Source organism: Protopterus annectens, chromosome 2.part0 (genome assembly GCF_019279795.1).
Source record: "Protopterus annectens isolate FY-2018-M chromosome 2.part0, PAN1.0, whole genome shotgun sequence".
In the NCBI taxonomy this organism is placed as follows: Eukaryota; Metazoa; Chordata; order Ceratodontiformes; family Protopteridae; genus Protopterus; species Protopterus annectens.
Genome location: NC_056728.1, coordinates 1,215,875,668 through 1,215,947,756, shown reverse-complemented (window position 1 = coordinate 1,215,947,756; position 72,089 = coordinate 1,215,875,668).

The following is a 72,089-nucleotide window of genomic DNA, read 5'->3' as shown; positions in this document are numbered from 1 at the left end:
ACATGACTGCGGACATGGCAGTCCAATCCCCTTCCACAAAACTGCGGTTACAAACCACCTAGACTTCTGGGCATCACACTGATGCCTTCTCTCCTTAATCTGAACTGCTCTTACAGCAATTTGGCTTTATAGAATCTACTTTTTGTTAAACCCGGAACTCGCCAAGCAGGTGCAGTTTGAGTTCCGGGACTTCAGAGAATCAGTCAGACTCGCAGCTAAGCAGTCAGCCAGCAGTATACTGTAGTATACAGATAAATATTTTAGTTTTTAGAAATGTTCTTTCTTTTATCTTTCTTTTCACAGCTGGGGGGGGGGGCTGCAGTCCTGCAGTCCAATGGCGTGAGCCAAAACTGATGCTGCCAAAGTGATAGAGAACTATTTGGTATTCATTAAGCAGTTCTACATGATGTGTCGAGACACCAAACACAGATCAACAGGAGGATATGTTAATGAAGGCAGAAACAGATGAAATATATGCAAATTAATCAATCCAACGTGGTGGAGCTACTTAGGAAGCTATAAAGCAATCATGTACACTCAGTGTAGACTTTTGCCATGCACCTTAAAACTTTATGGAATTTGAGCATGATTACACTTTGATAAAACACATTAGGGGTTGCTGCTGCTATTATTATGCTGTATGTTCAACAGGCTCTAAATCAGGCTGCTGCTGTTGCTGCTACCAGTCCTCTGTAAGAAGAAGAAGGGTGTTTAAACCCCATTTAACTTATCATGGACTGTATGAAACAGCAATGGTTGAGTGATACAGGGTGGAAAGGGAAACGCTGGAGGAAATATGCAACCTCTGCCACAATCACCTCAGGGCAGAGAGAATCATGTAGAACCCATCCTAGTCAGTGGTGCTGGAAGTTGTGTTGTTAAAGGATGTGGGGGTGGAGGGTGAGATGGACACTTAGTGATATAAAAAGGGCATTTTTTTAAACTATTTACTACCTCAACATACGTTCACTTAGAGGACATTTTAAGCTTAGCCAATTTCCCTTTTGGTGCTTGAATTACTATTTCCTGATTGGTCTTGCTCATTCTATGGCTGTTAATTGTATATTGGCCCTAGTGAGAATAGTTGTGATCCTCTGTGATAATTTGAAGGGACCCATGTAAATGGTGCAGGATATAGGAACTATCTCTATCCATTAGTGTCACAAGGAGCAATCTTGGTGTCCATTTTCTATTACACATCCATAGATCCAAGTTGCATTTGAATATGGACAGGGTGAGCTTTGTCTTATTTGAAAGGAGAGTCTGTTCTGGAACAGTGGCATCCTCTATGATATATCGCCATCTCTCTACACCATTCCGTTTAGATACCTGGACTGAGCATTTCCTCTTTTTTTTTTAATAAACAAATCAGTTATAAAAAAAACAAAGAGCAATGTACATAGGTCCACAGTTATAAATACATCAAAGTTATACATCAGCCACAGTTAATACTTTTCAATATTTTTTAATATTTTTCAAGTAAGTTTTTAACTTTAAGCTAAGATTTATATGAATGTATATTATTTGAAGTTTTCATCTTTATAGTATGCAATGCAGTGCTGCAAACAAATATTGCCATACTAACAGATTCAACACTTAATGGGGTAACTTTACTTTATCCACTTTTTATAATTACTTTTCTGGATATAACAAGAATAGACCAAAGAAGAGGCGCTTGGGTGTTTGGAATTATCTCAGGAACCACACCATTAAATAAAACTAAAGATTTAGAAATATTACATCTATCTGCCCATAGATGTTCAATACAGTTACTAATTTCTTTCCAAAAAGGGGAGATAACTGCACATTCATACACATTATGTGTCTAATCAGCTATTATTTCAGAATCAGATCTCTAGCATTTAATTATTTTGATTTATACATAATTGTAATTTTGTTAGGAATGATAAAAAATTCTCCGCCGGATTTACTAAACTTCATGCAGGACTAATCTAGTCCTGCACAGAAGCAGCAGTTTAAGAGGAGAATGGCAGCGCACCATGCATATTAATGAAGGTATGCTGCCTGAGCTCCAAATCCTACACTGAGTGTGGACGAGTGCAGGCGGCATGTCTGAGAGCAGAGCTCTCAGAATAAACACATCCCTGAAAAGTAGAACAGAAGAAAGTGTAAATAAATGAGTGAGACTACTCATAGGTGTCCGCATATCTCCACCAACAGTCCCCATGTGTTCAACAGCAACAGTACATTTGAATAAAATGAAGAGACCCTTTTATTTATTTTTTTTTGAAACCCAGAGTACAGCTAACCGTAGGTGCGTGGGTGTGCCCATCGCTTAGCTATGGTCAAAGCAGCTGAAAAGGCTGAAGAGGATAACAAGGAATATATATGCAAATGATGCAGCACAGCAATAGTGTAGTAGTTAGAGCATCCCCCTACTAAACAGGCATTCCCGGTTCAAGTCTCACTGTAGCACATATCATCTTCCATGTGAAATCTGTATACGAGCATAATTTTACATCTTTTTGCCGTATAACCTACATAATAACATTTAAATCTGAACTGGAGTACTGCGTGAAATGCACGTGAAATGTCAGTGTCATAATGAATAAGGCACTAGTAAGCAGGTTTAAGCACAAATAAGCAGTAGTAAGGATATACAAGCACTAGTAAGCATATTTAAGTGCATTTGTACGGGGGTAAGCATTGCAGATTAAGCAAAGTAGAAGCTAACTGAGTGTAAGAAACTGTAGCCGGAGGTTATCAGTGCTTACCGTCATGCAAACCCACACAAACCCACTTACAACATCTTTAAAGTGCCTTAATCACTCTGGATTCAATGGCCCATGTTCTGTCCAGCAACAAAATAAACTGCTTGCCCAAGGCTCAAACTCAAGACCCTATACATTACAGTCACAGCAGTTAACCACTAAGCCATCATCAAAACAGGCATGCATGAGGTATCAGCAAACTAATCCTCACCAGAGGAAATAACCAGATGTGAAATCAATCTATGTACAGTGTGATGTTGGATAACCTGCCACAGAACATAAATATGTGAATTGGAGTACTACAGTAAGCATAGATTTGTGGTGTTATTGTAATAAAGTATTGAAGTTCCCAGGACCCCATAAAGTGTATGTACACATGAATCATAGATACCAGACACATATATAACCTGTAATGAAGAATAAATCTTTTCCAAATGGCAAATATAGTGATAATCAACTATGAAGCAATGCTAACCAAAGCACAGCACATGTTAGTAAGTGTAAGCAATGTGTAGGGGAGCCAATTCAATCTGCCTAGTGGTATACCTCTTTAAGCAATGCCAACCTTATGTAAGCAGGTGTGCCCATAGCTTAGCCTTTGCAAAACTGGCCAAACACGACAAAGTGGGGGAAATGGACGTATTTAAACCCCACAGGCGGGAATAAGTCTCATAACTGGTTGCAGTTTCCTACTGCAGGCAGAATGGCTGGTGTGGGTGAAGGCACTCAATTCAGAGAGCAGTGCTGGGGCATCCAGGAGTCAAAATTCATGGTATGGCTCCTGGTAAAACACCATGATCAGAGACTACTGCAGGGCCAGTACCAGGGCTCGCAGTACAAAACAGAGAACTGGGACAGTCTCGCCCGTGACCTCACTAGTGCCACAGGTATCCCCTGGACTGGTGAGCAGGTCAGGCACCACCATGCTTACCTGAAGTGGTGGAGGGGGATGTCCTGGAACAGTGGATCCAGGAGTGTGGGCAGATGTCCAACACCCCACTACTGAGTAAGTACACATTCTACTAAGTAGTAAATAATTACCTATCTTATGTATACTATGGATAGGTATGGCTAAATATCAATGCATTTTTCTGACAGCTGCAGATGAGCGGGCTGCAAACCAGCAAGCCCATGATGCTAGGCTGCAAATGCTGCATCGCGAGGCAGGTTAGTAATCAGTCTGCATGTACTGTCATAATAAAGAATATAAGAGCCTTAGAAAGTGTTGTACCAGTAGAGATACATGTGTTAATAGTCTGTGAATAAAGGTATAACCCCTGGAGTGCTTCTGTTTAATTTTCTCTAATATGTTTGCGATCTGTTCCATACTATAAATAGTACTTTTGTATCTTAAGCTGTGTCACCCACACCGTGGTATGCAGACAAAATGGGTATGAAGTTCTGCATAACAATGTTGGAAGTGCCAAGAGGTCAGTCATATCATACAATTTACGGAGACTTAGATAGAAAAAAGTCAAAAGCTGCACATCAATTCCCTGATAGCACAGTGTAATGTAATGCTAGCAATAATTTATTTGCCACACACAGCAGGGGTCTGACTCCTGGGACTGCTACTAAGTTGAGTAGGCACAAAATGGCTTTGAGGATAAGGTTGAGTACAATAAAACAAAATAAAGAAAAATATATATAAAAATACTCAACTTACACAACCAAAGGCTCGTTAATAAAGCAAAAAAAAAAATAAAGTAAGCGCTTCCACGACCCCAAACTATCGCTTCATCAGACAAATAACAATAAATAAAGACCATGATATATACAGACTCGCAATTAACTAATTAGCTGATGTCATCAAGTTAAACATGGTAAAGAGATTAATTTAAAGAAACAGAAAATGTTAAAAACTTTTAAAACCTGATGTAAATTAGGATAAAAATCTGTATGCTTGATAATAAAAATACATATAAAAATTGTCATGTTAAATGAAGAAAGTATGCATAATTAAATCAATGCTTGATTCGTCTCAATTTTAAAAAGGTTTAACAGAGAAGGTACCATTGAGACCTGGTGCTACTAAGTTGTATGCATAACCATACCATACAACCGCACAGACTGTGATACAATGTTCGGATAGAAGGCAGTATGCATAATTACACCCAACTGTACAGAATTTGCTTGAATGTTCAAATTGTAAGCTGTATGCATATTTATACCCCACAACTGTTCTAATCTGTCCAGCATGTCCAGATAAATGGCCCATATCACCAGCTTGGTACCCTGTTCCCCTGAAAATTCAGTGTGATGATCCAAGAAATGTAGGCAGCTGTCAATGACAGTTAAACGTGTACATAGTCAGAGAATGTTTATGAAAACAAACCTGCCATTCTAGCATCTCACCCAGAGTGTATGACAGCAATTCTCAACATATGTTGCATTAACACCTGCAGCCTGTCATGCCTGTATTTAAGACACAGGTCACGAATATAATAATCTATAAACATTCCAGTGTACAATATAAGGCCATTGTGTAGTGTAATAATACATGTAAGGGAAAGATCACTGCAGTGACTAAGAATGTTGTCAAAACTGCAAGGATATATTAGTTGTTAATTGAATCCTTTCTCTCACCCCTACTGTATGTGCGTAATAACCCAATGACACTCCTCAAATGGTATGTGTACACTCCAAACGTTTTTGGGACATATGTCCTGATGGTTAATAAATATTCACATTTGTTTCTATGCATGTGCCATGTTAAAATAAACCCATATTGGTGGCCTGTTGCCATCAAAGAAACCCGCATGTTCCTCTAATTGCCACTGTTGCTCCATATATGCATGTGTTCTGCTTGATCTGCAACTGTGTTAAATCTGGTGTGTTGGGTTAATTGGAATACATATGCATGCTGTTATAACTAATCCTGAATGTTGTTGACTGTTACTAAGCCATATCTGCAATAAACCTGTGACAACACTGCTTGTATGGGAAGGCTGGTCCCAGTGGACCCACCTGTCCCACCTCAGTTAGCCATGGCACCGGGGACCAGCACATCTGGGGCCCAGACTGGGACCTCCTCCTCTGTGGGACCTGCACCAACTTCTGGAGGAATCGTCTCAGGGGATGGGGCTCACCCCCCTACAGAGCGGGCATGGAGGGGAACCTGTCACCCGTCAAAAGGTCCAGGCCATGGTGCATAGGGAGCTCGATCTGGAGTATCGAGAGTGGCTACACCAGCTTGAGGGCCGAGTGGCACTATTAGAGGGTGAGCCTGCCCCTCCTACACAGCCCCCAGCACAGCCACCTTCGGGGCCGTGAAGGTGCAGTGGTGACTGCCCATGGGTGGGGACCTCAGTCCCACTGTTTCCAGTTGGGGGCTCATGCGCTTATGACTTCTAAACACCCCTCTCTGTCCAAGGTATTTACCCCCCACATGTGTCACATACAGGCCCTGCATGCATCTTGTGTGTCTTGTCTGTTATCTACCCAACCTCCCTCCCCAAATATACCTACTACCCCTCCCCAACATCCCACAATCACCTGAAAAAAAAAGGGCAATCTGTCCCCACAAAAAAATCTTGACCCATACATAGCTGCATACATAGCTGTCCATTTTGCAGACGTGTCCACTGGACACATGTTAACTGGTCTAATTGGCATCACAATGAATATAAATTGTCCTCACCCCTCTCCCAGGGGGTTGAGGGCCCAAAAGTACCTGCAAATATAATGTATATGCACAGCTACTGCTGTAGAAGAAATGGGCAGTTATGGACATTTCTTATACCCTTCCTGCACATGCCTAGCTATTTTCCCTACTGTCTTTCCTTCTTTGTGCCCCATTTTTCACCACTTTCCTATCAACCCATTTTTCTTTTCTTTTAAAGGAATTATCATGGGGGTTAGCGGCAGTAAGCACTGTTAAGCAGCGGTAAGTGGGTTTGCGTGTGTTTGCGTGACTGTAAGCTATGCCTACACAGGTTGAGAAATCTGAAGTCAACTGACTGTACGAAAACATAAATGGTGTTTGGCAGTGCTTACCATCATGCAAACCAGCACAAACTCACTTACAACTGCTCAAAATTGCCTTAATCACACAATATCCAATGGCCCTTGTTCTGCCTAACAACAAAATAAGCAGCCTCTGCTAGGATCAAACCCAGAAAACTGCACACTACAGCCAAAGTGATCTACCACTATGCCATCTTGCATATACATATCTTTTATGTATTCATAAACATATCATCCAGCCCAGTCATTCAACAGTACAGAGAATGTATTCCAACATGTAGATGTATGAGTGTGAGTAAATATATTAATGTCTAAATGGTTACAACATATTGATATATGTATATATATATATATATATATATATATATATATATATATATATAGACACAAATAAATATTTATGAACATATAAACATGTAAATGCCTACACCTCTAGATATATATGTCCACGTCTATATGTCTAAATATATACGGCAGGTTGTATAACTATAAGTAAGTCAGACCTCTGCATGTACGGCTACTGCACGGCTCAGAAACATCAGAGGATTACAAAAACATGGTAGAGCCAGCAACCAGTGGACCATATTCCGTTTATTGAAGGAAGAAGGAAAGAAACATACCGATTTCAGCCATTAGGCCTTCCTCAGTGTTTGTAACAGTTACAAACACTGAGGAAGGCCTAAAGGCCGAAACCAGTATGTTTCTTTCCTTCTTCCTTCAATAAACGGAATATGGTCCACTAGTTGCTGGATCTACCATGTTTAGGTTATATAATTATGTCAGTATATATATATATATATATATATATATATATATATATGTATGTATCTATCTATATCTATCTATCTATATATATATATATATATATATATATATATATATATATATATATATGTATAGATATACATACATAGGTAAATACAGACATACATCTGTAGATAATGGGGAAATAGCAAAAATATATGTCCTCATGCAGCGTTAATGGGGTTGAGAGGCCCCACACAATATATGAATGGTACATATAGGTATACCCCCCAGCCAAGCATGACCCCCCCCCCCGTAATACAGTACCAAGTGTTGCAGATCCCATAACCAAAACCAGACACAACATGGTCATCCCTAGGATACATATACACAGACACATATATATGCAGATACAGGTATTTATATATATATATATATATATATATATATATATATATATATATATATATATATATATATATATATATACCTGTATATAGATATATATGTAACTACACATACACACACACAGAGATTTATACAGCAATATACATATGTAGTTAGTGCACACAATATGGAGCCGCCAGTATTCCTACAGTCACCACCTTACCAACTGGAAACTGTATGAGCCACCCATACGAATGACATTCATAGCGTGCAACATATACCCAAAGAGATATCAAAGGGTATAACACCACACACAGGTGTGCATAAATGAATGTGAAAGCTTTATTTGTGTACTGTGACAGCTGTATATGCTATGTCATATAGCTGTTTAGACACTGGCATCCATATGAGCAGTGTAATGCAACTGTGAAATAGTTATACTAAGACAGAAGTGTGGAAAGGTTGACATATGTTGCTGTCCAGGCCAAGGCCTCCAAGTAGTGCATTAGTAATGACAGACTACACAGACTGGGCCACAGCATACCAGACAATCATCAGTACTTAATGCAGATGTTTAGGTCAACAGCCTCTATCTATACTCTGTACACAATCCCTAGATGGGACACACCCCTGTTGACAGAATGGGATGTATCTGTTACATAACAAGGCATACCTGACACCATCACAATCACACTGACAAACTGAACATCCCATATGGCAGGAGGCAGTAGGCCTACATTTAACCAAGGTGGATTGTATGGTAAAGTACATCCAGATACCTTAAGGCAGCCTATCCCAGATACCCACACATGTTGTAACAGCCTAGGTTAGTCATGGTGCACCCCCCTACACTCACTAATACTGGGCTATATACCACTGTAACATACACTGGCCTCTGGAGTGCATTAGGGTACACATGTATTGTGTTGATGAAACCCACACATATATGGCCCCAACCCCCCAGTACGTGTGGGAGACACAACAGCAGTGGAGTGATGGCAGGAATGACAGCATGACATACACACAGCCCACTACATAACAACCCCTGACAGCATGTCATATGTGCAAAGCCTGGTATGTAGGTGGAGGAGAGAGGTTGGAAAACAGGTACATATGTGTAAAACAGTTGTCATACAGTAAGAAAGATATGTTTATGTGTACATATCTATATGGATATATGAATACTTATTTATACATATATGTTCACCATATGCCCTGCACATGGAGTGGAGCCCTACCTCATCCCCAGTAGTCCCAACCCCTCAGTGCAAGGGGATGTCATGTATGCAGTGCAGGTATATTTGTGGACTATTGCTACTGTAATAGGGATTGTCTTCACAGAAATGTTGTGTGTGGGAGGCCACATCTGCTGTTAACATGTGCGCCATTGGCTACTTACAGACATCCTCAGGTCATCATAATACAGTACTACTGCTAGCACAGTAATGCCCCTTTGGACTACAGCTGCGATATGGTCAATATATGTGGACAGTCTGATGTACTCGCGTCAGTCCAGGGGTATACACAGAACCCCTTCATGCAAGACATGTGGACCAGGCCTGTCAATGTGGATGTTACCAGCCATGTAGATGGGTATAACACATACATACTGGTATATATTTGCCCCCATAGGTTATGCATTCATACATCCCTGTCTGTCCTGACACATAATAACTGCTGGTACAGAATAGCCATGGCCACATACTATCCACTAATTATTGACATAAATCTGAACAGCATCCCACTGCTTTGTCTGACATACATGACTGCTATGGTGGCCAGGCAGCAGTACATCTGGCAAGTATCTGGACATGACATCTCTCTGGATAAGTACAGTAAGCTCCTAGGCATGTAACAAAGCACAGTGCAGGCTACAGGCAGACTGACTCAACACTGGGCTACACCTCCTATGTGGGAATACACATGTACCTGCATAGATAACAGGCTCTACAGGCATGTTGCATCATAGAGTAACAGACACCTGTGTGAAAGTGCATAACCACAACCGATGTGAACACAGCCACAGTTACATATGGTAAGCTAGCGTACTATTACAGTATATGGACAATCTGATGTACAACATCCTCATATGTGCCACTCACACAACAACCCTACATATACTGGGCCACTACACAGTGTGGTCCAATGGCTGTCTGTGGTTTGGGACATGTGTGTGTCCGCCACTACAAACATGTAAGCTGATAGGGTGACATACAGTGGAGCAGCATGTAACATCAGATAGAACAGGACGAAGAACAATGACATCTACCATAGTCTCTACACAGGCCAAGGTACATATGCACTATACACACACTGTCGACAATTACCAGACTTACACATACCTCAGTGCTGTACACACAACCACAGAATGCCCAGGCTATGTCCTCAAATATAACCCCTACTATATATAACATGTGTAGCAGTCTGATATCTCACTGGCTTATCAGATATGCTGTCATTGAATATGGTGTACAGAACATATGCACCCCCTACTGCATGACATAGGTACAAAGGTTGACAGGGTTGTGGCTGGAGGCACAAACACAGGCCCAATATTGACATGTCGCTGTGATGACCTCATACATTTCCTGTCATAACAGGGTTTGATGCAACATATGTCCTATGAGGGATATGATGTCAGTAACTCTCCCAGCTGCCACCATCTACTGACTGCAATCCTCACTACCTTCTGCAGTTGAGAGATAGGTGCTCTGTGGATAACACAAGGAACACAAGGCACCACACACTGCCCAGTCTTCAGATGACCCTACAGATGGGGATTCCTCATAAACATAGCACTGACATGACAAGTATTAAAACATGTAGGACAGCCATATCCAGACACACCCTGTTAAACCAATAGCACCCCAACTGCAGTATAGCAGCACTTACAGTCTGTAGTTAGGACAGGCACACCCCCTCCTGTGTGTTGTCCTGTTTCCACAGTGTATGTTGTCAGAGGTAAGTCCCCAATCCATCTGTGATGCTGTTTGCCAAACAACAGATCTAGTTCCTGCTCACAATGAATGAAAAAGCCCAACACCAACAAGATGTTCCTAGATATTGGAGTGTGTTTCCATGCAATTGGCTATGGGAATGTTACCACAGCTGTTCCACATGCAGTCAGCTGGTGGAGAGCTGTAATCTGTGCAGAGGCCATTAGCTGATCATGAGCATCACTGACAATACACATGCTGCTAGCTAAGCAAAGCAGGTGTTAAGTCTCCACATCCACCAGAGAGGGATTGAGAAAGGCAGACAGAGGCAAAGATAAGTCAGGGTGGGTTGGGATAGTAAAAGGTCTGCATGTTTGTGTCACACACCTACCAGTCCCGAGTTTTGAACCCATGACTGACTATGTGCTGATATCACATCTGTTATCCCTGCATGGTGGATATTGTGATTTATGCTAGTGGCAACATAAAATAAATTTTGCAAACACGCTCAATATGTGGTCCAGTTGTTACACACTCACAATCACCTCCACACAGGACATGAATGGCAAACAGCACATTAAGACACACACATGTTACATCTCTGATTAGAACACCTACCTAGCTATTTATTACACTACAGCTCTATGCCATTATAGAATGAGCCACAGAGATTATTGGAGCACTCTTTCCCCAAAAGTTTATTTCACAGTCAGTGACATCAGTAGGACTGCCAAAGTTGAGCGAATGAATTGTAGTGAGTGTGACTAGCCAAACATGCATTGCTCTCTACACAGGCATAGAAACAGACACAAAAGCATCCACAACTCCCATGTGTGAGAATAGAACCTCTGCCAGAGTTCCATATCATACTGCACCATTATGCTGTTAGAGCACACAACACAGAGATCGCTGGAATACTGTTTCCCCAAAGGTGTATTTCACAGTGATTGACATCAACAGGCTTGCCAAAGTAGGGCATTTGAATTGTATTGAGTGTGACTAACCTAAATTGCCCTAATTAGTCTGTATGCATTAACCACTGTTCTGGCCAGAATAAATATAACATGCTTTTGCAGGTCATGAAACCAGGACACTGTACACTATAGTCACAGTAATTAACCACTCAGCCATCACAGCAATACATGGAACTGGGGTTCCACCAAAGTAATCCCACCACAGGCTTATCAAATTGAACATGTGAAAGGAAAGTATATACACTTGTCTGTAAAACGTAAAAGACCTCTCCAAGGCCAACTCCATGCTACTCAAGGCAGACGTGACAATGTTTGTGACACTCATGGAGACAGGAGCTGACAGTTCAACTGATGAATCCTGCACTAAGGCACTGTATGAGCACAGCCACTTGTGCTTGATTCCTGGCATCCCACATAACGATGCTCACCTCCCAAATAATCAAGCCTGTCTGGTGGTCTCCTGCCATTAACAGAGTATACAACAGACAGTAAACACTGTTGAAGGAAAAAGGGTAATCCAAGGATGCAAACAACTCTCTTATCGGCCCCAATAAGACATTGAGATCCCTCATGGAATCCTCCAAAGCTGATTATGTAAGTAAAATTGTCACAGATTCCACAGACAACCACACAGCATTCTATAGTTATGTCCAAATTCTAACTGGCAATGCTCAGAAGTGCTCTGAGCTGCAACAGAATGGCATTACATAGACTGCTGCCACGGAATGTGCCAATATTCTGGCAGATTGATTTAGTGCCACATTCACCCCCTCACACCACCAAAAGGGTCCATGTTAATACCTAAAGGGTTCCATTGTCCAGTAAACACAGCCACACAGGCAGAAAATGCACTACCCACAGCTAAAAATACAGCATCCATGGGACCAGATGACATCCTGGGTTGTGTACTACATGGACTACAAAATGGAATGGCAACTCACCGAACTGTCATGTATAATCATAGCCTTGCATCAGGCCTGGTGCCCACAGAGTGGCGCACAGCTGCAGTTATCCACCTTCACAAGGGGGGATCCAACTGTGATCCCTGGAACTACCATCACATCCATCTGATGAGCCTGATCTGCATGGCCATGGAATGCATTATCAGGGATGTTTTGAACGCAGAGATTGGCAACCCTCAAACACTGGACCCCACACAGATTGGGGTCATGGAGGGCCAGTCTTGTCTCCTGAAATGACTGACTGCTTTGACTCAGTCTGCATAGCTGTTGAAGAGGGTAAGGCAGTCCACAAAGCCTATGTGGACCTCACCAAGTCCTTCAACATCATCCCCCAGTCTGGAAACATAGATTAACATACTAATCCGGCCATACATCCCTATGCCACTCACTGGTTTGCCACATGGCTTACTGACAGAACCCAAACTGTAGGTGCAACTGACTCCAAATCTATCCTAAGACAAGTGCCAAGTGGAGTACCTCAGGGTTCAGTCCTGGGACTACTGTTGTTTGGCATCTACATCTCTAAAGTGCAGGCTAACAGTACGGGACTCTGGCTAACAAAGGTAACAGATGTCTGCAAAATGGGAGTCATTATCAGCCTGACTGTACTACATGAAATGTTACTGATACCAACCTGACATCATACAGGTGGGATGGAGTACTGTTAACATCTTGTGCCCTTGCTGTGTAAGGTCTTGGTTATGGGATCTGCAACAGTTGGTAGTGTATTGCAGGGGAGAAGTGTTTGGCTGTGGGGGGGAATACCTGTTCATGCATGGTGTATGTTGTTTGTGCCTGTCAACCCCATTAATGGAGCATGTGGACATACATGTTTCTGCTATGATCCCACTTTATCTACAGATGTATGTCCGTATATATATATATATATATATATATATATATATATATATATATATATATATCTGCTTACATATATGTGTGTATATATATATATATATATATATATATATATATATATATATATATATATATATATATATATATATATTATATATATTTACACATATCAATATGTTGTATCTGTTTAGACATTAATATATTTTCACACACACATAGATCTACATGTTGGAATACATTCTCTGTACTGTTGTTTGACTGGCTGGATGATATGTTTGTGAATACATCAGGGATATCTATATTTGAGATGGCTTAGAGGTAAATCACTGGGGCTATGGTGTGCATTGTCTTGTGTTTGAGCCTAGCAGAGGTTGCTGATTTTGTTGCTAAGCAGAACAAGGGCCGATGGATACAGACTGATTAAGGCACTTTAAAGCAGTTGCAAGCAGGTTTGCATGGAGGAAAGCACTGCTAAAGTCTGGTTACAGTTTCTTATACTCATTTAGCTGCTGAATTGCTTAACCTGTGTAGGCATTGCTTAGCTCCGTGCAATCCCACACACACCTGCTTACAACTGCTTTAAAGTGCCGTATTCACTGTGTATCCAATGGATCGTGTTCTGCCCAGCAACAAAATAAACAGCTCTTGCAAGGCTCAAACCAAGGACCCTGCACACCACAGACAAAGTGATTGGCCACTAAGCCATGACAAATACAAAGCAAATTGATGTTTTCGGAAACATATCATCCACTCCAGTCATGCAACAGTACAGAGAATGTATACCAACATCTAAATGTATGTGTGTGTACCTGTATTAATATCTAAACAGATATAACACATCTAGATATGTAGATATATATATATATATATATATATATATATATATATATATATATATATATATATATATATATATATATATATATATATATATGTGTGTGTGTGTGTGTGTGTGTGTGTGTGTATATGCATCTTAATTTCTAAAACTATATACATATATATCAATATATATGCACATATATACATGCATATGCCTAAATTGAGACATATATGTGTCTACACCTATATGTCTACATATACACAGCACATTACATATGTGTACCCAGATATATATCTATGTAGCTGTATACGGTCATAGTTTTATATATATATATACATATATATATATATATATATATATATATATATATATATATATATTAGCAGATGTATAAATCTATATAGGTATATATGCCCACATGCACTGTTAATGGGGTTAAGAGGCCCAACACAATATACGTCTTGTACAAATAGGCATCCACCCCACAGCCAAACAAGGGGCTGGCCTTGATGTCACATGTATGGGTATGGCTTTGCAGCCCAGCCTCTTAGGTAATTTACATCTGTTATCCCTGTATGGTTGACATTGTGATATATAGTAGGGCCACCATAAAAGAAATAAGCAAAACCTCCTCCACATTGCCCACACTCACAACCACCTCTACACAGGATACAAGTTACAAATGCACACACCTGTTATGTCTGTGAGTTGATCCTCTACCTAACTAGTTGATTATACTACAGCACTACAGAGTTACATTACACGCCACAGACATTACTGAAGCATTTCTTCACCAAAGGTGTATTTCACATTGAATGACATCAGCAGGATTACCAAAGAAGGGCATTTCAACTATACTGTGAGTGACCAGCCTAAAATGCATTGCTCCCTACACAGACAGCGAGACACACACAAAACATCCAAAACTGATGTGTGGATATAGAACCCCTAACCAAGGTCTATATCACACTACAGCATGTAGCTGTTATAGGACACACCACAGGGATTACTAGAGAAATCCTTCCCAAAAAGTGTATTTCACAATAAATGACATCAGCAGGATTGCCAAAGTAGGGCATTTGAAATGTACTCTGAATGTGTAGCCTATAATGCATTCCTCCATACACAGACATTGGAACACACACAAAACATCCAGAACTGCCATAGGTGGAGAACCCTACCACGGTTCTAGATCACACTACAGCTGGATGCAGTTACAGGACATGCTACAAAGATTACAGAGCTACAACCTTCCCAGAGGTGTATTTCTAGGTGGGTGACATCAGCAGCCTTGCCAAAGTTGAGTATATGAATTCTAAGGAGTGTGAGTACCCTAAAAAACATTGTTCTCTACTTAGTCTAAGACAGACAGAGACACATGCACACACAGATTCACACGCACACAATTGCCAAGTCTGGGGCTGTAACATCTACGTAACCACTTTATTACACTTCAGCAGTATGCAGTTAAAGGAAGCACTATGGAGATTACTGGGTTATGACTTTCCCAGAGGTGTATTTCTTTGTAAGTGACATCAGCAGCCTTGCCAAAGTTGAGTATATGAGTTGTGTGGAGAGTGAGTAGCCTAAAAAGCATTGCTGTCTATGCAGTCAGACACACACTTGTCAAATCTAGGGTTAAAACACCTACTTAACGACTTTATCACACAACAGCTGTACGCAGAGACAGGACATGCTACAGGGATTACTAGGCTATTATTTTCCCAGAGTTGTATTTCAAGGTGAGTGACATCAGCAGCCTTGCCAAAGTTGAGTATATGAATTGTACGGCATGTGAGTGGCCTAAAAAGCATTGCTCTCTTCTCAGTCAGACACACACACACACACACACACACACACACACACACACACACACAGTTGCCAGGTCTTGGGTTAGAACACCTAACTAACGACTTTTTCACACTACAGCAGTACGCAGCTATAGGACGCAGTACGGAGATTACTGGGCTGTGATATTCCCAGAGGTGTATTGCTAGGTGAGTGACATCAGCAGCCTTGCCAAAGGTGAGTATACGAACTGTACGGAGTGTAAATAGCCTAAAAAGCATTTCTGTCTACACAGTCAGCGACAGAGAGACTTGCACATAAACACACACTCACACGTCTGGGCTTAGAACTACTACCTTACTAGTTTATCACTACAGCACAACACAGTTTTGGGATGCACCATGGGGATTACTGAGCTACAGCTCTCTCAGAGGTGTATTTCACATTGGATGACCACAGCAGGCTTGTCATGATACTGCTATGGGAGGGCGGTGTGTGCTTGAGCCATAACCCATTCATGTAGGGAAAAATATATTCACCATTAACTACTCCAACATTTGCTCCACAATAACTTACTTGCCAACTGTCAGCACGGCTTTAGGCCCTTTCATAGTACAACTACCACCCTTCTATCTTTTGCTGACTGTATTAACAAGAATCGAAATAATAACTCTCTATCTTCTGCACTATTCATTGACTTATCAAAAGCCTTTGATATGGTTAACCATGACTTACTAATCAATGTCCTAAAAGCCCAATCTCTTGACCCACAAGCAATACTTTGGTTTACATCCAATCTAAAAAATAGACAACAAGCACTGCTCTGGGACAATAATCTCTCCACACCCCTCCCTGTAAACATTGCAGTCCCTCAAGGCTCTATCCTCGGCCTCTTCTATTTTCCATCTTTATTAATGATCTAAATACTGTTGTTCCTCAAGCCAAATGCATACAATACACTGATGATTCTACTTTAATCTGTACTGCTAAATCATCAATCTCTCTTCAGACCCTTACTCAAGCAGTTTTTAACACCATTGAAAATTGGTTCACCCATCACTACCTCCTCCTTAACCCTAAAAAATAAAATTATTACTTTTTGCCCCCACTCAAAAGTCACCAGAGTTCCACTTCACAATTATCTCTAACAATGGAACTACTATTTCCCCCGACACTACCACACGTCTACTGGGCATAACCATAGATAATAACCTCAGCTACGATGATCATATCAACAATACTATACAGACTGTCAATAAAAAACTAGGCTCCCTGTATAGAATCAAACCCTTCCTCACACCACTAGCTAAAACCTCCATTGCCCAGACTCGCCTAACTTCTACTCTATTCTATGCTTCCGCCATATACATCAATCTATCAAAACACAATCTAAGCAAGCTTGAAACTAGCTATAATAATATAGCTAGATTTGTCACTGCCACCCCCTTCAGAACCCGCCACTGTCACAACCTTAAACAACTTGGATGGTCAGAACTACAAAACCATCCACTGTATAAGCAACTGCTTATCTCACATAATATTCTTCATCACCCAAACAATACCCCAATCCTCTCTAACCTGATCTCCCCATATAGAAATCTTGCAACACTTCGCTCAGCAAATAAGCTATTAATCTCCAATATTAAATCAAACAATAAAGCTAGGGACTCACTTTTTACTAACATTGTGGGTAAAATGTGGAACAATCTTCCTAGTACACTCACATCTTTCTCATCTACACCACTCTTTAAGAAACATCTCAAAGAACATCTGAAATTTCATTGGCTTTGTCCCTGTTCTAAACCAGACTAAACCCTACTTTTTCCCCCTTAATGCTCTTTTTTCTATACCCCTTCCTTCTAACCTTTGTCCCCTCTACAGCTTTAATCAATAGAAACTAACCTTATTCTAGCCCTTGTGATTCTTGCCTTCTTCTGCTCTGTCTCTTTCTCTTTCTCAGACCTACTAATCATTACTTCAGAATTCTGAGTGTCCTTGTAGTCAGTTGTATTTTAAACCTTGCACAGCTTGCGAGCTATTATTCACAGAAACAATTTTTTTGATTCTCTTAAATCTTTTTTTAATTTCTTTGTATTTGAATTTAGTCATTTTTAACTATTGTAATTTTTTTTGTAATTTACTAATGCTTGGAGCTTATCTCCCTGGGCCTCTACTGAAAATGGACATGTATCCAGCTAGACTAGCCCAGCCAAAAAATGTAAAATAAATAAAAAATAAAAATAAATAAAAAAAATTGTCATGCCACATACAGACACACATGGGGTCATATGCCACAGGTATGTGTATATAGCTACTAGGTGACTACTTCCTTGTACAGTCATGTTGCACAGCTGGCACGTGCACCATATAGTCTGTCATCCTGACAGATACTGGTGGCTAGTATCTGCAGTGAGTAACACCTGCACCTCATGTGTTTGGGGTCCTTTGGCTGTGTGCTGGGTGGGACAGGCCCAGATGGGTCCTTGTCATGGTCACCCTTTTCCACACATCTATGTCCATGTACCTTTGGCTTATTATAGTGTGTTGTCCTTACATATATGTCTACATTCCCATCCACTGTGTGTGCAAGGCAGGAGTGGTGCATGCTGACATGTGTCTGCAATAAGAACTGCAACTGCCAGATATGTCTGGTCCACTGGTGTTTGCAGACTTGGCCTTCATAAGTGTGTGAGCATGCCCAGTATGACCTTTCAGTATGTTGTTGATTGACATTACCTTCATTCATCTAAGTATGTGAACATGCCCAGTATGGCCACCTATATTACGTTTGTGGATCAAGTCCAGGTAGTTTGTACTGTGGTGCTGACCTTTGTGTTGCACACAGACAGGTAGCATGCTGTGTCTGCAGGGTATACATCGGTAATTTGGCATTGACTGTTGCTACATTTCTGCAAAGCGGGGGGGGGGCACCTGACTGTTTCTACATTTCTACACAGGGTTGGGGGAGCACACCTGACTGTTACTATAAGTGTAAATAGGATAGTTTCTGACTTCTTAGACTTCACAACTTACATTAAACTGCCTGGCCTGCTGTAGTCTGTCTGTGTAGGCCTGGGATAGGGGTTACCCATGGGGCTTATTCAGAGGCCATAGTACAGCATTTGTTTGTGTTTGTCTATGTCTATCATGCTGGCTGTGACTGTTGTTGGGTATGTGCCCCCCAACTGGTATGTGTGAGTCACTTACATTGTGTGTGTCAGTATTGAGGGTGGTGCTGCAGGGCTGCCTATTTCGGATGAACATAGTACACTCCCTATACATGGTTCAGCACAGGTAGCATCATGTTTGGCATCCCTTTTACTGTATGTGCGAGTCAGAGGTGTCATTCCCTGGATCCCTATTGTGTCAGTGTAGGTGTTATGTGTTGCTTCTTTGCCAAGGCCAGGGCATACTGAGCATGCGACCTTCTGCCTACTGGGGCAGGCTCAGGTTGTTCCTTCTCTGAGTCACTCTCTGCCTGTGTGGGCCTTGGTACTGGTGGGTGGGTTTGTGGCCCTGCCCCATGCTGTTCCTGCTGCAGCTGTTTCTGCAGGATCATATTGTGTAGCATGGCACATACAAGGACAATTTGAGTACATGTAATTGGTGTGTACTGCAAGGCTCCACCGGATGTGTCCAGGCACCGGAACCATGACTTGAGCATCCCAAACACATGCTCTATTATTATTTGTGTTTGTGCGTGTGCCTCATTATGGAGTTCTTGTTTGGGTGTGTGTGGATTTCTGATGGGGTGTTATCAGCCATGGCTCCAGTACATATCTGGCATCCCCCACTAGGTGACCATGTGGGATGTCCCCATTGGCAGATGGTACAACTGTGTCAGATGCCAGATGTGGGAATCATGGTAGCTTCCAGGGCAGCCAGCACACACATTCATTATTATGCTCTGGGCATCACACACGACCTGGCAGATGATGGAGGGGAAGCCGTTGCAATTGATGTAGACCCTACCCCATTCACCCGGTGGTGCTTTAATACATATGTGCGTGCAGTCTATTGCACCCACTACCTCAGGGTGTTCTGCTATTTGGTGGAAAAGACACATATTTCTGGCCAATGCCTCACGGGTGATGGGGAAATATACATGCTCACTGACATGTGCCGACATGGCATCCAAGTACTGGTGGAGTACCCTGGATGCTGATGCCTGTGAGATACCCATCATATCCCCAGTTGTCCTTTGAATGGTACCTGTAGCTAGTATTCTTAGGCCTACACATACCTTGCTATCCACTGGGATGGGTTCCCCTCTGTTAGTTCTGTGTGTGAGGTGTGGCAGGCACAGCTCAACAATCTGCTGTAGGAGGTCCCTGTCCACCCAATAGTGCTCCACTATCTCCAGCTCATGTAACCCTTGGTAGGTTACCCTGTGTCAGTACACTCTTCTCTGTCTCCTCACTGTGGGTTGCTTAGCAGCATTTGCATACTCACCACCCTCAGCCTCTTGCGCATGCTGGTTTATGATAGCAAAAGCAGCCCCTAACATTTTTTCTCTTGCTATAGTTTTGTAGAATTTCCCCATCTGTATACACTGGTGGTGCAGAGGTTTTGGGAAAAACAAGGCGGGCAGGTGTTTGCATAGTTTATAGTGGTGTGCTGGGCTGGGCTGCTGCCTGTGTAATTGGCTGTTTCTGATACATTTCACCTCTCAGCTAAGCTAATTCTCCTAGATTACCTTCCTATGGCTGTTTTCTGTTCCCATTGCCTCCGTTTTAAAGCCTGTGTGTGTGTCATGCAAACTGAGTGCTCAAATGTGCACAGAGTTGTTATTTCCTGGTTTAACTTCCTTTTTCTTCCTGTAAGACCCGGTGCTCAGCACGCACACCAGCTTACACTTTCTAAAGAGTGCTAGGCAGTTTGGACACACCTCTCACTTAGCTGTGCTAAGCTAGGAGCAGTCCTGAGCCACAGGGCTCCAATCCACTTACAGTATGTCTGACCCCCCCCCCCCATGATGTCACCTTTATCCTAGTCTTGCACCCAGTTATTTCTACTCTTACACTCTTGGGACCTGACTCACACCCTGGGGAAAACTGGGATTCACTAACCTTTTGCTCATTTGCATAGGACTGCCTGCTAATGCATAGTTACATATCTCACACTGAGCCTCCCCCCCTAACAACCACTACTCACTGGCCAGGTTGCCTTCTGCCTGCCATTGACTTGCATGGCAGAATACTGATTTTAGTTAGAATGCTCATTTTATGTTTATTTTCTTATTTTCCCCCCAATCCCATTTGTGCACCGCTGCCCAGTGCTTAAACAGCCGAGATCAGCGAAAAACAAATAAAAGTTGATTTTTTCATTTTTTAAATGGTTTGCAATGCAAATGGCCGTATACTTGGCCATTGGCATGCTTGCTCAGTGATATGCATCCTTTATTTGGAGCTGTTATAGCTCCGTTTTGGAATTTGCTGAAATGTACTCGGTTACTAACCGAGTGCATTTCTGCAGATAGCACTAGTCTTGCATGGACTATTGCAAGCTTCCTGGATTGCAAAATCACCTCATTTGCATGGTTTTCTCCTGCAAATGAGGTGATTTGCATACCAGGGCTTAGTTTGTGCAGGATTATTGCTGGAGCTCTTGTGCACGCCCCTGCAGGCTGTTCCTGGATCGCACAGCAGACATATTGTTTGCATGGACTCCTGAACTCATCTTGCACTCCGTGCAAGCTTTTGAGAATTTGGGGGTCTGTGTAAGCATTTTCAACTGAAATTTTTCCAATATAATGAAAATATAGTTTTATCTGTAGATTTTAATATTAATGTCTTGCATTCATTGCAGAAGTCTACATTATCAGTAGGAATTGTCTAAATATGTAAAATATAACCTAAGAAGTTTATAGTTTTGTGACAAATATGATTTATTTTTCATTACATTACTGATATTTACTAAGAATTCCAATAATTTACGGAACAATTTCTTATCTAGATTAAATAACTTATTTACCTCTGTGTTCACAAAGTCTCTAAATACTTGTAAAATTAACCAATTCTCAGAATCTTGATTGTATTTGGATCTTAAATTTTCAACAGTATATATCAGTACTACTTAAGAATTGAAGCCAATAAATTAAATTACTTTGTTGTTTCAATACTAGCATATTGTTGAAGTTATGAGTTTCTAAGCAGTCATTAGTATATGTGATTGGAAACATAGAAAATATTAAGTCTTTAATGCAAAGTGAAAATATGTGAACTTTTGGAAAGAGGAAATTGTGTTATTTAAATAGGGAATTTGAGAAGAAGGTGTTTTTAATAACCAGATAAAGCTACTAGGTACTATTTGTTTATGACTGGTTGTGATATATTTATTATGTAATGATAATATTTCTTGATGTATTTCATTCCACTTTGAATCATACGATGAATTTATCCACAATGCTATAACTTTTACAATTGCTGAAGTAGCATACAATTGATTATGAGGGAATGTTATTTCACCACTATCCCAACCTTTTCTGTGCCAAAGAAAATTCTTGGTTTATTAGGATGCCAAAAATTTTTAAGTAGAATATTATTTATCTTCTTCTTCTATTTTTGGTGAAGATAGTACTAAAGATTGTAAACAAACAATATTTTATAGAGAATTACCTTCTTAATAAGCATTAATCATTCTTCCATAGTAAAGAAGAATTTGTCCTAATCTGTGACTAAACTTAAAATGTTATCAACAACCTGTTGGAAGTTTATTTGTATCATTTCTTTACTATTAGACCTAGTGGTTATACCAATATATTTCATTTGATTGCTATTCTAATTGAAGTTAGAATATTTTTGTATGAATGTTTTATTAATTAATAATGTACTTGTTTTATTATGATTAAATCTCAACTTTGAGATTTTTTTTTCAAACTGACTCACAGAACTAATTATATGTCCTAATGAATTTTCTATATTTTCTATTGTTAGTAAAATATCATCAGCAAAGATGTGAATCATTAGTTTGAAATCTTTTATGTTGATACAATTTATGTTCTTATTGGATCTAATACTATTAGTAAAGGGTTTTGTAGCTAATGCAAAAAGTAAAGGTGATAATGGACAGCCTTGTTTTGTGCCTTTTTATAATATATAGGAATTAGAAAGAAAATAACCTATTTTAACATAAGCACAAGAATTATTGTATAACCTGGAAATTAATACAATTAGCTCAGATGAGAAATTATACACTTTAAGTTTTTTAAACAGGTACGACCAATTTCAAAAGCCTTACCTAAATCGAGATCAATAATAGAAAGTTCTTTTTTTTATTTGTATAGTCTATTAATGTATATATTCTTATTATATTATCCTGTCTTTGTCTATTTAAAATAAACCAAGTTTATTACTTTAGGTATAAACAGATTAATTCTGTTAGCTAAAATAGACATGAACATCTTATAGTCCACATTTAAAAATAAAATGGGTCTGTAAGATGAACACTTTTTAGGATCCTTATCTTGTTTTTAAATATGTAATATAAGGGACTATTTCCATAATGGGGGGACTTCAGCAGTTGTTTTATTTCTCTTTACACCTTATCTAATATTTTAACTGCATCATCTGGTAGTATTTTATATAGTTCTGGTATAAGACCATCTAAGCCTGGCATCTTATTATTGTTTAACTTATTTATTTGATCTTTTATTTCTGTTAAAGTGAATGTTCTATTCTTTTTTATTTGTTTACTTGGTCATTTATTATTTATATTTTCCCTTAGAAAAGTTTTAAGAATATCATTGTTATCTAGGTTATTTGTGTTATTATTTATATTTTCATAAAATATTTTAAAGCCCTCAAGAATACCTCTGTTATTTGTTCTACTTATGATTATGCAAGCTTAAAGGGTTTACTGAATATGTCTGAAGTTTAAGACTTCCAGGTTTATTGAAACTTTATGATTTAGAATTTCAACATATTTTGTATTTCAGTTTTTAAGTTCAGACTGACTGATAATGTCTTTTGGTATTAGATTTAACTTTAGTGTGTATATTTTGGTCTGTGGTGTTTTCAATTATTTGTCCCATTCTCTTGTTTTACTAATATACCAGCTTTTAACTCTTCCATTTAAGTAAGCCTTTATTGAATCCCACAGGACAATCAGTTTCAATTATTTCATCGTTCTTGTCTATTTCTAGGAAATTGTTGATCTGTTTAACATACCAATCCTCAAATCCTTTTATTTTAATAATATAAATTGGTAATCTCATATGATGTATTAGATTGTCAGTTTTTAAAATAATATTTAAGATTATGGGATTATGGTCCAGTAATGGACTTGAAACTACTGATACTTCTCTGCTATGTAATAACAGATTGTTTGAGGCAAAAATGTTATCAATATTTGCTTGTGTTTTATATCTCTATGAATAATGGGTAAATTGAAGTGAGTTTGCTTTCCTTAGCTTATATATATATATATATATATATATATATATATATATATATATATATATATATATATATATACACATCCTTTAAATACATTAGTTTTACAAAATTCATTAAAGGTTTGGCTGAAGATGTGATTCTCAGCTTTCTGTCTGCAGTGGAATCTTTGTCTGATAAAATACAATTAAAATCGCCAGCCATAATGACTTCATCTTTCATGTAATAGGCAATAGTATCTTATCTAAGTAATTTTTTGCATCTTTAGCTACAGCCCTTGGAATCCAATAAGTTCACCAATGTATATAGTTTTCTGCTCCTCTCAATTATAACAATGTTTAACATACCATTTTTATCAGCATAGATATCTTTCACTTTAGGCATTACTGGTGAATTCCTCCATAAAATAAGGGTGTCTCTTCTTTTAGCTCAAAAGCCAGAACCAGCTAAAACCAAATAATTATTTAATGAAAGTTTATTTACATCTTTATTATGTAAATGTGTTTCCTGTAGAAATCCTATTTGACCTTTATGTAATTACAAGTATTTGAACAGCCTCCCCCTCTTTACTGGATTATTCAATCCAATAATATTAATAGATATGCATTTCAAATCAGACATTTACAACACAGGTTTTCTGAAACTATTTATGTACAGAACTTGGTATATATTTTATTTATAACAATCTGAAATATTCAGCTATGGACAAAACATTTGAAACAAATAAAAAAATTACCTAATGACGTAACCCTAAAACATTCTACCAGGAAATAATGTATTCCTAGTCTGTTGGAATAGTTGAAAAACTACCTCTTAAACTCTCCATTAGACTAGCAAAGTTTATCTCATGCTTCTGTTTTATATTAATGTGTCTCATTTATAGTATGCATCATCTTAAAAGTCTGCCAGTGAGTTTTTATGAATAAGAAAAGTTAAACAGGTGTTCAGAATCTTTATTATAAGTTGACCAAACTGAATATCTCTACAAGCATCTTACCCTGTATCTCTCATTATCTCCCTGGTCTTCTATTTGGCAGAGTTGTTATTTTCATATTTATTAATTTATAGATCAGGTGTTTTTTTTATTTTTTGTATTTTATTTACTATATGTAACGTTATACATAGGATCATAAATTAGTTAACAGGCTAGCTGTCCTAGTGGGCCATTTCAAGCCAAGCCAATTATCAAACCCTGCACCTTGTGCTTATAAGGTGAACACTTAAACACTATGCCAAAACTCTCACCCTTGTAGACATTTTTATATTATTTAATTATATACATGTTTACTTATTTGGGTCTATATTAAAATCGCGAAGAGGTGTCACATTGAAAGCCTCTTCAGTGACACATAAAGATCAAAGTCTGAAAATAGTGAAGGCTCAGGGAGGCAATTTTTTTTCCCAGGGAAAAAATCACTTGACCTGAGCTGTAGCATTGCCCTTTACCCCACTGTAGTGCAATCTCGGAGTTGGTATTTCCCAGGGAAATAAATCACTATTTTGACTGTTCGCGGTTTAGTGTGTCTGTGAAGAGGTGTTCAATGTAATGCCTCTTTGCGATTTTAATATAGACTCACTTATTCTGATCCCTTTATATTTCTGTTTGTATATTGTGTTTTGTACTATTACTATATTCCTACATTTTAGATTTTAGCTATAATCCTAGTGTAGAGTGTCATATAATAGAACATTTATATTTACCCTTATGTATTTGATACTACTGTTCAATCTAGTACTACTGTTAGAATCAGTCCTTTTTTCCCCCTAAATGTTATGTCTAATAGTAGCTGAACAAACATTTGAAAAAATCTTCCATTTTACGATTCAAACTTTCCATAAAAAATTGTTCTGAGATATTCCCTCGAATTCTCCAAAGCTTGCACGGAGTGCAAGATGAGTGCAGGAGTCCACGTAGGCAATAAGTCTGCCGTGCAATCCAGGAACAGCCTGCAGGGATGTGCACAACAGCTACAGCACTAATCCTTCATGGACTAAGCCCTGGTATGCAAATCACCTCATTTGCAGGAGAAAAACATGCAAATGAGGTGATTTTGCAATCCAGGAAGCTTTCAATAGTCCGTGCAAGAATAGTGCTATCTGCAGAAATGTACTCGGTTAGTAACCAAGTACATTTCTGCAAATTCCAAAACGGAGCCATGACAGCTACAAATAAAGGATGAATATCACTGAGCAAGCATGCCAATGGCCAAGTATAAGGCCATTGGCATTGCAAACTGTTTAAAAAATGAAAAAATCAACTTTTATTTTTTTCACTGATCTCGGCTGTTTAAGCATTGGACAGCAGAGCGCAAATCGGATCAGGGGGAAAATAAACATAAAATGAGCATTCTAACTAAAATCAGTATTCTGCCATGCAAGTCAATGGCAGGCAGAAGACAACCTGGCCAGTGAGTAGTGGATGCTAGGGGGGGGGAGGCTCAGTGTGAGACATGTAACTATGCATTAGCAGGCAATCCTATGCAAATGAGTGAAAGGTTAGTGAATCCCAGTTTTCCCCAGGGTGTGAGGCAGGTCCCAAGAGTGTAAGAGTAGAAATAACTGGGTGCAAGACTAGGATATAGGTGACATCATGGGAGGGGGTGTCAGGCATACTGTAAGTGGATTGGAGCCCTGTGGCTCGGTACTGATCCTAGCTTAGCACAGCTAAGCGAGAGGTGTGTCCAAACTGCCTAGCACTCTTTAAAAAGTGTAAGTGGGTTTGCACGCTGTGCACTGGGTCTTACCATAAGAAAAAGGAAGTTAAACCAGGAAATAGCAGCTCTGTGCACATTTGAGCACTCCATTTGTGTGGTGCACACACAGGCTTAAACAGGCAGGCAATGGGAAGGGAAAACAACAGTAGGAAGGTAATCAAGGAGAACTAGCTTAACTGAGAGGTGAAATGTATCAGAAACAGCCAATTACACAGGCAGCAGCCCAGCCCAGCCCAGCACACCACTATAAACTATGCAAATACCTGTCCCCCTTCTTTTTCCCAAAACCTCTGCACCACCGGTGTATACAGATGGGGAAATTCTACAAAACGAAAGACAGAGAAAAAATGTTAAGGGCTGCTTTTGCTATCAAAAACCAGCATGTGCAAGACGCTGAGGGTTGTGAGGGTGTGAATGCTGCTGAGCAACCCACAGTGAGGAGACAGAGAAGAGTGTACAGACCCAGGGTAACCTACGAAGGGCTACATGAGCTGGAGATAGTGGAGCACTGTAGGGTGGACAGGGATTTCCTACAGCAAATTGTAGAGCTGTGTTGGCCGCATCTCACACACAGAATTAACAGAAGGGAACCCATCCCAGTGGATACAAATGTATGTGTAGGCCTAAGAATAAATGCTACAGGTGCCTTCCAAAGGCCAACTGGGGATATGATGGGGATTTCACAGGCATAAGCATCCAGGGTACTCCACCAGTTCCTGGATGCCATGTCAGCACATGTCGGTTGTTGTGTCTTTCGGCTTTTCCCAGTTAGGGGTCGCCACAGCAGAACTCCGGTCCGCTAATGATTGGCAGTAGATTTTTATGTGCCAAGTTGCCAGCTCTGATGCACAACCTTCAACGAAGGTACTCCCATTCATGCATGTCTCCACACAGAAGACACTCTAGCTGAGAATTGAACAGGACAATGCCATACTGTGAGGCGACAATGCTACCACAGCACCACCATCAGCATATGTCAGTGAGCATGTATATTTCCCCATCACCTGTGAGGTGTTGGCCAGCAATATGCATCTCTTCCACCAAATAGCAGAATACCCTGAGGTAGTGGGTGCAATAGACTGCACGCACATATGCATTAAAGCTCCACCAGGTGAGCAGGGTAGGGTCTACATCAACTTAAAGGGCTTACCCTCCATCAACTTCCAGGTTGTGTGCAATGCCCAGTGCATAATAATGAATGTGTGTGTGCTGGCTGTCCTGGAAGCCACCACAATTCTCACATCTGGCATCTGATGCAGCTGTACCAGACATTTGCCAATGGGGACATCCCACATAGTCACCTAGTGGGGGATGCTGGATACACACTGGAGCCATGGCTGATGACACCCATCAGAAATGCACACACACCCAAACAAGAACTATACAATGAGGCACACGCAGAGACACGAATCATAATTGTGTGTTTGGGATGCTCAAGTCATGGTTCTAGTGTCTGGACACATCTGGTGGAGCCTTGCAGTACTCACCAACTACATGCACCCAAATTGTCCTTGTATGTGCCATGCTACACAATATGATCATGCGGAAACTGCTGCAGCAGAAACAGCATGGGGCAGGGCCACACTGGCCCCCAACAGTGCCAATTCCTGCACAGGCACAGAGTTACTCAGAGGAGGAACAATCTGAGCCTACCCCAGTAGGCAGATGGAGGCATGCCCAGTATTCCCTGGCCTTGGCAAAGAGGTAATGCATAGCACATGCACTGACACAGTAGGAACCCAGGGAATGACACCTCTCTCCAACTCGCACATACAGTAAAAGGGATGCCAAACATAACACTACCTGTGCTCAACCATGTATAAGGAGTGTACTATGTGCATCCAACATTGGCAGCCCTGCAGCACCACCCTCAATACTGGGACACACACAAGGTAAGTGATTCACACATGCCAGTTGGGGAGTCACATACCCAACAACAGTCACAGCCAGCAGGATAGATGCAGACAAACACAAACAAATGTTGTACTATGGCCTCTGAATGAGCCCTATGGGTAACCCCTCCCCCAGGCCTACACAGACAGACTATAGCAGAACAGGCAGTTGGATGTAAGTTGTGAAGTCTGTGAAGTCAGAAACTAATATGTAGGTAGTGAAAGCTAAGATCTGTAGTACACTGGTATGCCTCTAGCTAGCATGATAGGTAAGTCCACAGACTGAAATGGTGTACCCGACATATCAGTACAGTCCTAGCAAATGAGAAAACATGTCAGGTGTGCCCCACCATCCTACTTACACTTATAGTAACAGTCAGGTGTGCCACCCCCACCCTTGTGTAGAATTGTAGAAAGAGTCAGGTGCCCCCCCGCTTTGCAGAAATGTAGCAACAGTCAATGCCAAATGACCGATGTATACCCTGCAGACACAGCATGTTCCCTGTCAGTGTACAACACAAAGGTCAGCACTACAGTACAAACTACCTGGACATAATCCACACATGCAATATAGATGGCCATACTGGGCATGCTCACACACTTAGACGAAGGAAGGCAATGTCAGTCAACAACATACTGAAAGGTCATAATGGACATGCTCACATACTTAAACACATGAAGGCTATGTCTGCAAACACCAGTGGACCAGACATATCTGGCAGTGGCAGTTCTTATTGCAGACAGATGTCAGTATGCAACACTCCTGCCTTGCACACACAGTGGATGGGAATACAGACATATATGTAAGGACAACACACTATAATAAGCCAAATGTAGATGGACATAGATGTGTGGAAGAGGGTGACCGTGACAAGGAGCCATCTGGGCCTGTCTCACCCAGCACACACCCAAAGGGCCCCAAACACATGAGATGCAGGTGTCAGTCACTGCAGATACTAACCACCAGTATCTGTCAGCATGACAGACTATATGGTGCACGTGCCAGCTCTGCAACATGACTGTACAAGGAAGTAGTCACCTAATAGCTGTATACACGTATCTGTGGCATATGACACCATGTGTGCCTGCATGTGGCATGACAACCCCTACATGAATGGGTTATGGCCCATGCACACACCGCCCTCCCCATAGCAGTATCATGACAAGCATGCTGATGTCATCCAATGTGAAATACACTTCTGGGAGAGCTAGAGCTCAGTAATCCCTATGGTGCATCCCATAACTGTGTACTGCTGTAGTGATAAACTAGTTAGGTAATAGCAGACTTGGCAACTGTGTGAGTGTGTGTTTGTGTGTGTGTCTCTCTATCTCTGACTGTGTAGAGAGAAATGCTTTTGAGGCTACTCCCACTCCTTACAATTCATATACTCACCTTTGGCAAGGCTGCTGATGTCACTCACTTAGCAATACACCTCTGGGAATATCATAGCCCAGTAATCTCTGTGGCATGTCCTGTAACTGTGTACTGCTGTAGTGTGATAAAGTAGTTAGGTAGGTATTCTAACCCCAGACCTGGCAACTGTGTGTTGGTGTGTGAATCTGTGTGTGTGTCTGACTGAGTAAAGAACAATGCTTTTTAGGCCACTCACACTCCATACAATTTATATACTCAACTTTGACAAGGCTGCTGATATCACTCACCTGGAAATACAACTCTGGGAAAATGCTAGCCTAGTAATCCCTGTAGCGTGTCCTGTAACTGTATATAGATGTCATGTGGTTAGGTAGGTGTTCTAACCCCAGACCTGGTAACTGTGAATGTGTGTGTCTGACTGAGTAGAGAGCAATGCTTTTTAGGCTACTCACACTCCATACAACTCATATACGCAACTTTGGCAAGGCTGCAGATGTCACTTACCTAGAAATACACCTCTGGAAAAATCCTAGTCCAGTAATCTCCATAGCGCGTCCTATAACTGCATACTGTTGTAGTGTGATAAAGTGGTTAGTTAGATGTTCCAACCCCAGACCTGGCAACTGTGTGTGTGCGAATCTGTGTGTACATGTCTCTCTGTCTGTCTTAGACTATGCTTTTTAGGGTACTCACACTCCTTTGAATTCATATACTCAACATTGGCAAGGCTGCTGATGTCACCCACTTGGAAATACACCTCTGGGAAGGTTGTAGCTCAGTAAACTCTGTAGCATGTCCTGTAACTGCGTACAGCTGTAGTGTGATCTAGAACCATGGTAGGGTTCCCTCTCCACCTATGGCAGTTCTGGATGTTTTGTCTGTGTTTCAATGTCTCTGTATGGAGGAATGCATTATAGGCTAAACACTCACAGTACATTTTGAATGCCCTACTTTGGCAATCCTGCTGATGTCATTCATTGTGAAATACACCTTTGGGGAAGGATTTCCCTGTTGTGTGTCCTATAACAGCTTCATGCTGTAGTGTGATATAGACCTTGGTCAGGGGTTCTATACACACACATCAGTTGTGGATGTTTTGTGTGTATCTCACTGTCTGTATAGGGAGCAATGCATTTTGGGCTAGTCACTCACAGTACAGTTGAAATGGCCTTCTTTTGTAATCCTGCTGATGTCATTCAATGTGAAATACACCTTTGAGGATAAAATACTACAATAATGTCCGTGGCGTGTACTGTAACTGTGTAGTGCAATAAACTACTTAGTTAGGGGTTCAACTCCCAGACATAACAGGTGTGTGTGTGCATTTGTAACTTATATCCTGTGTAGAGGTGGGTGCAAGTGTGTGACATCTGTGGACAATGTGGAGGGGGTTTTGCTTATTTCTTTTATGGTGGCCCTACTATATATCACAATTTCAACCATACAGGGATAACAGATGTAAATTAGCTGAGAGGCTGGGGTGCAAAGCCATAATCATGCATGTGACATCAAGGCCAGCCACTTGTTTGGCTGTGTGGGGATGCCTATTCGTACAAGACATATACTGTGTGGGGTCTCTCAACCCCATTAATGATGCATGTGGACATATGTGTACTTGTTAATTTGCCAATGCTATCTACAAATGTATGGCCATATATACCTATATAGATTTATACATCTGCTAATATATATATATATATATATATATATATATATATATATATATATATATATATAACTATGTCTGTATACACCTACATAGATATATATCTGCGTACACATATGTAACATGCTGTGTATATGTAGCCATATAGGTATAGACACATATATGTGTCGATTTAGGCATATGCATGTATATATGTGCATATATATTGATATATCTGTATACAGTTTTAGAAATTCTTTTTCTTCTTCTTTCAGATTTTCCCAGTTAGGGGTCATCACAGTGGATCATTTGTCTGGTCATGATTGGCAGTAGATTTTTACAGTGTAGAGTTACCAGCCCGACACCCAACCTTCCACTGAAGGCAGACAAATGAACGCACTAACACCTAGGGCCAATTTAGAGTGTCCAATCCAATTAATATATATATATATATATATATATATATATATATATATATATATATATATATATATATATATATATATATAGATATGTTGTATCTGTTTAGATATTAATATAGGTACACACACATACATCAAGATGTTGGTATGCATTTTCTGTATGGTTGCATGACTGGAGTGAATGATATGTTTCTGCAAACATCAAATCACGTTGTATCTGTCATGGCTTAGTGGTAAATCAGTTTGTCTAGGATGTGCAGGGTCCTTGATTGAGCCTTGCGATAGCTGTTTATTTTGTTGCTGGGCAGAACATGGCCCATTGGATACACAGAGATTAAGGCCCTTTAAAGCAGTTGTAAGCAGATTTGTGTGGGTTTGCGTGGAGCTAAGCAATGCCTACACAGGTTAAGAAATTCAGCAGCTAACTGAGTATAAGAAACTTTAACCAGACTTTAGCAGCGCTTACCTCCATGCAAACCCACGTATAACTGTTTTAAAGTTCCTTAATCACTCTGCATCTATCGGCCCTTGTTCTGCCTAGCAACAAAATAAATAACCTCTGCTAGTCTTGAACCCAGGACCATGCACACCATAGCCTAAGTGATTTACTTCTAAGCCATCTCAGGTACACATAACCCTACTGTATTCACAAACATATCATCCAGCCCAGTCAAACAATAGTATAGAGAATGTATTCCAACATGTATACACACACACACACACACACACACACACACACACACACACACACACACACACACACACATATATATATATATATATATATATATATATATATATATATATATATATATATATATATATATATATATATATCTATATCGGTATATACGGACATACATCTGTAGATAAATTGGGAACATTGCAGAAACATTTATGTCCACATGCTCCATTAATGGGGTTGACAGGCACAAACAACATACACCATGCACAAATAGGTATCCCCCCCCAGAGCCAAACACACCTGCCCTGCAATACACTACCAACTGTTGCAGATCCCATAACCAGGACCTTACATGGCAAGGGCTCAAGATGTTAACAGTACTCCATCCCACCTGTATGATGTCAGACTGGTATCAGTAACATTTCATGCAGTACAGTCAGTCTCATAATCACTCCAATTTTGCAGTCATCTGTTACCTTTGTTAGCCAGAGTCCCGTACTGTTGGCCTCTACTGCAGAGATGTAGATGCCAAACAACAGTGGTCCCAGGACTGAACCCTAAGTACTCACTTGTCACTTGTTTGGGGATGCATTTGGAGTCAGTTACACCTACAGTTTGGGTTCTGTCAGTATGCCATGTGGCAAACCAGTGAGTGGCATAGGGATGAATGGCTGGATTAGTATGTTAATCTATGTTTCCAAACTGGGGGATGATGTTGAAAGGCTTGGTGATGTCCACATAGGCTTTGTGGACTGCCTTACCCTCTTTAACAGCTATGCAGACTAAGTCAAAGCAGTCAATCATTTCAGGAGACAAGACTGGCCCTCCATGACCCCAATCTGTGTGGGGTCCAGTGTTTGAGGGTTGCCAATCTCTGTGTTCAAAACATCCCTGATAATGCATTCCATGGCCATGCAGATCAGGCTCATCAGACTGATGTGATGGTAGTTCCAGGGAATGGGATAACTGCAGCTGTGCACCACTCAGTGGGCACCAGGCCTGATGCAGGACTATGATTACACAAGACAGTTAGGTGAGTTGCCATTCCATTCTGTTGTTCATGTAGTACACAGCCCAGGATGTTATTTAGTCCCATGGATGCTGTATTCTTAGTTGTAGGTAGTGCATATTCTGCCTGTGTGGCCATGATTACTGGGCAATGGAACCCTTTACATATTGACATGGGCCCTTTTCGAGGTGTGAGAGGGATGAATGTGGCACTAAATCAATCTGCCAACATATTGGCACATTCTGTGGGAGCAGTCTATGTAATGCCATTCTGTTGCAGCTCAGAGCACTTCTGAGCATAGCCAGTTAGAATTCGGACATAACTATAGAATGCTGTGTGGTTGTCTGTGGAATCTGTGGCGATTTTAGTTACATAAGCAGCTTTGAGGGAACTCAGCATCTTACTGGGGCTAGTTAGGGAGTTGTTTGCATCCTTGAATTATCCTTTTTCCTTCAACAGTATCTACCATCTGTTGTATACTCTGTTAATGGCAGAAGACCAACAGACTGGCTTGATTATTTGGGAGGTGAGTGTCATGGCTCTATGTGGGATGTCAGGAATCATGCACAAATGGCTGTGCTCATACAGTGCCTTAGTGCAGGATTCATCAGTTGAACTGTCAGCTCCTGTTTCCATGGGTGTCACAAACATTGTCACTTCTGCCTTGAGTAGCATGAAGTTGGCCTTGGAGAGGTCTTTTACGTTTTATGGACAACTGTATATACATTCCTTTCACACGTTCAGTTTGGTTAGCCTATGGTGGGAAAACTTTGGTGGAACCACAGTCCCATGTACTGTTGTGATGGCTGAGTGGTTAATTACTAGGGCTATAGTGTATAGAGTCCTGGGTTCATGACCTGCAAAGGCAGGTTATATTTGTTCTGGCCAGAACAGTGGTTAATGCATACAGACTAATTAGGGCAATTTAGTTTACTCACAATCAATACAATTCAAATGCCCTACTTTGGCAATCCTGCTAATGTCAATCACTGTGAAATACACCTTTGGGGAAAGAGTATTCCAGTAATCTCCATGGTGTATTGTGTAATGGCATAGTGCTGTAGTGTAATAACGAATTAGGTAGGGGTTCTAATCCTAGATGTGACAGGTGTGTGTGTCTTAATGTGCTGATGACTATCATTCATGTCCTGTGTGGAGATGGTTGTGAGCGTATAACAACTGGACCTAATGTTGAGTGTGTTTGTAAAATTTCTTATATGGTGTCCCTAGCATAAATCACAATATCCACTGTGCCGGGATAACAGATGTGATATCAGTACATAGTCAGTCATGGGTTTGAAACCCGGAACTGGTAGGTGTGTGACACAAACATGCTCACCTTTTACTTTCCCAACCCACCCTGACTTATCTTTGCCTCTGTCTGCCTCTCTCACTCCCTCTCTGGTGGATATGGAGACTTACACCCGCTTTGCTTAAGCAGCGGCATGTGTATTCTCAGTGATGCTCATGATCAGCTGATGGCCTCTGCACAGATTACAGCCCTCCTCTAGCTGATTGCATGTGGAACAGCTGTGGTAACATTCCCATAGCCAACTGCATGGAAAAACTCCAATATCTAGGAACATCTTGTTGGTGTTGGGCCTTTTCATTCACTGTGAGCAGGAACTAGATCTGTTTGGCAAACAGCATCACAGTTGGATTGGAGAATTACCTCTGACAACATACACTGTAGAAACAGGACAACACACAGGAGGGGGATGTGCCTATCCTGACTAAAGACTGTAAGTGCTGCTATACTGCAGTTGGGGTACTATTGGTTTAACAGGGTGTGTGCAGATATGGCTGTTCTACATGTTTTAATACTAGTCATGTCAGTGCTATGTTTATGAGGAATCCCCATCTGTAGGGTCATCTGAAGACTGGGCAGTATGTGGTGCCTTGTGTTCCTTGTGTTACCCACAGAGCACCTATCTCTCAACTGCAGAAGGTAGTATGAGAATTGCAGTCAGCAAATGGTGACAGCCAGGAGAGTTACTGACGTCATATCCCTCATAGGACATATGTTACATCAAACCCTGTTACAACAGGAAATGTATGAAGTCAACACAGCGACATGTCAATTTTGGGCCTGTGTTTGTGCCTCCAGCCACAACCCTGTCAACCTTTGTACATATGTCATGCAGTAGGGGATGCGTATGTTCTGTACACCATATTTAGTGACAGCATATCTGATAAGCCAGTGAGATATCAGACTGATACACATGTTATGTATAGTAGAGGTTATATTTGAGGACATAGCCTGGATATACTGTGGTTGTGTTCACAGTACTGAGGTATGTGTAAGTCTGGTAATTAAATAAAGGCAGCCTGGAAAGATAGTCATTCAATAATTAATTCAGAGACATCTGAGAACAATGACAGCACACAGAAAAAGACACATTAATATATCATAATGACTGTTAAAATCAAATGTGACATTTTAACCTCCTCATTTTAGAGACGGTTTCAGGGGTTTCAGACACATTAATATATCATAATGACTGTTAAAATCAAATGTGACATTGGACTGCATTTTGGTTATTTCTACCTCTTCATTGTTTTGCTCGTAAGCAGTACGTTTATTTATTTAATTTTGGCTGTGTGTTGTCGAGCATTAACTCCGGGTTGTGATTATCTTGATTGGATTAAGTCTGGTAATTGTCGACAGTGTGTGTATAGTGCATATGTACCTTGACCTGTGTAGAGACTGTGGTAGATGTCATTGGTCTTGGTCCTGTTCTATCTGATGTTACATGCTGCTCCCTGTATGTCACCCTATCAGCTTACATGTTTGTAGGGGCGAACACACACATGTCCCAAACCACAGATATCCATTGGACCACACTGTCTAGCAGCACAGTATATGTAGGGTTGTTGTGTGAGTGGTTCATATGAGGATGGTGCACATCAGATAGTCTATATACTGTAATAGTATGCTAGCTTACCATATGTGGCTATGGCTGTATTCACATTGGTTGTGGTTATGCACTTTTACACAGGTGTCTGTTACACTGTGATGCGACATGCCTGTAGAGCCTGCTACCTATGCAGGTTCATGTGTATTCCCACATAGGAGATGTAGCCCAGTGTTGAGTCAGTCTGCCTGTAGCCTGCACTGTGCTTTGTTACATGCCTAGCAGCTTACTGTACTTATCCAGTGAGATGTCATGTCCAGATACTTGCCAGATGTACTGCTGCCTGGCCACCATAACAGTCATGTATGTCAGACAAAACAGTGGGATGCTGTTCAGATGTTTGTCAGTAACTAGTGGATAGTATGTGGTCATGGAACCTCTGTACCAGCGGTTATTATGTGTCAGGACAGGCAGTGGTGTATGAATGCATAACCTATGAGGACAAATGTATACCAGTATGTATGTGTTATACCAATCTACATGGCTGGTAACATCCACACTGACAGGCCTGGTCCACATGTCTTGCATGAAGGGGTTTTGTGTATACCCCTGGACTGACCCGAGTGTGTCAGACTGTCCACATATATTGGCCATATTGCAGCTGTAGTCCACAGATGCGTTACTGTGCTAGCAGTAGTACTGTACTATGATGACCTTAGGATGTCTGTAAGTAGCCAATGGCACACACGTTAACAGCAGAAGTGGCCTCCCACACACACCATATCTGTGAAGACAATCCCTATTACAGTAGCAATAGTCTACAAATATACCTGCACTACATACGTGACATCCCCTTGCACTGAGAAGTTGGGACTATTAGGGCTGAAGTAGGGCTCCACTCCATGTGCAGGACATATGGTGAACATATATGTATAAATAAGTATACATATAGCCATATAGACATGTACACATATACATATCTTGCTTACTGTATGACAACAGTTTTACACATATGTGCCTATGTTCCAGTCTCTGTCCTCCACCTACATACAAGGCTTTGCACATGTGACATGCTGTCAGGGCTTGTTATGTAGTGGGTTGTGTGTATGTCATGCTGTCATTCCTGCCATCACTCCACTGCTGTTGTGTCCCCCACACATACTGTGGTGTTGGGGCCATATATGTGTGGGTTTCACCTACACAATACATGTGTGCCCTAATGCACTGCAGAGGCCAGTGTATGTCACAGTGGTATATGGCCCAGTATTAGTAAGTGTAGGGGGGTGCACCATGACTAACCTAGGCTGTTACAACATGTGTGGGTATCTGGGATAGGCTGCCTTAAGGTATCTGGATGTACTTTATCATACAATGCACTTTGATTAAATGCAGGCCTACTGCCCCCTGCCATACGGGATGTTCTGTTTGTCAGCGTGATTGTGATGGTGTCAGGTATGCCTTATTATGTAACAGATACATCCCATTGTGTCAACTGGGGTCTGCCCCCCCCCCAGGGATTGTGTACAGGTGTAGATAGAGGCTGTTGACCTATACATCCTCATTACGTACCGGTGATTGTCTGGTATGCTGTGACCCAGTCTGTCATTACTAATGTATTACTTGGAGGCCGGCCTGGACAGCAACATATGTCTACCTTTCCAGACTACTGTCTTAGTATTACTGTTTCACAGTTGTATTACACTGCTCATATGGATGTCAGTGTCTAAACAGCTGTATGACATATCATATGCAACTGTCATAGTGCACAAATAAAGCTTTCAAATTCATTTATGCACACATGAGTGTGGTGTTATACCCCTTGATATCTCTGTGGATATATGTTGCAGGCTATGAATGTCATTCATATGGGTGGCTCATACAGTTTCCAGTTGGTATGGTGGTGACTGTAGGAATACTGGCCGCTCCATATTGTGTGCAAGTACTACATATTTATATCACTGTACAAATCTCTGTGTGTGTATGTGTAATTACATATCTATATATATATATATATATATATATATATATATATATATATATATATATATATATATATATATATATATATATATATATATATATATATATATATGGACATATATATCTATAGATGTAGGCATTTGCATGTTTATATGCTCAGAAATATTTATATGTGTCTATATATATATATAAATATATATATATATATATATATATATATATATATATATATACATATATATATATATATATATATGTGTCTATATATATATATAAATATATATATATATATATATATATATATATATATATATATACATATATACATATATCAATATGTTGTAACAGTTTAGACATTAATATATTTACTCACACACATACATCTACATGTTGGAATACATTCTCTGTACTGTTGAATGACTAGGCTGGATGATATTTTTGTGAATACATCAAGGATATGTATGTCTGAGATGGCTTAGTGGTAAATCGCTTTGGCTGTGGTGTGCAGGATCCTGGGTTAGATCCTAGCAGAGGTTGCTTATTTTATTGCTAGGCAGAACAAGGACCGTTGAATACAGTGTGATTAAGGCATTTTTGAGTAGTTGTAAGCGGGTTTGCGCGGATTTGAGCAATGGTAAGCACTGCCAATCTCCGCTTATGTTTTCATACAGTCAGTTTGCTTCACATTTCTCAACCTGTGTAGGAATAACTTACCCTCACGCAAACCCCCTTACCGATGCTTAACAGTGCTTACTGCCGCTTACCCCCGTGCTAATTCCTTTAAAAGAAAAGAAAAATGGGTTGATAGGAAAGTGGTGAAAAATGGGACACAAAGAGGGAAAGATAGTAGGGAAAATAACTAGGCATGTGCAGGAAGAGTATAGGAAAGGTCCATAGCTACCCATTTCTTCTACAGCAGCATCTGTGCATATAAACTATATTTGCAGGTACTTTTGGACCATCAAACCCCTGGGAGAGTGGTGAGGACAACTTATATTCATTGTGAAGCCAATTAGACTAGGTTACATGTGTCCACTGGACATGTGTGCAAAATGGACAGCTATGTATGGGGCGAGATTTCTTTGTGGGAACAGATTGCCCCTTTTTTTTCAGGTGAGAGTGGGATGTTGAGGAGGGGTAGTAGGTATATTTGGGGAGGGAGGTTGGGTAGGTTAACACACAAGACACGCAAGATGCATACAGGGCCAGTATATAACACATGTGTGGGGCAAACACCTTAGACAGGGAAGGGTGTTTGGAGGTCGCAAGCCCTTGAGCCCCCAACTGGAAACAGTGGGACTAAGGTCTCCACCCATGGGCAGTTACCACTGCACTGTGCTGGGGGCTGTGTAGGAGGGGCAGGCTCACCCTCTAATAGTGCCACTCGGCCCTCAAGCTGGTGTAGCCACTCTTGATATTCCAGATCGAGCTCCCTATGCACCATGGCCCAGGCCTGTTGACGGGTGACAGGTTCCCCTCCATGCCTGCTCCAAGGGGGGGGGTGAGCCCCATCCCCTGCAGAAGTTCCTAATGAAGGTGGAGCAGGGCCCACAGAGGAGGAGGTCTCAGGCAGGGCCCCAGATGGGCTCGTGCCCGGTGCCATGACCAGCTGAATTGGGACAGGTGGGTCCGCTGTGACCGGCCTTCCCATACGAGCTGTGTTGTCACAGGCTTATGGCAGATATGGGTTAGTAGCAATCAACAGCATTCAGGATTAGTTATAACAGCATACATAGGTATTCCCATTAACCCGACACACCAGATTTAACACAGTTGCAGAGCAAGCAGAACACATGCATATATGGAACAACAGTGGCCATTACAGGAGCATGCGGGTTTCATTGATGGCAACAGACCACCAATATGGGTGTATTTTAAGATGGCACATGCATGGAAACAAATGTGAATATTTATTAACCATTAAGACATATGTCCCAAAAATGTTTGGAGTGTACACATACCATTTGAGGAGTGTCATTGGGTTATTATGTACATATGGTAGGGGTGAAAGAGAGGATTCAGTTAACAACTAATATATCCTTGTAGTTTTCACAACATTCTTACTCACTGCAGTGATCTTTCCCTTACATGTATTATTACACTACACAATGGCCTTATATTGTACACTGGTATGTTTATAGATTGTTATATACATGACCTATGTCTTAAATACAGGCATGATGGGCTGCAGGTGTTAATGCAACATATGTTGAGAATTGCTGTCATACACTTTGGGTGAGGTGCTAGAATGATAGGTTTGTTTTCTTAAACATTCTCTGACTGTATACACATTTGACTATGAGTTATATGTCATTGACAGCTACCTACATTTCTTGGATCATCACACTGAATTTTCAGGGGAACAGGGTACCAAGCTGGTGATATGGGCCATATATCTGGACATGCTGGACAGATTGGAACAGTTGTGGGGTATAAATATGTATATAACTTACAATTTGAACATTCAAGCAAATTCTGTGCAGTTGGGTGTAATTATGCATACAGCTTTCTATCCAAACATTGTATCACAGTCTGTACGGTTGTGGGATATGATTATGCATACAACTTAGTAGCACTCCAAGGAGTCAAACCCCTGCTGTGAGTGACAAAAGTTATTGCTAACATCACAGTACACTGTGCTATCAGGGAATTGATGTACAGCTTTTTACTGTTTTCTAAGTCTCCCTAACTTGTACGATATGACTGACCTCTTGGCACTTCCAACATTGTTATGCAGAACTTCATACCCATTTTATCTGCATACCACGGTGTGGGTGACATTGCTTAAGATACAACAATACTATTTATAGTATGGAAAATATCACAAACATATGAGAGAAGAGTGAACAGAAGCACTTCAGGGGTTATACCTTTATTCACAGACTATTAACACATGTATTTCTACTGGTACAGCACTTTCTAAGGCTCTTATATTCTTTGTTATGACAGTACATGCAGAGTGATTACTAATCTGCCTCATGATGCAGCCTTTGCAGCCTAGCATCATGGGCTTGCTGGTTCGCAGCCCGCTCATATGCAGCTGTCAGAGAAATGCATTGATATTTAGCCAAACCTATCCATAGTATACACAAGCTAGGCAATTATTTACTACTTAGTAGAATGCGTACTTAGTACAGGGGCATTGGCCATCTGCTGACACTCCTGGATCCACTGTTTCAGGACATCCCCCCTCTGCAGCTTCAGGTCAGCATGGTTGTGCCTGACCTGCTCTCCAGTCTGGGGGATATCTGTGGCACTGGTGAGGTCACGGGTGAGACTGTCCCAGGACTCCATTTTGTACTGCGAGCCCTGGTACTGGCCCTGTAGTAGTGTCTGATAATAGTGTTTTACCACAAGCCATACCATGAATTTTAACTCCTGGATGCCCCAGCACTGAACTCTGAATCAAGTGCCATCGCCCACACCAGCCATTCTGCCTGCAGTAGGAAGCAACAACCAGTTATGAGACGTATTCCCACCTGTAGCATTTAAATATGGCCATTTTCCCACACTTTGCCATGATTGGCCAGTTTTGAAAAGTCTAAGCTATGGGCACACCTGCTTACATAAGGTTGGCACTGTTTAAAGAGGTATACCTCTAGGCAGATTGAATTGACTCCCCTACACATTGCTTACACTTACTAACATGAGCTGTGTGTGGTTAGCATTGCTTCATAGTTGATTATCACTATATTTGGCATTTGGCAATGATTTATTATTCATTGCAGGTTATATATGTGTCTGGTATCAGGGATCCATGGTACTTATACTGTATGGGGTCCTGGGAACTTCAATACTTTATTAGAGACTTACACCGACTAATAGGATAGATAGGGAGGAGGATTCATTCCCCAAAGAAACCATAGCTTGTGGAATAAAAAAAATCGGTGAGGCAGAGGCAGCAGAGCCCACAGCTGGCCTTGTTCAAGAAATCTTGACCAATGGATGGGGCAGCAGATATACCCAGGGATTACCTCTATTACAATAACACCTCAAATCTATGCTTACTGCAGTACTCCTGTTCACATATTTATGTTCTGTGGCAGGTTATCCAACATCACACTGTACATAGATTGAGTTCACGTTTGGTTTGATTTTCCTGTGGTGAGGATTAGTTTGCTAATACCTCATGCATGCTATGATTGCTATGATGGCTTAGTTGTTAACTAATGTGACTATAGTGTATAGGGTCCTGAATTTGAGCCTTGCAGAAGCAGTTTATTTTGTTGCTGGGCAGAACATGGGCTGTTGGATCTTTAGTGATTAAGGCACTTTAAATCAGTTGCAAGCAGGTTTGCATGGGTTTGCATGATGGTAAGCACTGCTAACACCCAATTAGAGTTTCTTACACTCAGTTAGCTTCTACTTTGCTTAATCTGTGCAGGCAATGCTTACCCCCACGCAAACGCACTTAAATACCCTTGCTAGTGCTTATATATGCTTACTGCTGCTTATTTGTGCTTAAACCTGCTTGCTAGTGCCCTATTCATTATGACACTGACATTTCACGTGCATTTCATGCAGTACTCCAGTTCACATTTAAATGTTATTATGTAGGTTATATGGCAAAAAGATGTAAAATTATGTTCATATACAGATTTCACATGGAAAATGATATGTGCTGCAGTGGGACTCGAACCAGGAATGCCTGTTCTTTAGGTGGATGCTCTAACCACTACACTATTGCTGTGCTATTTCATTTGCATATATATTCCTTATTATCCTCTTCAGCTGCTTTAACCATAGCTAAGCAATGGTCACACCCGCGCACCTACAGTTAGCTGTACTCGGGGTTTTAAAAAAAATAAATAAAAGGGTCTCTTCATTTTATTTAAATATACTGTTGCTGTTGAACACATGGGAACTGTTGGTGGGGATATGCAGACACCTATGAGTGGTCTCGCTCATTTATTTACACTTTCTTCTGTTCCACTTTGCAGAGGCGTGTTTATTCTGAGACCTCTGCTCTCAGACATGCCCCCTGCACTCATCCACACTCAGTGTAGGATTTGGAGCTCAGACAGCACGCCTTCATTAATATGCATGGCGTGCTGCCATCCTCCTCTTAAACTGCCACTTCCGTACAGGACTATATTAGTACTGCATGGAAGTTTAGTAAATCTGGGGGAGGAAGGTTTGTTATCCTTAAAAAAGAGACAATAAAAGAGAAACACAGTCCTAAATTTTTTATCAGAAGTGTCATTCTATAGGCTAGTATATAAACTATCCATTTGGCATAATGTAAGCCTTCAGAACTATTTAATAACTGACTGTGGTTTAGAATGCAATTCACTGTCTTTTGCTAATTATCTAGTTTGAATTCATTGACATCTTAGCATATGATTCAAAATATTGTGATTATGCGCTTTTATACAGGAAGAAGTAACCTGGACAGTTCTTAGAACTTTAGAACACTCACAACATCACAAAAGTGCTCATGATTCTAATTAAGCTGCTTCAAGCTAGTTCTCATGACAAGGGCTTGCAAATAAACAGTTCATCAGCTACAACTTATACAAAAACACCCATGAGTGAATCCAAGCCACCTTTATATTATACTGTACATCAATCATTCAAACCCTTCCAAACCACTAAAAAAAAAAAACAATAAAGAAAAAATTCAAAGTATGTTAACCACTAAAAAGCTATTGTATTTAAAGAAATAACATTTAATGACTCAATAAGCACTATTTGTATGGGATGTTTAATTTTAAGAAAAACAAACACAGGCAGGTGTCACCAAAAACACCAAAAACACTAAAGAAGCCAAAAGCAAACAAACTCACAAATGCAATCACTCATCCCTAAAAACCACGCCCACACCATTAAGCGCTTTTTTTCCAGATCCGTTTCCCAACCACTTCATCGGCATCAAAATAAAAAACAAAATACTCCTATCATCTTAAATACTAACCCTAATTTTAATTACATAATAGAATCAATTAAGGTATTTAAAACAAAGGACGGTTTTTTTCAAAGGATGTGACTGGTTAAGGGTCCAGTTTCAGGAGTTACCCTGAAGGATGGGAAGTTTACATTTTATTTTTAGAATAGCTTTGGCTCTTAATTTCTAGATTTGCCCTTTTGGTGGTGGTTGTGAGTTAATAACCCACAAAAAGAAAGACCAAAAAATATTTATACGATAAGCTTACTAATAGCTTTGTAACTACCTTTGATGGACAATCGGGTTTTCATGAAAATGAATGGAAAGGGAATTCTAAACTTCTAAAATCTCTGATTTTAACCAATATTTCAAAATATAAATTGAAATTTGTAAATAGAAAAAAAAAAAAAATAAAAAAATTTGGAAAAGGGTTATATAATCCTGTATCTATTATGCCTCTAATAAGAAAGTTTTGTTTATGTATGTAATTATTGCAAAAACATATTAGTAGGAGAGAGTTATTTTTTTGAAGGAAAGGGACAGTTCATTTGCCAATTGTAACCAATGGTATTATTTATGTGGCATATGTATGGGTTTGTGGTTCATTTACATAGGCAAAGTGAAAGAAAGCCTAAACAATGTATCTACTAAATCTAAATTTTTTTTTTTTTTTTTTTGTTGTACATTCTGACCCTAGGGGGTGGTGTGGGAGACCAGTTGAATTTAGGGAGCTTTTTGGCAGATTGCGTTTAAATTTGGTGTTGGTGTAGTTTTGTTGGCAGTTTTTGCTACATCGAGTGATTGCATTTGTTTGCTGCCTGTTCCTTGATGTTTAATTTTAAACAGACTCGTTTTTTAAAGGAGACATAGAATGTAAACTTGCATTAAAAGAATGACAGTTATGTGCTATACAGGTTTAACTTGTAAAAGTGAGAATGTTGCTCTAATTATATGACAGCATTCCAATAATAAATTTTATATATGTAAGAAACAATATTTTTTATACTTATTTTTTCAAACACAAATGTCATTGCTTTTGCTTTAAAGACATAACACAATACAAAACAATTGCAGTTAGAACAATGCATTAATACATCAGAGATAATTCAAATAATAATAGTAATAATAACTATCTACAATATGTACAATAGTGCTGCCTAGGGATAAATCCAACCCTGATGATAAACATTAATAAGAAAGAAAGCATTTATGCAGGAGGGAAGGTACAGTAGCCACTCAGAGTGTAAAGCCTCTACTTAGTATATAGACAAACCATGTCCACTTATCTTGATCTTCAAAGGTGAGAGAAATTTAAGAATCATAATGGAATTAGGATGGGGAAAGGGAGGAGCAAATGAGGGAGGAGCATCAAGCAATAGATTATCATCCAGACTAATGATAATTAGCTATCAGCCAGAAGTTAAAATATGGCATTCCATAATGTTTGGAAGTATGTGCATTTATGCTCATTTGTAATTATGAGCTTATGAGAAGTAATGTACTTAACAGCCATATTCCTGAACCCACTCTAAGACATTTTAGAATGATCTAGCCAGTGTTTGGAGATATAAAATTATCTAGTAGACATAGTGTTATTAGGATATGAAGTCTTAATTTTGAAAATTTAAGGTTAGTGATGTGTAATAATGCCATCTCCCATGAGAGGGTTGGTTTGTTGTAGCTCATCTTTTCAAGTTTCACTTTTAGAGAGCACCAAATACTGTCAGAGTAGCGGCAGAACCAGATTATATGTAAGATATCAACATGGGGGAAGGAACAGCAGAGGCAAGCAAGAGATGTATTAGGGTTGAAATTGTTTAAATGAGTGGGATTGTAATATAAGTTATTGTTAATCATAAATTGTGTATAAGTGAGCTTTCTGAAGGGGGAGAATGAAAGGGTGGATTTAATGGCTGATCATTTTTGTTCATCTAGAAGGGTGGTCCCTTGTTGATCCCAATATTTCACAAATACCATCCTATCTTGAAACTGGATTGTGTTTATGAATTTATGAGATCAAGACAGCATATTCTTTTTGCTTGTTAGGATCTGTTTCAGATTAAATACCTGTAGGAAGTCATATTCTGGAATTGTGAGGTTTTGAATTAAAGATGTAATAAGTTCTCTGATTTGCTGCAGAATTATAATGTATTTTTTAGATACTTTTAAGGTGTCTCTTATTTCTAGTGGTGAGAGAGCTTTGTATTTGTGGATATCCCAGAGTGAGTAGTCTTCTATTAAAAGAAAGCCTCAAAGATTGATCATGTTATTATTATTTAACTTGATGTCAGGGTCTAAATGGATGGGCTGAAATAGAAGGAGAGCTTTAACTAGTTTCAGGGCTTTAAAAATCTCTTGGAAGGATTTGATTTTACATTTCAGGATATGGTGTATTTTAACTTCCTGAGAGTTAATGGGTCTAAGAAGGGGAGAGCTTTGGGATTTACATTCTTTTCCAGAGCATGATTATACCACACTTTTACCCAAGGGGGAGTCCACGCATGATTGTTAGGATGGTAATTGACTATAGTAATTAATCTATCGGCTTGCAATATTCTATAGTAGAGGTGAAGGTCTGGCATGCCAAGACCTCTAGATTTTGGGAAAACAAGTCTCTGATATGACACCCTGACTGATTTTGGATTCCAGATGAACTTTGCAATGGCTTTGTGAATTTTAATGAAGAATGAGTTAGGGATGAATTAGAGAAGTGTAAAGATGATAAAGAAACTTTGGGTGGATGTTCATTTTAGTGATAGATGTTTTAGATATTAAGGGCAGTTTCATCTGTTGACATCTGTTTAGGTCTTGGGATATAGTTGACTATAATTGGGAAATGTTAAAATTTACTGTAGAAGATACAGAGTGATCATATCGAACCCCTAAGTATTTGCAAGAGTAAGACATGTTAAAGGGAGAGTCTGGAATGAGGTTTTCTTTATGGGCTGCTGGGTTGATCGGGAATATATAGGATTTATTTAGGTTGATTTTATAGTCTGTGATGTGGGCAAATGTGTTTATGGTAGCCATTATTTTTTTGGTATCAGTCAAAGGATGTTCAAAATATATGTTTTATTTTTATTTTATTATTTTTTTTTTATTTTATTTTATATTTGTTGACCGGGCTAGTCCAGCTGGATATATGTCCATTTTCAGTAGAGGCCCGGGGATATAAGCTCCAACAATTCAAATTAAATTCACATCTACAAAAGTACATATTTAAAATGCAAATATATTCACAGTAAAAGGAAAAAAAAAACTTTAACTGGTCACACATTAATAAAGTATAAAAAATGCAAAATGTTCGACTAGACTTAGTACAAATACTAATGAAGTTACAATTAAACGTTCAGAAAGAATAATAGCTAAAATGTACAGTGTAAATGTAGATAAGAAAGGTAGATAAAAAGAAAGTAAAAAGAAGTAACAGTTAAGTAATACATCTAGTAGTAAAACATGTCACTTTTTTGAGAATACAGTAATAAGTAAGACTATGATGGAGAGGTAGAATAGTAGTTGTTAAGATGAAATTATTGCAGAGATGAGAAGGTAAGGTTGAGGTAATGTTTAGGTAATCCACAAATGAGGTCAAACTTATATTTGTGTGCAATATTCTTGGTATTGAGTGGTGTGTTGATTGCCTAATGGAGAGAAATAGAGGTTTGCAATATAAGTTAAAAAGAAGAGGGGAGAGGGGGAACCCTTGTCTGGTACCATTTGAGATTTTTATTGGTTTTGATAGATTATTGTTTATGTATAGACACGTGTATGAACTGTTGTATAAAATTTTGATCATACTAATGAAACTAGAGGGAATGAAAAAAATAAGATAATGCTATGAACAGGAAACTCCAGTTGACCCTGTCAAAAGCCTTGGATGCATCCAATATCATTGCATATCTTGGGTTTTTATCATTTTTAGTAAGAACAGTCATAGATTCTAGTGTCAGTGTATTGTCCCAGGTATGTCTTTGGGACATAAAACCTGCTTGCTCTTTGGAGATCAAGGATGTGTTTACTTCATTAATTCTTTCAGCTAGCAAGGAGGATAAAATTTTAATGTCCACGTTCATTAATGAACTTGGTCTGTAATTGTTCACATTTAATTTATCTAAGTTGTTTTTAGAAAGAAGTATGGTCTTTGAGTGGTTAAGGTAAAGGTCCTAAATACAGTTGAGGGAAATACAGTTGAATAGATTAAGTAATATAGGGGCTAGTGTGTCTTTAAAGGTTTTATAGAAGTTTGGAAAGAAGCCATCTGGACCTGGAGCTTTCCCTATCTTAAGATTGTCAGTGATATTTAAGACTTCTTGTAGGCTAAAAAGGGCAAGTAGGATCGTTTTCTGATCTTTACCTGGTTTTGGGAATGTGATGTTGTTGAGATAGTCTTTTATCTTAAGGATTGTGATTCGTTGGTTGTTCCTTGCGTAAATATCCGAATATAGTTGGTGAAATAGATGGATAATTTGTGAGTCTGATTTATAAAGTGTGTCTTAGTAATGAATAGGATTAATTTTGGGTGATTTCTATTTGTTTTCAATTAGTCTGGCTAATACTTTGAAGGGGGGGGGGTTGTATCCATTCAGAGTATTTTGTTATAAATCTTAGTTCTTACAGGGAGTAGTTGGAGTGGTGTAACTCAAATAATTCCTTTTGCTTGTCTATGATTTCCTTTTCCAAAGCTCAGGAGTGGTTTATTTGAAGCCTGTCATCCAAATCTCTAATCTCAGATATCAACCGGATTTCTTTTCCTTTCCTTACATTTTTAAATAAGTAGATTTTTGTATAAATAAACCTCTAATCGCCATTTTGCATGTAGCCCATTGGATGTCGTAAGGAATATCAGCGTTGCGAGGATCAGTTAAAGCTAGTACAATTTCATCAGTAACTGATGATTTATGTAACATATCATTATTTAGAGACCAGTTAATGGCCGTATGAAATGTGGGGGGGCTGAGTGCAAAATGTAGTATTACAGTGATCTTTGAGTGATCTGAGAAAAAACCTTGGATTGGTAAGATATTTTATTTGCCAATTTGTTAGTATATCAAAGATTAGAAATAAATCTATACATGACCAGGAGTTGTAACAGCTAGAAAAATATGTATGATTACTGTTGTTACGAGTGTTCTCTCCCAAGGAAACAGGGTCAAACAGTCCAAACTACGAAATTAATTCCATCAAAGCAAGGGAGGCTTGTGTGTTGTATGACTTAGAATAGCTAGGGTGGTCAAGGTTAAGGGTCGAGTCCTGTGTTCCAATCACCTCCCAGAATGTAGTAGTAATTGGGGAATTTGAGTAAGATATTGTAAATTTTTACAATGAAGTTGTGTTGCCCAGAGCAAGGTCTATAGATATTTAGGACTAATATTAGTTTGGGGAGTAGTAGGGTTAGATACATGAAATAGCACGCCCTACCCTCTTGGTCTGAAGCTTTATCTATAATAGTGGGTGTAAATGAGTTTTTAATGATAATAGCTACCCCTTTAGAATTAGAGCTATTACCTGCAGGAATGATATCCTTAACCCGTCTCCTACTCTTTTCATTTCCCCAGTCCTGATCAACCATGTGGGATTCTTGAATAAGACAAATGTCTGGATCTGACTTTAAGAGAAGGTACATCAACAGATTTCTTTTATTTTTGTCTTGGAGACCTCTAACATTCCATGAAGATATTTTCCACACCTAATCTATATTTAGTATAAACCTCAGTTTGAGTTGGCTGTGAATCTGAAGTAGCAAAAAGAAGCAGAGGTCTACTGTGAGGCTTAAGAATAAATCATCACTTAAGTACCCATAAATTGACATCTGAGAATGCAGCACTGATCTCTCTCAAACTTACCCCTGTGCCTACCCACAAATCCCCTAAAACTGAGAGAGAGAGAGAGAGAGAATAAATGAACAAGTAAGCATATTTTTGCAACAATACTATGATTAACTAACAGAAAAAAAAACTTGATTTACATATTATGTACATCATTGACCTAATTCCAAATGTCATCATCAGGTACCTTACTAAACATATCCACCAAGCTCTTAACTAACAGATTTACCAGTAGTTGAGTTTATAACATTGCCATGAACCATTGAAGGTATAGTTGTTAGGTATTTTATACATTAAAGAAATATACAGGACTATAGTCTGACACTGATAAGAGAAAGAGCAGATGTAAAAATACAAAAGACCCATTGCAAATGGGACCAAATGGAAAGAGATTAGTACACAATTTAGTTATAAACATTATTGAACATACTAAAGGAATGTTATAAACCAGATTAAACTAAACAACAGCGCATATGTGTAACATCATATCATGTTCTTGTAACTAATATAAATTTCTAGTCACTGACATTGCCTATTAGGTTATGTTTAATAATGATTGATATGATTTCCAACCCAGCTCCAACTATGTTATTTGTTACTATACATACATTCAAACATTACATGAAAAGTCCCTAACACAAAACCTTAACCTCAGATAGGAGGTCTACACCAAGTGAGGAGTAAAAAGTAATATGCATTCTCTATGTTACAGTTTGCTAAGGAGGAGAATTGTGAAGAACTTACATTGCTAAAGTGATGTCATTGCTTAAAGGAAGCCCATCTGTAGAAAATGCTATTCTGACAAATTATGTAATAAGCATAGTTTCAAACAGATGGAGACAGAAAGCAGGGAAAGAAGGAGAAAGAATGCCAAAGGAAAGAAAGGGAAGACATCTTTGAAAGAGAAATAAGTGGGAGCCATCTGGAAATTTTAATAATAGCCCTTGCTGTCAAGTGTAATAGTTAAGTTATAAGCCAGCCATCAAGTTTATACATTAAGATTATCATGCTGCGATCTCTAGGAGAGATCTACTTGAAATAAATCTGCTCCAACTTTGCTTTTGTTCTAGTTAGCGTTATTACTGTGTACTAATTTAAAGGACTGGGTGAGTTTTCAGGTTTTAATGGCACAAAGTGATCAGAACAGTTACTCATTAGTTGTCCAGAAACTCGATGGTCTATAGTTTCCCAGCAAAATGCCTTATATGAGGAGTGAAAATGAAACATAACAGTCCATCTGTTAATTTATTGGAGCACCAAAGTAGGCTTCCCTAAATCCACTGCATTTGTCATGCACACACCTTCTGATAGGTATCTCCTGAAATAGCCAAAACACTATCTAATATTATGATCTACACACACCTCTCTGCAAATGCCTTATAAGTTCAATCCAACTCTTAAAAAGTGTTGCGCTGCCATCATTCAGCACAAAACCGGACTCCAGATCACTAGTAAGATATGACCTCTTACCCTACTGTTTTCTTTGGTAAGTTTCCGTTACTTGCTTCTTTTTCTGAATGACTCAAGACCTAGCTATGAGAGTCTTTGAATGCGGAGAGAGGCAGGTATTGATTGAGAACCCTTTGTGAGTCCCCTCAACTCATGTTGGGACAACCAGAGGCACTAAATACTTTAGCAGTGTCTTAGCTTAGACAGGTTGACAGTTGCCACCGCTTAAGGGACTCAGCTACCTCCTTTACTCACACAATTATCTGGTGACTAGGTTGACTGTATCTAGTTTTATTTTTAGTAGCTTGTCACATTTTGGAAATGTGAGATTTGTTTGTCTGCTTACCGAACTACAAACCCTCTCTTATGGTACCAGTCATTTCTGAGACATTGCATATACGGCATTACCCTGGCTTGTGCGTGAGAGCCTCTGCACTCAAGATCCCCAGCAAAAGTTCTCACCTTTTTTCAACCTTTGGTAATGGATCACTGGTACTGCAACACCTTGCTTGCTTCTTTCTATGTATCGGAGAGCCTTATGGTATGTGCAGAGAGGAAGAAATTATTTACAGAATTCGTATCTGCAGCCCCACGATTCAGGCTGAGACTGCAGGAAGAGGTCAGTATTTCCTGTAGTGTTCTGGCTTAATAGTAATGTCGGTTGCCATCATTGAGGGTCTCACTGGCAACTTCACTTTGAGCTGAATGTACCTGGTGGCTAGAAATGAGGGCAAAATTTCCTTTTTTAATAAAACTAATATGCATTGTAAGAGGTGATATGCTAATGCTCAGAAACAGAAGGTTGGGACCGGAAAGGTAAACAACAGCTCTGGAGATGAGAAAAAAAAAAAGAAGGATGATGAATTTATAGTTTTCTAGGCTTCGGGTGCTTTTCCGGAACATTTCTGAAATATTGGGTTAGCTTCCTTGGGCGAAGCCATGTTGCATTTAATTTCATTGTGAAAAAATGTGAGAGTATGTGAGAATCTCATTTCTTTCGTTTAATGAGGTCTGCACAGTAAGGGGACAGTTTCCGGTGGTTTTCCTTGATTTCCATGGGGAAATCTTGGGAAACAGAGATAGAATAGGTATTCCACATAAAATGCTTTTGTTTTTTGTAGGAGGATAGAATATCTTGTACATCTTGGTGATTTATGAGTTTACGTACATTGAACATGGGCTTATGTTGCTTTGATTTTTATATAGGGCTCAGTGTGCTCTTTCGATTATACAATCAGATGCAGGGTCTCTTGTAAGCAATAGTGCATTAAAGATTTGTTTTATCATAGGGATCAGTTGATTGTGTTCATATTTTTCCGGCACACCTCTGATGATGAGATTGTTCCTTCTGCTCCTCGCTTCTAGGTCTAGTAATTTTGAATGAATGCCTGACAGGGCCTTGTCTTTAGCTTTCACTTCTGATTTTAGCTGGTCTAAGTCCATTTCATTAGATTTCATTCTTCCTTCTACAGAATCCATTCTTTCAGCAATTTGTTTTAGAGTACCACCAAATGTACTGAGCTGTTCCGAGAAAGCTTAGACAGCGGATTGCAAAGGTAAAAGGGCACTCTTCAGATCCTCCATAGTAAAGGAATTTTCAGCTTTTTGTTTAGAGGGGTCTTTATTCTGTTATTGTTGTGCTTTAGATGTTTTTTGTCTTTTGGATGTAACTTCGTTTTCTGGAGATGCTATTGCTGATAGTTTGGTTTTAGATGTTTGAGTTTCCATATCTTCAGCTTCTTTGGGCATTTTTACACTTCAGCTTTGATTTCTTGTTTCCCTTGTGGTTGCTGTCTGCTGTAGAGGTGCTGAAACCTTCAGGCTTCTATTTTACATGTGGAAGCTCATGCTGAACACTTTTTATTCAGTAAAATAGAATTAATCTGATGGTATTCACAGATTTACGGGATATTTGTACAAAATCAAGATACTTGCAGAATTTTACTCTCTTTATGCTGTTTGTAGTTGTTGAGTTTTTGGCAAATGCAGTATTAACCTAAATTTGTTTAAGAGCTCTGTAGAAAGGGTGCTACTCAGATGACCACCATCTTGGAATCCCATTTTTTTTATACTTTTATCTGTAGCATAAAATAACGTTCTTGGGTCTATTGCATGTCAAATATACTCTCAGTAGTAACCATTCATAACTATTTAATAACTGGCAAGTGGTTTAGAATGCAGTTCACTGTCTTTTGCCTATTAGCTAACATCCATTCTTTGACATATTAGCATATGATTCAAAATATTATGATTATTTACTTTTAGACAGGAAGAAGTAACCTGGACAGTTCTTAGAATTTTCAGAACTCCTGCAGCATCACAAAGTGCTCATGACTCTGAGTTGTTTCAAGCTGGTTTTCATGATAAGGGCTTGAAAATGAACAATTCATCAGTTGCAATTCATATAAAAAAACATGTCTACACCACACGCCAATCCCTCAAACTCCTCCAAACCACCAAAAAACAACAAAAAACATCTTAAAGTATCCCAACCACAAAAAGGCCATTGCACTCAAAGAAATAACATTGAATGATTCAGCAATCACTATTGTATGAGATATTTAATATAAAGCAGACTGCCATTTTTTAAAGGAGATATAACATATAAACTTGCATTAAAAGAATGATAGTTATGTATGTGATACAGGTTTAACTTGTAAAAGTGTGAGTGTTACTCTAATTATGTGATATCATTCCAATAGCAACTTTCATATATGTAAAAATCTTTATTTTTTATACTTTGTTTATAATATAGCACATCTTTCTTGAGTGCTGTTGCATGTCAAGTATACTATCAGTAGCACACTACTGGACCATTTTAAGAACCCAGAATGTAACTTAACATGCCTCTTTAGTGTCATTTGTTGCATATTGTATTATATTTAATAGTGCATTACTCAACTTTGTCATGATATCAGAAAGTGTGCCACCTAACATAAGATTCATCATAATAATGATTAACTTTTCATAAAATGAGTAGTTTAACCTTTTAAACACTAAGTGAAAATAAGTGGCTTTAATTTCATATATAGCTAAAAGAATAAAACTCTAGCAGTTTAAAAAGGGAACTAATAGACATTTGAAGTAGGGAAATAAAGAAATAAAAGATTTACCTTGAAATAAATAATATACATTAACCATTCGTAAGTATTCAAACACTTATGTAAATGAATAAGAATTCATAACCATGACTGTTTTTGTCTTTTATTAACCAACCGTCTCTTGTTGCATTTCCCTTCAAAGAATCAAAGAAGTTGATAGATTCCAGTCCATTTCTTCTGTTTTTTCTACATTTTATATTTCTGTATGAAGTCCATTGCATCTTTCATGTTGTTAAAAATCTACTTTCCTTCTAGAAGGTGAATCATAAATCCTAATGTTATTCTTTCTAGCTCTGTTCTCTAAGTCTTCCATTTTATCCTAGAATCAGTTGTTTTGTTTCAGAAGAAATTCAGTGTTATTCTCATTTTTAAGTAATCTTCCATCAAAATCAGACATTGTGTCTTCCATACTCGAGATTTGTGATGACTGTTATTTAAAAGATTTACTCAGCACTTCAAATTGTTTTTCACATTTCTCTTTGAAATTGTCCATTTTGCTTCCTAACTTATCTATCTTTACAGATAACTCACAGGTGTTACTTACTATAGCTTATATATCTTTTTACATTGTACTGTTCTGTACACTGGGCTTAGAGTGGCTCATTCTGAGACAATTAGTTCTTTCTGGTTTTCTTGACAAGAAAAAGCAAATAAAAAAGTTTCAGACTTGTTGTTTTGTAGTAAATATTTCAGCAGATGTTCAAATATAAATTTATCAAGTTTTGAAATGTTCTATTTGAGTTTTTTAGTAAAAATCCTGTCAGTGATGTTAAAATGAAGCATAGCTAAAAATAAAGAATATTGCCATTAACTGCTCACCATCTTGATCATGCCCCCTCTGGACTGAACATATCTGACCATAAGTTAATCACCCTAGACATCCATATCCTGGCTCCATCTCCTACCAAGACAACCACCTTAAAAAATTTCTCCAAGGCCAACTTCAAGCTTCTCAAGACTGAAGTGGCAAACTTCACAACATCCATGCACACGGAATGTGAAAGCGAGTAGGCAGAAGCTTTCACTAATGCATTGCATGAACACATACACTTGTGCATGGACCATGCCATCCAAAATAACCAAGATGCTATCTTCCAAAAAAAGGAAGCCAATCTGGTGGTCTCTGGTCATAAACAAACTATACAACAGAAGAAAGAAACTCCTGCAAAAAAGAGTAAAACCCAGGATTGGAAAAATTCCCTGGTCAGCATCAGTAAAAAACTAAGATCCCTCATAAAATCCTCCAAAGCTAGTTACGAGAACAAAATTGCCACAGATTCTAAATACAACAACAAGACATTCTACAGTTATGTCAAAAACCTCAGTGGCAACACTCAGATTTGCTCTGAGTTACAGCTCAATGGCACCAAATATACTGATCTAACTGATATTGCCAACATTCTGGCAGATAGGTTCGGTGCCAATTTCACCCCTGTCTCATCCCCCAAAGGGCCCATCTCAATACTGGAAGAATGCCAATTCCCAGTAATCATGGCTGCACAGCACAGGTAAAAACTTCACTAGCCAACGCCAAGAATACAGCAATCATGGGACCAGACAGGATCCCAGGCTGTGTCCTACACGAACTACAAAATGAACTGGCAGCCCACCTATGTACCATGTTCAATCTTAGCCTCACCTCAAGCTTTATGCCCACTGAATGGTGTACAGCTACGGTTATCCCACTCCATAAAGGGGGGTCCACCATGGACCCTAGTAACTACCGCCCCATCAGTCTGATGAGTCTGGTCTGTAAGGCCATGGAACATATCATCATGGAACTCATAAACAGGGACATTGGAAACCTCCAGTCTCTGGACCCCACAGAGTTTGGGTTCATGAAAGGTAGATCATGTCCCCTAAATCTGATTGACTTCTTTGAAACATTCACCAGAGCCATGGATGAGGGTAAGGTGCTTCACGCAGCATATCTGGACCTCGCCAAGGCCTTAAACACCATCCCCCACTCCGGAATCTTAGATAGACTCACTAAACTGGACATCCATATGTCATTAGATGGGTTGTAAATTGGCTCACTAACAGAACCCACATAGTCGAAGTAGCTGACTCCAAATCCAGTACTAGACCTGTGACAAGTGGAGTACCACAGGGCTCAGTCCTAGGTCTGCTCTTATTTGGCATCTACTTCTCTGAAGTTCAAGCCAACACTGAAGGCCTATGGCTAACAAAATTTGCAGACGACTGCAAGCTGGGAGCTATTATCGAATCCCCAAAAGATGTGGACATTTTACAAAAGGGCCTCACTGATATAGATGCCTGGTGTCAGACCCATGACCTCAAGCTCAATGCCAAAAAATGTATAGTCATCCCCTTTGGAAAAAAACAAGTACCCTTGAACTACCACATAGGTGGTAGCCCACTTAACACCGAAAGTTGATAAGAGCCCTTGGGACACAGGTGGACAGTGGTCTCTCCTTCGATAAACACATCACCACAGTAGTCAGAAAATCTTTTTATGTGGCCCACCTAATTACAAAAGGTGTCTCATCTAGAAAAAAGGAGGTCATTGTTCCCCTCTATGCAACCCTCATTAGACCTATTATAGAATACAATGCCCCATTTGGTATGTACCTCACAAAACATTTGCAACAGCTGGAAAGGCCACAGAAATACCTCACAAAGAGGATCACTGGCCTAAAACATCTACCCTATGCAGACTGTCTCAAAAAGCACCAGCTCTGCTCTGTTTCATATCGCCTACTTAGAGGTAATAACTGCCTAACATGCAAGGTCATGTCAAACCCACAAATGCTGGACCTGCTCCACTTAAAGAAATCTCAATCCATCAGAGCCACATGCTCCAGGGACCTAAACCTTGTCAGCCCAATAAACAACACTTGCTGGAGGGCTAGGTACCTGTCCCAGAGACGTCCCATACTCTGGAACAGACTGCCCATTCAGGTCAAGCAGAACACCTCTTTGGCCCTCTTTAAGAAAAATCTTGACGACTGGATGGAAAATAGGAAATTCACCATGGGGATCACTTCAGTGGCTCTGCTTGACAGGGATGCAGGAAAATAAATTTCTGTAAGTGCTGATAGAAAGGGAATCCATATGACCAGGCTTGTATAGGCCCTAGGGCCAATAGCCTAGTACCTACCTATGAACCTATGATACTATTTGACTTATTAATCTTCAGTAGGTCCATCAGTATTGGTTGGAGAATGTCTTGTGTGCCAGACACAGGTCACCTCTTAGCAGTCTGTAGGATAAGAAGTATAGTGATAAGGCTTTGAGGTGGTCCATGAAAGACCTGTTGTTTAAGACTTATATCCTTTAGTAAGATATCACTTTGGGCAACCAGTTGTTGCATGTATCTGGACAAATACATCCTAAAGTGGGCATTATAAAAAAACAATTGACCTAATGAGGACTTTGTAAAGGGGACAATAACATCTCTACATGTAGCTGCAACCAATTTGTTCATAATCTGTGTGATATAGAAAGACTTTCTTATGGCACTGGAGACAAGTGCCAAATGTCAAACAAATTATTGTCAATTTGGTAGTTCCGGATATAATAATGTACTTTTTGGAGTTCAGTTTCTATTCATGATTCTGACACTAGTTATTGTTTAGGAGAAACCTTCCTGCATAATGGTTAAGTCATTTGAGGGATTCAATAACTGCTCCTAGCTTGCAGTCATCTCAAACTTAGACAGCCAAAGTCCTTTGATATTTGTTTTAACTTCTGAGAAGTAGATGCCAAACAGGAAAAGTCTCAGCACTGAACCCTGGGGGACTTCATTGGTGACTGGTCACTTTCTAAATGTAGCCTCCCCTATTTTACTTTCCTGCATATTGTGCGCCATTTGGCAGTCCAGCTTGAAATGTAAGGGCTTATTTGCAGTTTATTCAGCTTTTCTACTATACCTGAGTAGGGGATTGTGTCAAAAGCCTTGGCCAGGTCAAGGTAATGTGGTGTGAACTGTTTTACCTTCATTGCTTTGGTGACAACAGTAAAGCTTAAAATTTACACATGATTTTGAGAATTTCACAATCTTTCTCCCTGTTTCTTACCCTAAGAGGTTGAGAGATCAAAGCATACATTTGTCTGTCCCGGATTTTATTTCATATTTTGGTCTCTTCCTCATAATCTGTGGTTTTCTGGTAAATTTATGAGGATTCCAAAACTTAAATAAAGATAGACATTTGAGTTTCAGACTTGGTAATGCAAAACCTGCTATTCTAGTAACTTAGAATGCAAGAACAATGTTATACTTAAAAACTGTCCCTGATTCTGGACGTTTGACATGTTTCCCGATCCATTACATTTTTGGCTTTATCCTTTGAGCTATGAGGTTTAGATGTTTAAATAAGAACTGTAAGAAAAAGCTTTAATAACATTTAAAATCAGAATAAATATCACATAGTATTTTTACTGTGCTTTTAAATAAATTCATATTTCCTGCACGACTTTAAAAAAAAATCTAACAAAACTGGGGCCAACTTGCAATAATGAAAAAAATGAGAAAAAAAGAAAACTTAAGGCAAGGAAGAAACTGCTTTAATGTCTGAAAACACAGTAACAGCAGCATTAAAGTTATTCCAATTTCGGCCTCCATTAAGTTGTATTTTATCATCACCATCATCATTGTTGTTATCATTATTATTTTTATGGTTATTATGTCATACATGACAGCTAAGAGTGTACCTGAATGGGCTGCTGCTACTATTGGAAGCTGGAATGGAACAAAGAAGTGTCAGTTGTAAAATAAGTGCCTTCATTCGTTTGTTGACAAACATGGAACAAAAGTACTTATTTTTTACAGATGACACTTCTTTGTTTCATTCCAAAATACCAGAGCTGGATCATGTTCAAATATTCCAAAATACCAGAGCTGGATCATGTTCAAATGGGGCCCTAAGGTAAAAGATTGGGGCCCCCAGAGCAGCCTCTCATACAGAAACCCCTATCCCCCAGTAGCAGCCCCCTCCCCAGCCATTCCAGTGTTTCATTACTTGGCAATTTCTCCCTGGTTACCATAAACACTGTTCAAACCTGTCAGTGTGCATACTGTTTTCTTATTTACTTCCACAATAATTACAGATATTGAAAAAAATAGCACAAAAACTGATAGCAATTTCATAAACAAGCAATACAGTCTCACAATGAAAACAGACTTAGCATGAGCAGTAAACTTATCTCCCCATGAAAATCACATTCATTAAAACGGCATGAAAACCCACATTCAAAGAAAATGCATCTGGCCATTAGAGGATTAAGTTTACCTTTGGGCTGTTTTCAAACCATAGGCCCCTTCCACACATTTTTAGAGCCATGCATACATGTATGTGTTCTTTCATTCACCTTCTTGAGTATATTAATTTATATTCCTTGTATGATACAGCAACACTTGTTCTAATGTGTTTTAAATGTGTAGTGTGAAAATTCATCTAATAAGCAATGAAACAAAATGTATGAACCAATAATGACAAAACTTCACTCAACCTGCCCAGTAGGAAAATGTTAAGAAAGTCCACAGAGAATCTTTTTCTTCTTCCGGCTTTTTCCCGCTTAGGAGTCGCCACAGCGGATCATCTGTCCGCTCAATAACAAATGCAAAAAATAGCTGCATCCTGACATATACTTTGGATTATCATGGTATCAGAAATGTTATTAAAGAAAACCAGGCCATTGTCACAGGAAACCCTTATCTGATTAACATCTTAGGTGAAGCCCCATCCTTTGTTTACAGGAAGGCCAGGAACATTAGAAGTTTTGTTAAATTTAAACCTAGACTCTATGAGAGAAAAACTAAAATCTAATTGTACGTGCTGTATATTTATACTGCAAAGTGATAGTTTTTTTTGCCCTTATTTAAAGAAAATTATTAAGACCAGTACAGGGGGTGACTGTAACACTACAAAAGTTATTTACAGGGCACAGTGCAATGAATGTGATGCATTTTATGTGGGCAAGACTGTAAATAAACATAACCATAGGATTTCATGTCATTTGGCAGAAATCCGCTCTGGATGCAAAAAGAATGCACTAGCAAACACCTTGCTCTGTATAAAAGACACACAGGTTTTAAGTTCCAGAAACTTGATCGCTTAGACATGGGTGATCTTGAAGGAGACATCCTGAATATGCTGGAAAAATGTGAACTCATGTGGCAATTAAAGCTGAACTCTTTCAGGAAGCCTGGACTAAACTACTACTCTTCACTTAAAAGTGTACTGGAACTTAAAAAATTGCCACATTGTTTACATGACTAATTTTATTTTATTCTGTTCTTCCAGTTGGTTTTAAATACCATGGTAACTAATTTTAATACATGTGAATATTTTGTTTCTGTCATCACACATTTTTTTATATTATTTTTTTCTTATTCTTTTTTTCCATTTTATTTGAAATGATGTTTAATAACAATACTAGCTAATTATAGAATAATATGTTTTGTAGCTATTTTTAGGGTCCTTGTACACAGACCATTTATTTATTTATTTATTTATTTATTTTAGATTGCTAAATTGTGTAAGGTTTATATATTTCCAACTATGTATTATATTGTCTTGGCTAAAATCACATACTTAATAATCTGGTTAATAAGAGGTACCACATCATTATTCATTTTATTTAAAGTACATAAGGGTTATATTATTATGACAGTTACTAAGTTGGGTATGACTAGCTTGAATGTCACACTGATGGGGAAAGGATGTGAAATTGTTAACATGTATACAAATATTGTGTGTTTTATATACAATAAACCACTCCCATACCTCATAAAAATTATATATATATATATATATATATATATATATATATATATATATATATATATATATATATATATACATATATATAGTTAGAAAGTTTGTGACAAAACTATTATCCAATTATTTTTGTTTTACTTGGATCGCTTGTCTGTGTGCTTAATAAAGGATTTTCAACTGGAGACAGACTGTCTACCCTCCTTAGATTACTTTTTAATCCTTAATAATTTTGTATAATATTTCAAATTATATTTTGTATTATTTTTTGACTTAGGATGAGTTTAAGTTCACTACTTCCACTACCATTATCTGATCTTATTAATAATACAGTAATTAAGTAGATATGTATGAATTGAAAATCTTCCACTCAGCAAAGTTTCTTACACAGTTTTATTTTTGGACCCACTATACTTGTTTAGTGGGTTGCTTGAGACTTTGGGGTACCACACAGATTACTTATTTTTTAGTTAAATTACACACACACACACACACACACACACACACACACACACACACACACACACACTTGTCTTCTCTTTCAAATATACACACACACACACACACACACACACACACACACACACACACACACACATGCATCTGACTTTATCTTACAATGGACCATCTAGTTTAAATTCCACTCGCAAGTGTGAAATGTGTTTACATCCACATTGGCGTGTATGGGATGCATGCATGGTCCTCCTTAAAGGAGAAGAGAGAAGACACTGCCACAGTGGAGTGAAGAAGTTATTATTATTATTTTTTTTTGTTTTTAATTGTTGAAACCATCTTGCAACTGTAAAAGTAGGACAGCACTTGACCTCTACCCTTGCCCTAATGTTCCAGCTCCCTTGATCCCAGTGAAAACAAAGGTATATTTAGCATTATGTATACTAGCTACTGGTACTTTCCAGAGACCCATAGGGGATATATTAGGGGTGTCACAGGTATCAGCCTCAAGAATATTACATGCACTTTCAAATGCAATGCTTCTACATGCAAAGGAACATATATGTTTCTCACAAACACCAGAGAATAGAAAGTACAATGCAGGAACTCTATGTAATAGCACACTTCCCTGAAATGTAATGGGCTATAGGTTGCACACACACACACAGATTTAAAATCCATACCAGGGAGGACAGAGAAGGAGGTTCATCAACAGCATCTAGTACGGGATATAGGCTATGCAGTGGAGCCCTGGCTCATTACACCCATGAGAAACCCACAACACCCTACTGAGCAAGGATACGTTGAGGCCAATATTCAACCTAGGAAAATCATAGAATATATGTTTGGTTTGCTTAAATCAAGATTCCATTGTCTAGACATATCATGAGGAGCTATGCAGTATGACCCAAGTACCTGTGCTGAAACACTTACAGTCTGTGTCATTTTACACAATATAATTCTCAGGAAACACCTTCAATAAGGACAGCAAGGGCAGGAGCATAATTTCAAGGACCATAAGCAGGGCCAGCAGCAGCAGGTATGGATGAGGTGTCTGATGGAGGACCACCAACTGCAGATGGTGCTGGCAGATGGAGGTGTGCACAGTATGCCTTGGCTCTGGGTAAGAGGCAAATGATAACATGCACAACCAATGCCTAGGTCAAAGCCAAATATCCCATGCACATACACACAGGAAAACTGATGCCTGTCAGACTCCACAACCTTTATTTAACCATGTAATGGCTATGTTCTGATAGTATCAGATAGGGATAACCCCAAGGACCCAATCATTGCATGTAATAATGACAACGTAAGTGTAGAACCTATAAAGAAAAAAAAAGTTAATAAAACTGATTCCTAATGTATGGAAAAATGTATAGCCCCTAAGCAGTGCCTTTTGTCTGAGGTGTACAATCATGTAAGTAATATGGTAGGCCAAAGTTATTATGTCAGTTGCCCAGTGTCTTATCTGGGAGTAGTTTCTCCCATAACCTCTGACAGCATTAACATCATTAACCCCTTCCTGCCATATCTGATCTTAGACAGATTGGTCACCTCTAACTTTCCATAACAGAAAAGCTCTATGGTGGCATAAGGCCTGGATAATGACCTCATTTTCTGCATTGCTCTATGTTGCCTTAGAGGGCACAAATGTCTTCTTGAGTGCTATAACCCTATAGGAGATGAAACAGAAAGGTGACACAAAAAATTAAATATATAATAAACAGAAAGAATGACCAAGAGCTCAATTCTATGTGACTGTATGCAACCAGCATACACACAGACAAGTGTTATTTTCTCACTATGACTACAGACAAATTAAGCAGCCTACCACCACCCCCCAACAAAAAAAAAGTATATTTAAAACTCAGTTAACACTTTTGTAAGGGAGATAATAGGGGGTTAACTGTATAATACATTGTTGCATTAACAGTAACAATTATAAATGCAGCATTAGAAAACTAAGACCAAACTGTTATAACTCCCATATCCACTGCCATGGAGTTCAGTCTGGTAGAAATACACAAAAAGAACAAATACTTCTTTTCCCGCTAACATAGATATAAATTTCAAACCTTCCAACATTCATAACACAAAAAGCTGAACCAAGCAAACACGAACTAATAACACACCAAAAACTTACGGCAGCAACCAGAAGTCAACAAACTCCAATCCAGGAAAAAACACCTTATTACTTGTTAAGCACTTTCATTCCAAACAATGGAACTTCATCAAAACAGTCATTAACTTTTAAGTTCAGCATGTAAAAAAGTGTACAAACCCACCATGTGACACAATTAAGCCAATCATTGTTCCAGCCAAAAAGGCTACTATTACTGATGTGTTAATTGGCTTAAAATTATTTCTTAGGAAAATGAATTTATCTTTGTGGCTTGAAACTACCAATAATATTGGTTTTAAAGAGGCTCCATGTAGCCCTCAGTACATTTAACCATCCCCTTCATCATGCATTGCAGATGTTTGAAAAGGACTGTGAGCTGGATATTAGATGGTTGTTGAATGGTCCCAGTCCTGTTAGATATTATAATATATCCCTGCATGAATGTTAATTATTTAATTAGATATGTGTAAACAGAAATTTGAGGGTCATGAAACCTGATAAGGATGGAGGTTTGGTTGTCATGAATAGTGTTGATTATTCAAATCTCATGAATGTTTTGCTTATGGGGGTACCTATGATGAAGTTTTATATAATGAAATTAATGTAACTTATGGAAGAATAGACTTGCTATTGGGAAGGCGTATTGCTTCAAGGGCAAATTAATAGAGATGAAGTTAAATGTATGTTGAATAACAAACCCCAGTTGCCCAATATATCTGGAATCTCCAATATTCATAAATATATATATATATATATATATATATATATATATATATATATATATATATATATATATATATCCATTAAGACTTATAGTCAATGCGGCTGGGTCAAAGACCAACTTTGTAGCCAAATGTATAGATATTATGTTAAAAGATGGTTTAAGTCACATTCCACAATTGTGTAAAAATTCATGGGGTTTTCTTACAAAGTTAAGTGAAGAGAAGTTTAATGCATAAATTGTGTTTATAACTATTAATTTTAGGGATTTGTATTCAGTAATACACCATGAATGTGGACTTCAGTGGTTTAGTGAATGTGCTAATACCTGTATGAATATTTCCACTGTCAAGCTAAATGATCTGGTTTCATTAATGGAGAAGGTTTTGAAAAATAATTTTATTTATTATTAGGGACAATTGTTTAGGCAAAAAACTGGGGCAGCAATGGGGGCAGTGTTATCAATTTTGTTATGACCATTTGGGAAAGGATATATTTGTTTGACAGTGAGTTTAAAAACTGTTGGTCTATGTATATAAGATTTTTAGATAACATTTTTATGTTATGGATAGATACTGAGGGCAGATTAAATGAATTGTTGGAATATATTAGCAATACAGTAGATTTTTTTTTAAATTTTTCCCATACCATAAATAAGAATGTCATAACATACTTAGATTTAGAGAAAAAAAGATTTCAGCAGCTGACACCCGAAGCATCCGAAGAAGGAGGCTGTCAAATGGCAACTCGTGTGGCTTGCAAGGATGGTATCTGACTATGAAGTTTTTTTAAATTAATTTGGCAAGTTGGTCGATGTGTTTAATAAGAGAGGTTACCCATGTTAGCTCCCTGACCTGATAAAAGAAGAAGTGTTAGAAAAAAGGAAAAAGGCTTTAATTTAGCATTATTTATTGGAAATAAAGGTGAGATAGGCCAGAGGGATATTAAAGTGGGGGAAAATATGAGAGATCATTTACCACCATGTTTACATTGGATAGTTATCAAATATCTGACATACTTAATAAGAACTGCACCTTGTTTAATGATAATATAGATGTTAGGGACAAATGGGTGAAAGACCTTTAGTGTCATATAGAAAGGACAAGACTTTTAAAAATTATTTGGAAGCTAGCTATTTGTTAATGTTCAGGAAATTGGATACCTACAGAAATGTTGGTATTTATAAATGTGGATGCATATAAAATGCCCCTATATCGCATCAGTGGGTAGCATTAATATAAGGGGGGATGTGTTATATTCTAGGGGTATTTTATGTGTGATAGCAAATGTGGGGTTTATGTGACTCAATGCCAGTTGTGCTCAGGATTTGATATTGGTAAAATTATTAGGAAATTGAGAGAACACATTTATGAGCATTTCTATGATATTAGTTGAAAAAAGAATACCAATGCATTAGCAAGATGTATATAGGGTAATCAAGAACATACTTTTTTATTTTTTGTATTAGAGAAAATGAAGTTTGACCCACAGGGGAGTGTTAGTGATAATTTCCTAGAAAGCCACATATTACAGTGGTAATTGTTCCTTGACGCTATCTGGGACTGAATGAAATGTGTTCAAATAATTGTATTTAAAAGCTCAACATTAAGTACTAACAGGTGCTTTAATAGATTTTGGTTTATAATAAAATATTTCTAGGATTTGGACAGTAATTTTCTTTTTTATAATTGCATATTAATAATTAATGAATGTAATACAATGATTGATTTAATCTTGTCATATGTTAGGTTCATACACTTTCTAAATGTTGGGCTTAATAGCTTATGGCTTTTCTGATGAAGTTCCATAGGAATGAAAGACCTTGACAAGTAATAAAGTATTTTTTTCCTGGATTGGAGTTTGTTGAATTATGTTTGCTGCAGCAATACCTTCCAACATACTTATAATAATACAATCATATGTATATTCATACAAAATAAAATAATACATTTGTCATGTAGCAGTCAGTAGCATAATCGTAGAAATGCAGACATGGCTATGGCAAAAGGAAGGGATAAAAGTAAATACAGTTTAACATAATACAAAAACTTTTTGGCAGTCACTGCACTTCACATTTTAATGTTAAACTAAAAGCGTTAGTTAAGAAATAGCAGCATACCTTAATGATACGGGTCTATATCACCTAGTCAAAGTTTTATAACTTCGAACACGTAATGTTCAAATCATTATGTTTGAAGTTACAAAACTTCTACTATGGATAAAAAAAAAATCAAGACAATGGAAAAAAAATAAACTGTGTTAAGCAGGGGGCAAGCCACTCTGCCCCCCCCCCACAATGTGCCTATTAATCAATCTGTAATCACTGTCTAACAAAATACTCTCTAAACATCCTATAGCACTTAATACATTTACTGCAATTGTGAAAAATAAAAAATTAAGAATAATACAAATACATATTTCTTAAAATATGCTTAAAAATATATGCATTAAAATAAAGATAAATATGTATATGCAATAAATATGTATATACAATAAATCAATGCATCAGTGGATGAGCTCTTCATACAGGTTTCAGGGAAACATGCTCATTCATTCCAGGGAACCTATCTGCATTAAGGCGTACAATCCATTCCTGCTCTCTCTTCCCAGTGAGGTAGCCTCTTGATTCACAGTCACCCCACATTTATTCATGGTCATCCCCAATATGTGGGGTATTGAGAATGTAAGACTGTTATTGTTAAGAAGTAATTTTTAGAAGATTCAATTAATGTGCATCTTATTAGAATTAGTCTTAGAAATTAATGTATTTCTGTTTAATGATGACTTCTATCTACAGAAAGTTGGCATAGTTATGGGCACAGCTTGTGCCAACAACTACTACAACCTTGTGTTAGCACAATGAGAGTATGATTATGTGATCAGGAATAATGCATTTTGTAAGTACGTTGTTTGGTATAAGCATTTTGTGGATGACATTTTTATCTTATGGAGGGGACCTTATGTGTTGATAAGCGAGTTTGTTGATTGAGTTTGTTGATTATTTGCATTCAACTACTCCAGTTTTAAAGTTCAATTATTTTTCTTCTAAGGAGTTTATAGATCTTTTTAGCTGTGCAGATCACTAGGGAAGCACTAGGTTTTTTTAAGACATCAATATTTAAAAGCAATATAGGAACACTCTTTTACATAAAACAGGTGTGCATTCCCATCACATACCCAGGAATGTAGTTAAAGGGCAAGTACATAGGGTTATGAGGCTACATAATTATGATGAGATGTTGAAAAGAGCATTATTAGATTTAAAGATGGACTTTTTACAGAGGGGTGTGTGCAGAGAGTGCATTGGATGAATGTATCGGAGAACTAAGAGCTGTTAGAAACACTGTTGGTTGACCATATTATTTTGATAATTCTAGACAAGATGATGGACACAGGGAGAAGTGGAAGCAGAATGGCAATGTTAGGATGACACTTACATACAGTAGTAATGTAGGAACTATATGTGATATTGTCAAGAAGAATTGGACCATACTATGTGCAGAGGATAAATTGAGTAAGGTTATTAAAGAAACACCACAATTTAGTTTTAGGAATGTGACGTCCTTGAAGAGGCAACTTTGCTATAAGAATATGAAGGACTGTTACATACCCCCTTCACAAAAAGAAGGGATGTATTCTTGCAGGTACTGTAAAGCTTGTAAGTATATTCACAGTGGGAATTTGTACACCTTGCAGTGAATTTTTCTATAGACACCACACTTTTGCTGATTGCACAACTAAGGACTTAATTTACTTTGCTTTTTATACAAAGTGTTTTATGATTTATGTAGGGAAGACAAATAGGTCCCTCAGAGAAAGGATTTTAGAACATGAGAATGATGTGAGTTCGGTCAGGGACATGATTTTACATTTTTAGTTCATGAGATCCTGGCAGCCAATAAGAGAGGTGGTGATTTTAAAAACCCTCACTGAGAAGAGAGAGCATGAATGGACTGCATGCTTTAATGCAGATAGGTTCCCTGGTATCAATGAGCATATTTCCCTGAAACCTGTATTAAGAGCTCATCCACTGTTGCACTGATTTGTTATGTATACATATTTTTGCATATACATATTTATCTTTATTTTTATGCAAAGATTTTAGGCATGTTTTAAAAAATATATATATTTTTATTACTCTTTATTTTTTTATTTTTCAAAATTGTCATAAATGTATTAAGTGATATAGGATGTTTAGAGAGTATTTTGTTAGACAGTGATTACAGATTGATTAATAGGCAGAATTTGCTGGTTTTGTTACTTTGTGTTTAAATAGGTGTTGATATATTACATTGTTGGGCCTGAAGAAGCAGTCTTATGACTGTGAAAGCACTCACCTACCAACTGTCATTAATTTAATTGTTTTTGTTTTCTGTGTATTAAAGTTTTAAGTTTGTTAGATGAGTTGTTTGTCTTCAGCCTTGGAGTTTGCCTGAGTTACTTTTTGGCATAAATCTCTAATACTCTGATACTAGCAGTATCAAACTCTTATGTTTCAACAGTCTCCACAATGAGATATAAGGGCATTAGCTATATGATTACATTCATGAAGTACATAGTCAGCCCTCTGAGCATTGTTCATGTGCAAATGAGATATGAAAACATTAGCATTCCTGAATATCAAATGTTGCACTAAGTGTAGGGGATGTGGACATGGTGTAAGGACCTACACAATTATATACACATGCCCTAGCAATGCAAGGAAGACCACTGGGAGCTGTTCCCCATTAATGGCTTGCAGGTGTCTATGATCACTATGACTGCAGGAATAATCACCTTTCACAGTCTCCACTGTTTAATACACACCTACTAAGGGTATGCCAGGGAGAAGAAACTTAACAAAAAGTCTGCAAGTACATTGAGTGATTTAGGACTTCGAAAGACCTAACATTCAAATGCTGGTTATAATGAGCACAGTTACTGCTCCATGGTAAGAAAGTTGTTCATATTATCGGGAGTACTGTAAGCATTGCTAGAGATAACATATGGCAATAAAGCCAAGATAGGGGTGCTATTATAAAAGTATAGTTAATCAAAGGAGACACCAGACAGAAAGATAGATACACCTGAAGTGTTTACAGTCTTTGTTTAATATCATATGAGTACATGCTATGCTGTTTGGAATATATCATTTATGCAGACATTCACTGTCAAATGTGAAAAGACAACTGTCATAACTTGCTTCTGTTACACTTTAAATGTGAATTTATACAATGTCACATTATCATTACATCTAAACTGTTTATCGCCTTGCTAACATATGTTTTTTTCTGTGGCAGCACTTTGAAATAGTGTGAAATGATTGCTTTCAATTTCTTTGTTTGAGGGTTTGAGGGTTCAAATCCATATTGATCCCTGTTGCAGTATATTAAATGTAGTTAAACATGTATGTGTAAAGTATTTGACCTATAATCATTTGTGTATGTTATTTTTTTATCTTGCATCATTTACACATGACTTGGTATCACAGAAGTCACTTTTGAGGCTTAAGGAAAAAGTGAAAATTTTAGTTTAGGCTTCCATAGGTACTGTAAACCAGCTCACTGGCATTGCATTGGTGCCAGTGCTCTGGATAGTACTGAGGGAAGAAAATACACCTGACAGGTAGCTTTTTCTGTGACACAAGATGTAAGTACAATGACTTTAAAAATAAAGGATATGTAATTCATGGTTCAAATCCACTTGGATGATACATTTACAGAGGTTGCCTGAATACATATGTAATCACATTTTGTAATACTATTGTGTTGTTGATTAAAAATCAACTGTTGTCACTATTGCTATCAACATGTGATCAATAGTTTGTCCACTTTTACATTATTTGCCATTAACTGCAAGTCTGATAATGTGTTCCACAAAGTACTTGTCTGATGTTGCAAGGAGATGTGAGAAGGAAAACATGTTCACTTGAATGCACCTTCTGCTCTGTTCATTGCTACAGTTATCCATGCACTGCATTTCATTTACTTTCTGCATTTTTCTCTATCATATATTTTTCTTCTAATGTCTTTGCCATTTGTTCTCTTGGCAGCATGCAAAAAGGTTTACTACCTAAGGAAAAAGGTGAAAAATGTAGTTTAGGATGGATTAGGTAGCTCAAAGATAAGCATAAAATCCACTGTAGCAGATGTAAGGACAGCAATAACTAGGTTAACTAAAACACATTAAAGCACACATGCTTGATGGATTATTGTCACTTATCTTTGTTATTTTATTGTGAATAAAGTGTGTTTTAGTTAACCTAGTTATTGCTGTCCTTACATCTGCTGCAGTGGATTTTGTGCTTAGTTTGGACATTTGACTTGTTGGATTTGTTGAGGTAGCTCAAAGATGCCTGGCATTCTTGCAAGCCCCCCACCCCCTACAACATGGAGAGTACTTTCTTCAGTAAATACACCAAACAGCTGCCAAATGCTGTGGTTCAAGGTGTAGTTGACGTGAATGAAGAGAAATAATGCACATAAAGCATTGTTTGAATCCTACTTTAATGCTTTTTTTTTTATCTTAAGGTACATTTGCTCTCCGCTTGGCAGTTAAAAACAGGGTTCACCTTATATTGAAAAACAATAAAATATTTAGTTTAGGCTGCCTTAGGTAGAAAAAATATATCTGGCATTATTGACTGCTCTCCCACCCCCCTTTGCAACATGGATAG